Source organism: Cupressus sempervirens, chromosome 6, assembly GCF_028749045.1.
Source record: "Cupressus sempervirens isolate cs-2001-9-10 chromosome 6, ASM2874904v1, whole genome shotgun sequence".
In the NCBI taxonomy this organism is placed as follows: domain Eukaryota; kingdom Viridiplantae; phylum Streptophyta; class Pinopsida; order Cupressales; family Cupressaceae; genus Cupressus; species Cupressus sempervirens.
The window spans coordinates 586,478,719-586,550,807 of record NC_143123.1 but is presented as its reverse complement, the minus strand read 5'-3'; the positions used below and the strand labels follow the sequence as shown (position 1 = coordinate 586,550,807).

The 72,089-nt window shown below is 36.2% G+C and overlaps 1 protein-coding gene across 4 annotated transcripts; it reads left to right on the top strand.

Annotated features, from left to right (window-relative positions):
* The first annotated feature begins 55,053 nt into the window (after positions 1-55,053).
* Positions 55,054-60,921, top strand: LOC149553614 (uncharacterized). Of its 4 annotated transcripts, none has more exons than XM_089789032.1 (6): positions 55,054-57,763; positions 57,854-57,949; positions 59,193-59,571; positions 59,673-59,762; positions 59,955-60,036; positions 60,187-60,402. In XM_089789032.1, the coding sequence occupies exons 3-6, from the start codon at positions 59,555-59,557 to the stop codon at positions 60,244-60,246; spliced, it is 249 nt and encodes an 82-aa protein (XP_089645158.1). In that variant the 5' UTR covers positions 55,054-57,763; positions 57,854-57,949; positions 59,193-59,554; the 3' UTR covers positions 60,247-60,402. The 4 variants fall into 4 exon arrangements, 3 of the variants coding, with proteins under 3 accessions (XP_089645158.1, XP_089645156.1, XP_089645157.1); XR_016353140.1 differs by having other exon boundaries at positions 57,402-57,763; positions 57,887-57,949; positions 59,193-59,386; positions 60,187-60,921; XM_089789031.1 differs by lacking the exons at positions 55,054-57,763; positions 57,854-57,949 and having other exon boundaries at positions 59,413-59,571; positions 59,955-60,048.
* The last annotated feature ends 11,168 nt before the right edge of the window (positions 60,922-72,089 follow it).

Here is a 72,089-nt window from a genome sequence, read left to right as displayed (position 1 = left end):
TGCTCTTCCCTCCCAAGGGTGAGTGAAACCTTCACACCCATTAACAATTCATCATCCCAAAACAAAACAAAGAGATCAAGAAGGATACCAAGAAAATACACGTAACACAAATCACAATTACATCATCACAACACAATACAAGGATTCAAGATGACAACACATGAATCCACAACAACAATACATGTTCTCAACACCATTATGCAAATGTAAAAGATGGTCATGGTTTGAGCACCAACCTTGGTCTGAGCTAAAGGTAATGATAGTTGATGAAGAGCTCCCTTCTCCTTATTTTTTCTTCCAAAACCCTAACTGTCTCTAAACTTAGAGAGTTAGTTAACACCCCACTAGTTTGTCCAAGTCCCTAAAAAAGGACTCTCCCACTATCTCGTTTTGGCAAAAACATCAAGGTACTATCTCTTACAACTTTTTCCCTACCAAATTTGCTACCTCGACTAAGTGAAAATATGGGGATGAACTCATGGGATAACTCAATTTTCGAATTAGTAGAAGAATGCATTGTTTAAGGCACCCCCTAGGCTAGTTGAGCACTAAAATGGTCAAATTTAGGCCCCTAAAATGTTATGCTAAGATATGGGTAGCTTATTTTCACAAAAAAAGGCACTTTGGGACCACCTATTGACCCTCTAAAATCCTTGCCAAGTTTGAATTCGAAATTCCCCTTGAAGTTGACCCATCCAATCCTTTCTCCAAGTGGATTTGTTTAAATCTTTTGAAAGGAAAATAGTTAAGGTTAAGTGTTGCCATGACCAAAACCCTAGGTGACATGTCATTAACATACAAATAATCACAAGTGTCAAGTGACACATTTGAAACACATTGCACATCACCATGACATGTCCCTAATGTATTTATGAGATTAAATTTTCCACACACATGCAAACTTATGTTGATGAAATAAACACATCACAATGAGGCTTTTGAATCTTCCAAAGATTCACCTTGGCTAAACTATGTCTACTTAAGTTTGGACCTTGTTTCCCCGAATAATTTCATGGTTCAATTGTCTACACACTAAACTTGAACATCAGTAGCCCAATGAAAATAAATCATATAAAATGCATGTATATAGGTGACTGAAAATTTCATATTAAATAATTCACCTTAACATCATAATCAATTTTCATTTTCTAATCATTTTATATAAAGCATTTAAAGCATTAAAATATTAGAGTTTGCATATCGACATCAATATCTACTCAAATGATCAACTAACATTCTTAACCACACTCAAATGATCAACTAACATTCTTAACCACATCATAATCCATTTCTTATCATAATGATGAAATGTTGAGTCCATACTATTAAATCAGTCAACATGAAAATTAGTTCCAAAGACATATTTTAGGTCAAAATTATCAAAATGTAAACATCTCAACTAATATCCTTTGATTCAGTTAAATATAGTTTGGTTGCTAACAATGTCCCATTATCATTATGAGATAATACATTATAAAGTGTCTCAATTATGTTAAGTAAACAGGATGTTTGCATAGTCATGTCACATAGTTTCAGAATCCACATAGAATAAATTGATTATATTTTATTGGTCCATAAAATCTTTCCTTATAAATACCAAGATATCCACTTGATTGACTAATTACATTACATCATATCAAATTCTATCATGTAGACCTTTATCCAAATTTGATAACAATTTTCATCTTATGACTATTAGTAATATTCATAAGGGTGGGTATTGATTCATCTTTCCATAATAACCATCTAATTCAATCATCCTAATAGGCCATAAACTATCATGAACCCATCAGTATAGTTTCTAAGTTATGACATCTGGAGCCTTTATTCCATGGGCTCTTAGCTTATCAATGTAATATAACTCCGAATAGGGTGCTTAGCACAACACTAACTAAAACATATATCAGTCTCAATAAGATCTTAGGTTAGTTACTGACAAGGAAAATGCCAATCATGGCATACTTTGATCCTAAAACCTCATTACCATCATTCTATCATAAGGTGTATGGTAATAGTATTTAATTCACATTCTATACACAAGAGACAGAAACATGTCATCGCATCTCCTTACTCTTCCTAGATCTAATCATATTCATGTTATTAAGATTTATAATAGGGCATTAGGGAAGGGGTCTTGCATGAATGTTAACTGAATAGTCCAGTAATGAAGGAAATATAGTATCAAATATTAACCATGTTGTCGGGAATCAAAGGAATCTTAGTGTTAATTGACTGATCAATCCTAGTATTAACCAAGTGTTAGTAGATTAGACTTGTTAATTATTTAACTAATCGGGGCTAACTATTTGGATGCTTAATTTATTTAAAAAGGTATTCAAGCTGACTTGAAAAAGCTTATGATATATATGAAAGATCAAGAAGTGTAATGTAAAGAGTGAGGTGGAATAAGATGGATATGTGAATGAAGAAAAATGAATAGTAGGCAAGTGTGGAAGATAAGATGCAAAGAATATTCTAATCAGTAAGGATCCAGAGGTCAAGCCAAAAAAGAGATTTGAATCTACAAAAGAAGTTGCTTAATAAATCAGGTCCCTTCTAACCATTGCACTAGTGAAGAAATCCCTTAATAGAGTTGACTTAATATTCAAATTGTAAATCCTCTAACAAGGTGACATTTCAAGATTGAAGTGTTTGAAGACCTCTAACCAAACCACTCCTAACAAGGTGATCTAAATCCTCTAACAAGCTCATACTTAACAGTATGTATTGTAACCTTTATCAAGGTTGGATACTAATAGGGCTCACTTTAGAAGAGTGAAAATGTTTTAACTAGTTGCATGGTAGTTTTCCCAAATTGGGTTTCCACATTAAATCTTAGTGTCATCTATGTTCATGTTATTTTCTTTATGTTTTTGCAACTAAGTTATTGAAGGTTAAAACAAATAAATATTCATAAGACTACTTTGTTAACCAAGTTACAACAAGTATTTAGTTTTAACTGAGCTAAATAATGTATTTCATTATCAATGAAAAGTTTGATTTAACACCTAGGGATAGGGGAAAAAATATTTGTGGTAACTGATTCACCCCTCCCCTCTTAATTACTCTCTTCATTTCCAAAAAAGTCTACCTTATACTCATGGTAAAATAGATCAAAAGCAAGAGCTCATATGGACATGGACAAGGAGACAATGAAACTGCCAAGCCCCCAATAGACTTGAGTCTTCACCATATTCAAAGCCAAAACATGAGAGAGAGAGAGAGAGAGAGAGAGAGAGAGAGAGAGAGAGAGAGAGAGAGAGATGATCAACTCACCCAATAAGGTTTGTGCAACTTATGGTGAACTATAGAAGAAGGCTCGCTACAAAAAAAGGATGATGTTGAATATTGTAGCAAGTGTGTGTGGCATACTAGTCAACCCATAATAGATGAATTGAATGGTCTATCAAGTGTGTGTGACATGCTAGCCAATCCATCAAATATTCATCCCCAAAGGACCTTGCATCCAAAAAAAGGAATCTATAAAAAATGACCTAGGCATAAGGATGTGTATGTCCTTGAGGGATTGGAAAAGGTACAAGAGCCAAGATCAAGCTCCATAAATTGTTTATTAAGCTAATGAAGGATTTAGAAAAATCAAAGATCATACCACCCAAACTATTTAGTAGTCAAAAGAGAAATCAAAAAGTTTTTAGGATTAGGTCTCTCAAATTATTAATAATCCAATAGAGGGATCTAATCACAGTTGTGGAGATAATATCTCCTTAATTGTTAATAATTTGATAGAGAGATCCAAAATGTTGTGAAAGAAAAACCATCAAAGTGTATGTGTGTGTGTGTGCGCGCACACAAGTGAGCAGAGTTTATGCCCCTAAATTAAAGTGACTACAAATGCCTCAGTGAAAAAAATGGATTTAATAGAACTGTACATGCATCCACTAGAAATTTTTCCACTATGAAATTCCCAAAAGAGATAACACTTCAAGGGAAATAAACACATGACAAAGAGAGAGCACATGAGGGATCTACCAACTATGGGGTTAGTATGATCATATGATAATATGTCTATTATTATATCAAATATGAAATGTCATCATTCTCCAAAGGAAGTAGAACTACAAAACAATAGTGTAAAAGATGCAAAGAAGAGTATTTTTGGGTCAAAATCACATAGACAAAAAAGAAATGGTACTACCAAGTCATAGGCATCCAAGAAAACTACAAAATGACACATATACAACATATATAATAAGATAGATACAAATATAAGAATGTCTACATGTTAGATTACTTCATCACTTTGCACCAATAGAGTAATAACAATTGTTTCAAGCAATCTAGACAAAGCATATAACAAGAAACATAGGATAGGAGAAACACAATACATCTAAAAAACACAAAAAGACTAGCATGCTAGAGAAATCACTTAAAGCATGCCACTTGCCCTCCTATCTTTTTTTGTACCTATTGGTGTTCTAAAATTTCATGTTTCAAATTATCCCAATGAGAATAGAATACATCTAGGGGCAACTACTTCCCATCTACAACATACTCTTTCAAAAATTGGGCCAACTATAAGGCTAGACCCTTCTTCTACTTCAAGCTTTGCAAAACCTAAGTTGGTGGACCTATAGTTTCTTCATGTGGTACCAGTGTTAAAAGCATACAACTAAATCTAAACAAAGCAAATAAAACCTTTATTTCTCCTATACTTATGCAATGACAAATATATGCAGTAGCAAATTACAAATCCTATGAAATCCACAATTTGAGTGAAGGCAACCTTTCAACTCTTAAAAAGAAAGGGAAATGGATGATTATAAATTTGAGTTTAGAAAAACCAAGACATGAACAACATAACACTTTGATCCTATATTTTATCAATGCCTTATCTATTAGACAATCCTACAAATCACTTACATACATCCTTGAAAGTCATTGATAAATCTCATATATCAAGACTTCCTGATCTATCCATTCACCTTATGAATCATACATTTGAATCTTTCTAAACCTCATACTCAACTTATCCCTCCATGAAATCTGCAACCCTGTGCTGATAAACTAAGCATTTACATGACTCCTTGAATCGCAAGCAAAATAAATCAACACATACACCCCAAAATAGGATGCAACTGAGTTGCATGCTCTTTGTTCACAAAACACAAAAGATTATGAACTACATGAATAGGAGACAAGATTTAGATTGAATATTAACTTATTGCACTTTTATTCATCTCCTCAAGACAAATATATAAATGATGCATGAAACTAAAATATAATATTGCTGAATAGACTAGAACTATTTGTTATATCACTACTTGTTGTTTATTACATGAGAGAAGTGTTGAATGGTGGAATCACAATCATGACAAAGATTTTAACCTAACTAGAACCATCCTTGTGGTATCATAGTAGTGAAAGATGTCCAAGAACTAGAACCAACTGGTCTCACAATAAAAACTAGAACTCTTACAATGAGAGAGAAAGAGGAAGATATAGGAAGGAAGAAGAAACCAGATCTGATCTAAAAATGGCATGTGTCCACTTGAATCTTTTTTCCTTGCTACTACAAAACATCTCTCTTTTCTCTACAACCAAAATTTGATATGAATCTCATCATGATGTGTAACAAACTTTAAAATATCTATTCCTAATGATGAAAAACCTTTGTCCTAACAAAAACATCAGATATGCATCTGAAATGCTGATAAAACCTTCACTAAATTGATAGAGAGGTGAAAAAACCATCACTAACTATATCCTTAACAACCTTGGCACACACCTAATTCATCATCTTGCCAAAAACCAACTCTGACCTACCATACCTAAATGTGGTTGAAAAATGAGTACCTGGGACAAAACCCTAAATAACTCAAACCAATGGCTTCCTGTGCAAAAACAAACTTCAAATACAAAAAGTTCATTTTCTCGCAATTCCAAGGTATATGATAGTCCTATATCTACTTATTGGGGATGCCCAAAATCTTCATTTCAAAATTAGGTCCTTGGTATAACTCATAGGTCTACATTATACTTTTTCAATAATTCAACCTATTTCTAAAGTTAAAAATTTGTGTTACAACCTTCCTTTTATTTAAAAGATGAATGTACATGATCTTTGAAGAAAATAATTAAAAATATATTTCTGCACCTTTTTGGATTTTTCCCTCTAAATTCATCTGGGTCAAACCTATTTGACTAAACTATGACATGTATCACCACACCATTGGTCAAGTTCTACATTGTCATCTTGTTGACATTACAATCATGTTTGTTATTAGTGACACACACTTATTTAGATTGTAAGCATCCACCAAGCATATTGTACGGTTAATAATGTTAACCAAGCATTATAGTTCCTACCGAGTCCATTGGACAGTTTTAGTTTGCACCGAGCATCTTAGTGTAAATTGAGCTCTATAGTTGCTAATGAGTTCCCAATTACAATAGTGAGAATCCAGTGTTGACCTAGCCACTCAGTGTTGACCAAGCCACTTAGTGTTGATGAAGTGATTCAGTTTATATGTCAAGTTTCACAGTATTTATCGAGTTACCAGTGCAGACCAAGTTTAAGACTACTTGGAAGTGATCAGTATGGACCAAGCTTCTACATCTATCGAGTGCATGATGATGCCAAGCATTGACAGTGGATGTCAAGTATTAGAACCTCACCGAGTCAGTCTTCAGAACCTGAGTTCTTGTAGTATGGGCTGACTTTATGCATTTTGTGTAAACTTTTATTTTGGCCAACTTTGTAATTTGATTAATTGGATTGGTATATATGTAATGTATTGTATCACATCCAAAGTGTGTAAGAAAAGTATCAAAGTAATGTAATAAGAAGAAGAGAGCAAAAAAGAAAATTACAAGGCCATCAGTAGTATAAGGACCAGCAAAGATTTATCTATCACAGCAAGGTGATTTTATACTCAAAGGTATCTCATTCAAAAAACCAAGTTGCAGATCAGAGATCAAGTTGTTGTTTCATCTTAATAGGTGGATCAGTTAAATCCTTTAACAAGGTAGACCTAACAATCTTATGTAAATCTCTTTACTGAGTGCATACTTCATTATATGTTTGTAAATCCTTTAGCAAGGTGGACCTAGTAGTCCTTATTGCTCCTAACAAGGTAGATCATTAGAAGTGATCATTGTAAGCCTTAATCGACCAACTTTATACTACAGTAGTAAAGCTTGTGGGTATCATCCCCACTCCATTTTTACTTTCTATTTGGAAGGTTTTAGGTCACCAAATTATGTGTTAAAAGAGTTATGTATACTTTCAAGTTTTCAGTTTCTCATGCATGCAACTAGATCAAAATAAACCTAAAGGAGTAATTGGTATTTAAGGATTAAATTTTACAAGTTAATGATTCACCCCTCCCCTCTTAGTAACTTAGCCTTTCATACTATTTCCAACAATTGGTATCAGAGCTTTTGTGGTTCTCAGAGAAAAGTTTAATAGCTTGAGCAAAGATCAAAGGCTATGGAGATATTCAGACTTGACAAGGCTATTGATAATGAGAAGCTAGATTTGGAAATGGCTATTGCACAACTCAAGAAAGCAAAAGAGCAACTCTCTCAATCCCTGAAAAGAAGAAAAGATCTTGCAATCCAAAATGAATAACCATCTCTACATTGAAGAAAGAATTGAAGATCTCCATTCAACAAGCAATTCAATCAGTAAGATTGTGTGAAGTTATGGAAGAGAAAAACAAGATAAAAGAAGAAATAGAAGGAAAGAATAATGAGATTCAACATTTATCCCTTTAGCAAGCTAACTTCATTAATCAACTCACCCATGCAAATGAAGAAATCATGAATCTAAGATCAAAGAATGAAAGGATGCAAAATGATCTAAACATTGAAAGGCAAACCAATGAGAGAATGATGAAATCTCAAGCAAACATAAATTACTTGAATGAGCAAAGTCATTATAGACAAAAAGGAAAAACAAGAACTGGATATACAAAAAAAGGTGAATCATCCAAGCAAGGAGCTCAAAAGAACCTAAGACCTACTTGCAGTCACTGTGGTAAGATAGGTCATAAATCAAACAAATGTTGGAGCAACGGGAAAGTAAAATTCAATGAAAAGTGCTACAATTGCAATCAACATGGTCATAGGGCTAATTAATGCAAAGAGAAACCTAAGTTTGAAGAAAAATGTCACAAATGTAAGAAGCATGGGTACATGTCATCAAAATACAAAACTAAGATATTGATCCCAATAGAATTGATTGTGAAAATTATATTTGGTTGGGACTGTATATGACCAATGTTAGTATGCTAATAGAAACCAAATTTAATAAAGCTTCTACAAACTAAACAAAATTCATAAACTTCAAGATAGACTAAGATGAGCTCTCAATTGAGAATATGAGCCATTAATGGGCTCTCTCAATAAGAAGCTCTCTTGTTGAGTGGCTTTGTCTAAATAGATAGGATGTATGCTCAAGCTTATGCTTCAAAAAGAGCTTCAAATGAAGTTGGAATTTGGGTGTGAGTGTATGGTTTTGATGTAAAATGGCTTCTTAAAATGGCATTATGACTTTACTTCATGGATTGTGTTGTTTTTCAAAAGGGAAGGATCCAATTTATAGGCAAGAGGCTTGAGGGTTTGAGGGCTAAGATGCAAGGATGGGGAAAAGCTCATGGAGGGCTCAAATTGCATGAGAGGAGAGCACATGGATTGTGCTTTCTTACAGCCAATCAGGGAGTGACAGATGTCACAGGGTGAGAGGATGGAGGAAAGGGGAAGGATGAGTCAACAAAGGAGGCTCAAGGGATAAAATCTTCATAAAGACCCTCATAATGGCTTGTAAGAGCAATAAAAGGGCTTGGAAGAGTCATTTATGGCCTAGTGGGCTTCATAAAGTTTTATGGTTGGGATATTTTGAAGGAGATGAGAGGATTTTCGACTTGGGCTTGATTAGGAAGGTTTTAAGGTTGCTTAGGATTGTGCAAATGATTAGAGGATGGATTAGGATGGTTTAGGATTAGCTTAGGGATAGGCAAGTGGATGGCATTTAATGAGGGTGGGTGAAGGAGGAGATATTTGTTAACTTTGGCTTGGGTTAGTAAGTCTTAACCCATGTTTAGAGAATGTGACAAGGTTAAGAGGGGATTAGGATTAGGTTTAAAGACATCTTCTAGAAGAGTCTAGACTTTGGATGAGGATAAAGACTTTCTAGAATAGTCTAGAACTTCCTAGGATGAGGATGAAGACTTTCTAGAAGAGTCTAGAACTTTTTAGGATGAGGATAAATTAGATTTTTAGGAAATAAATAAAGTTTTATTTATTTCAAGGGTTTGGGTTAAGGAGATATTTATTAAAACTTTTTTAATAAACATGAGGATTAATACTTAATCTTAATTAAATATTTTGAGTTGGAATTAGGGGTAGGAAATGATGGGATTAGCCTTTAATCAAAATTAAAGAAGGATTAGAATATTTTGGAAGAGGTTAGTGGTCTTAAGAAAATTGGCCAAGTTTTGGGCAAAAAATAAATTTTTTATTTATTTCGAGTTTTTTGGTCAATTTATGAATTAAATAATTAATAAATAAGGAAATAATGTTTAAATAAGATTTAAACATTTTTGGGAGGGATTCCTTAATTAAATATTTTTAATTAAGATAAAGGGATTTAATGGCATAAAAATAAATTAATTAATTAATAAATGATGATGTCATCAGGAATTTTTCAAAAAATAAAAATACTTTATTTTCTAAAGGTTTTTTGGTGTCTACATTTTGCCCCTCTTTGATGTGATGCCGCAAGTGGCATGGCATCAAAGATAAGAAAATAAGATACCCAAGGCTAGAGCGGAAGAGGAGAGAATGGACTGCAAGATGCCCCCTCAAGAAGGCGGCGGGGAGAGAAAGTGAGGCTCGACGACTTCTTGAAAAGTACAAGAATCCGAGATGAGCAAGAAGACTCAGATTGGCTTAAGAGAAGAGGTTTAGTTAGCTAAAACTCTCACTACGGGAGAATGATAAAGGGAGAATTAGAGGCACAAGAGGAAGCAAGCTTAAGATCTCAAGGATTGCAGAGGATGAAGGAGCGGAGCGCTATAAAAGGAATCTAGGATGGGGAGATGGATGAGGGGATTAAAAAGTTGATGCAACAGGATTTCAAAGAGTCAAATTGGCAGAAGATGGGTTTCAGAGATCCCTAGGACTAGGATTGTGGATCTCGAAAGATGAGGCTTGGTGGATTGATTTGGATTGGTGGATCCCTAAGGCTAGGATTATGGATCCCTAGAGCTAAAGGTGAGGAGTGATTCAAAGAGATATTGATGCATAAGCTAGGGTAGGAGAGACGGATGCTAGATATAGATGGGGGATAATGGAGATGAAGGAAAACCATTGAAGCTTTTTGAGCGGGGGGATACTTCAAAGAGAAGTACCACCATGTAGTTGAGCACTAGATTTTCTATAGGACTATTGGTTAATTGCCAAGGTTACCAAGAACATCAAGGCCTTTTCACCAACTGTCCAGAGAACTGATGAACTAACTCAAAACAAACACGCAAGGATTGCCCCAGCATCACACATGATTCCTAAAGGAAGCAGCATGAAACCGACACTGGGTAACCCACAAGCAGAAAAGAAAAACAAATGAAAGACCTGATCAAGACTTTACGCTCAGATTGCCCCATTTGCAGTATACCATGATATGGAAGATCGTGGCAACTTTGAGGAGGAAACAAAAAGATTGTTTGGAAAAGATACTTCAAGACCCAAAAGGGAAGATTCCAAATCAAAAGAAAGTGAAAATCCAAAAGAGAAACATTTGCCAACGAGATGGGTAGGACAAGGTACTAATGGACCAAGATCAGACATGAGGAAAGCTATATCCTACAAGGATCTATCGGAGAGCACCTAAGCTGGTGGATCTAGATGAGTGATGCATCTGGCAAGCTAAACTAAGAAGGATAACACTTTGGTGATAGGAGATCTAGCTAAAGGATGCATTGGGATAGCTAACCAAGGGTTGTGTGATGTGTGCAAGATGTTGAGCAAGGATGATCTGACATGAAAACTGGATAGATACAATGGTACTAAGCTAAAGAGGATGTACAAGCTGACAGACCAAGATATGTTACAAATGTACAAGGTTGTTCATGTTTGGGTTTTGTGAGATGGAAATGTTTGTGAAGGGTGGGATGTCTGCAATAGTTGATAGGCGGATAGGTAGATGGTTTGCGAAAAGCTTAAGTGAAAATGGGATTCTTTGTGGGCATGTCATAGGATACAAACTAGGATACAAGATTTGGCATATAATACAAGCTAGAATATGGTACAAGCTTTGGACAAGATTTGGATATACAAGCTATGATACAAGGGATGATACAAGATTTACAAGCTGGGGTACGAGATTTACAAGCTAAGGTACAAGATTTACAAGCTGTACAAGACGTATTTACAAGCTCCATTAGATTTTGGATATTTGGTTGGAACACCAAGGGAACAAGCAGGTGTTTTATGGGATAGTGGGTGAATGGATGAGGGATAGGATAGTGATAGATAATGGATCAGTCTTAGTACACAAGGCGCCTGAATTACCAGGTTTTCACCAAGGTACCTATCCAAGGCACTTGAATTGCCAAGTTTTCACCATTGGACGCTTATTTCTCTTTACTATTTTTTTATTTTATTTTTTGTATTTTTCAAAAGCTGGGTATACCAAGGATCTTCAAGCATATAACTTCTTGAGATGAATTATGTTAGTAGGATCATTCAAGAGTTCTCCTTCTGGTGTAGATAGCTGATAGGCTCTGGAGCCAAAGGAGGCAGTGACAACATAAGGACCAAGCCATGTAGGTTCAAACTTGCCTTTCTTTTCTCGATCTGCTTGGACTTTCATGTTTTCTTTGAGGACCATGTCACCCGGTTGAAAGTGTTGTGGGAGCACCTTCTTGTTGAAATTCCTTTTGAGATGAGTTTGGTAGACTATGAGATGATCATAGGCTTGTTGTCGCTTCTCATCTAAGAGATCTAGCTGGGTGAGTCGAGCTACTCTGTATTCTTCATCTGATATTTGCCCTTGTAAAGATATGCGCAAGGAGGGAAGTTCAACCTCTATAGGTAGTACCACTTCAGCACCATAGACTAGGGAGTATGGAGTTGTGCCTGTGGATGTACAAAAGGAAGTTCGATAGGCCCATAGGACTGGATTTATTTGTAGGTGCCAATCACGGCCAGAATCATTGACAACTTTCTTTAGGATTTTGAGGAGGGTTTTGTTAGTTGCCTTTGCCTGGACATTACCCTATGGGAAATATGGGCTAGAAAAGTGGTGATGGATGTGGAGGGAAGTGCATAATTCTTCCATGTTGAGATTTTCAAAGTTACCTCCGTGGTCGGTGAAGATGGTGGATGGGATGCCGAAGCGGCAAACAATGTGGTACAAGATGAACTTGGAGACCTGAACTCCTGTAGCTGAGACTAGGGGGACTGCTTCCAGCCACTTAGTGAAATAGTCTGTAGCTGTTATTATCCATTTATGTCCATCAGATGAGAGAGGTGTAATAGTTCCAACTAGATCAAGGCCCCAACAAGCGAAAGGCCAAGGTGGTGCAATAGGCTGTAGATCTTGTGCTGGAGCGTGCACAAGATTTGCATGTTGCTGACATGGGAGACACTTTCTGATAAAGTCACAGGAGTCTTCTTCAATTGTAGGCAAATAGTAGCCTACTATAAGGATTTGTCATGCTAGGACAATACCACTCATGTGGGCACCGCAAAGTTTGGAGTGTACTTCTTTTAACACCATCAGGGCCTCATTTTGGTCTAAACATCGAGAGAGAGTATCGTGATAACCCTGACGATATAGGGTATTGGCTATGATAACATAGCGGGATGATTTTTGGATGAGGTTTTGGCGTTGGGTACGTGTGAGGTGAGGGGATATGATACCATCGTTAACTAGGTGAGGGGATAGGGGATGATTTTTGGATATGAGGTTTTGGCGTTGGGTATTGTGTTCACTAGAAGAGCATCCAAGAAGAAAGTAGACAAAGAAGGATGAGATATAATCTTCAGGAAGCCTCCACCCACCTTCCAAGAAAGGTTGAAAGAATTAGAATCAGGGGTCAAAATAACAAACTTCAAAGCATTGAAATATGAAACTAGGACTAAAGAGGAGTAGAAGAAAATAGAAGACTTGGTAATATCCAAGATGGGTAAGTGGAAGTACTCACCAAACCAACTAGCTCTTTAGATTCCTAATGTTTTGATGGAGAAAACAAATCCAAGATGGGAATTTGCCTTGAAAATAGCAAGAGACATATATGAGAAAACCTGAGGCAACTCATGTTGAGTTTAAATGACAAGGAGGTAAAGAAATCTCTAAAGAAAAATGAAGAAAAACTTACCTTGAGATTCAACACTTGTATAATTAAATGATATTGAGCATATAGTAAGGAATGCTACAAACACTTGGAAGAACATTTATCTTCTTAACAAGCCAAGTGATTTTGTAGTTAGTGTTAGTGAGAAGGATGATGATGATGATGAACAAAATAAAGATGAAGAGATTGATGATAAGAAGTCACTCATTTTGATAATGTTGATGATGAAGAGGAATAGGGGTAGGAAGCTACTAAGGAAGATGTACAAGATACTAAGGAGATTGACCCAATGAAAATTGTTGCAGCGGTCGTAGCCTAACTTCCTCATTCTCCAAGAAAAGTTATGAAAACATCTAGGCTGGAGAAAGCTTCAGCAGGATTGATTGTGACAAACACAGCTGGCACAAGCACTCAATCAATCTTTGCATCTATCTAGCTTAGCACCACATTAACTGAAGTGTCAAGTGCTTCATCTACCAAGTAGACAATACTTCCTTCTACATTAGTTTTGGTAACTTCTATTATTTCTATTTTGGCATTAAGTACAATATTTACTTTTCTGGCAAGCCCCACCATTTCTACAATTGTTTCTATTCCTAGCATGCAATTAACAAGTGCAAGGATAGTTGAGACCAAGCCTCAACCAAGCACAAATTTTTTGGGTAAAGGCAAAGATAAGGAAGAAGACATAGATCTTGATGAGGAGGTTGTGATTCCTAATTGGGATATCTCCAATCTCAATCTTGATTAGATGCAAACATTCAGAGAACTTCTTCAGAGGAAAGCGAAGCAGTAGAGGCTGAGAGAGGAAAGGAATAAGGAATTCCAGATAATAAAGGATGCCTAGAATATCATTGCAAAGGCTATAAACATAGAGGTTGATACTTCTCATCCAATTTTGAATCAGTTAGTAGAGACAGTCCAAAGATACAATGAAGATCTAAATGGACAAGAGAAATTATTACAGAGAGCTAAAAGAAGTTTGAGAATAAAGTTTTAGAACTTATTGCTCAACAAATTGTCATCCACCAAGTAGAATTATCTACTATTCTAGGCTTATTGGAGACCTCTTGCAACAATGTATCTTCTCTATTTAGTAAACTCTATGATATATCAATTTTTACTAAGGAAATAAAAGGTAAATTATCAAAAATTGATGAGGATCTTAAGGCAAATGCACAATAGTTGCAACTTGACCTGAGTTCAAGCTCTGCCCACTTCAACAAGATCAGATTTCTAACTGATGGGTAGGCAAAGTTGCAAAGAGAAGAGGCAAGAGTAAGACCTACATTGATAGATATCTAGAACATGATTCTCCCAAACATGGATGCATTGTAGAAACACATTGCACATGCAAAAATGCTCATCCATGACAATAACTTCTCCATTGCAAACCATATGATTAAGCTATCAGCAGAAGTGCAAATTGCATTGCACACATGCAAGGTGTTGCAAGAGAATTGGGACAAGACTTTGGCACTCATCTTGAAGGTACATTCAGATTTCTTGTCACATTTTGGCATTATTGTATAGTATATATAGCATAAATCATTGGCATTAATGTCAAAAAGGGGGAGAGGATTGGAGAAGATTGAACATTGAATATGTATATTGAATAAAGGGGGAGAAGATTGAAGATGGTAGATAAGATGTATATATTAGATGTGAAAAGATGTAAAGTATATTGTATATTATGTATGGGGGAGCATTATAATATTAATCGTGTACAGAAATACATCTCTTACAAAACCAATTTTGAAAAATCTCACAAACAATATACTTTACCGAGTTGGAGTCATAAGGTAATGGATAAAGGTGTTAACAAACTTTTTGAATTTAATTTTGACTGATAAGTGTTTTTGTCACTAATGCCAAAGGGGGAGATTGTTAACATTACAATCATGTTTATTATTAGTGACATACACTTATTCAGATTGTAAGCATCTACCGAGCATACTGTATAGTTAACAATGTTAATCAAGCATTACAATTGCTACTGAGTCCCTTGGACAGTTTTAGTTTGCACTGAGCATCTCAATGTAAATTGAGCTCTATAGTTCTACCAAGTTCCTAGTTACAATAGTGAGAATCCAATGTTGACTGAGCCACTCAGTGTTAACCTAGTGATTCAATTTATATGTCAAGTTTCACAGTATTTTTCGATTCACCAATGCAAACCAAGTTCAAGACTACTTGGAAGTGATCAATATGGATTGAGCTTCTATGTATACCGAGTGCATGATGATGTTGAGCATTGACAATGGATGCCAAGTATCAAAACCTCACTGAGTCAATCTTCAGAACCTGAGTTCCTACAGTATGGGTTGAGTTTGTGCATTTTGTGTAAACTTGTATTTTGGTTGACTTTGTAATTTGATTAATTGGATTGGTATATATGTAATATATTTTATCACATCCAAATTGTGTAAGAAAAGTATCAAAGTAATGTAATAAGTAGAAGAGAGCAAAAAAGTGAAGTACAAGGCCATAAGCAGTATAAGGAGTAGCAAAGATTTTTTTATCATGGCAAGGTGATTTTACACTCAAAGGTATCTCATTCAACAAGCCAAGTTGTAGATCAGAGACCAAGTTGTTGATTCATCCTAACAGGTGGATCAGTCAAATCCTTTAACAAGGTAGACCTAGCAGTCTTATGTAAATCTCTTTACCAAGTGCATACTTCATTATATGTTTGTACCTAGCAGTCCTTATTACTCCTAACAATGCAAATCATCAAAAGTGATCATTGTAAGCCCTAACCAACCAACTGTATACTACAGTACTAAAGCTTGTGGGTATCATCCCCACCCCTAGTTTTACTTTCTATTTGGAAGGTTTTTGGGTCACCAAATTATGTGTTAAAAGTGTTATGTATGCTTACATGTTTTCAATTTCTCATGCATGCAACTAGATCAAAATACACATAAAGGATTAATTGGTATTTAAGAATAAATTTTATATGTTACTGATTCACCCCTCCCCCCTCAGTAACTTAGCCTTTTATAATATTTCCAATGCATCTACCACCAAGGTACCACATGGCACCCTCTGATTTGACCCTCAAATTTCCACCTATCGCTTGAAAAACTACCATGTGGTAGCTTCTCATTGGATTTCTTAACATTGTTAGATGTGCCACATCATCTCCTACTGGCCCCTCACCATGTCACTACCACGTGGCACCTCTTGATTCATTGAAAATCTATCCTTGCCATGCCATCTACCACCTAGACCCGCTACCATATAGCGGCAAGGTGCTTTCCTGCATTCTCTAACTTTTGTGCATCTTCATAATGTAAGGAAGCATTTGTCGTTAGTTTGTGCCATGTGGCATGATCTTAAGTGTTGATTTTGTAATCGTCATGTCATCTCCTCTCAGTTTATGCACCATGTGTCACATTGCACTAGGTCCAGCTAGCTGCCACATGCCATTTTCTTGTTCATCCAAATGTCCAATCAGTCATCCACATCTACCCATTCATTCAAAATTTTGCTTATTACTGTCACCATCTGGCCACGAGCCCTTCATGATCTGTTTATGGCTTACAAAATCCAATGTCTTTTAAGACACCTAGAGGTTGATTGTTTGAGGTTATAAAATGTTTAAATTATCCCCACACAACGAATGTTGGATATCTCATTTTCACTATTTTCAAACAAAAAAATTCTTTAAGCCCTCAGCCAACATATCAACGCATCTTCACTTTCCCTTAAAGGACATTTTGCACTACTCTCCTTTGAAATTAGGGGAAAATGATCTGGATGGAGGTAAACATACTCCTTACTTTTAGTATCAAAGGTGGGTTCTTGATTCTCATTGCAAAAGTTAGTGACATGGGGGAGACAATTTGATTTGGTTGAAAAGTGCCTTCACATCCACCCCTATATGCAAAGCTACTTATTTCTATGCTTGAGCCCCTTGCAACTGCATATATTAACCTTTTCAAATTGTCCTCTACCAATCTTCATGCAAAAATTTGTAGGCTACTTCTCTATTTCTAAGCCAACAAGCACTAGCATCAGCATATAAGTTCAAATACAATGCCTCCCCATCCCTTCAAAAATGAACCTCAAATTGTAGCCAGGAGTAATGCAAGGTTAACACCATGTTTCGTTCTTAACTCGAGCTACTTCAGACCCCAAATAAATCGTCGATCAAATACTTACTTCGATTGGTCTCCTTATTTAAAAGATCTTCAAATCAATTTGAATCTTCTAGAATTTCTATCTCAACTCTCTCTTAGTATGTAGACATGAGTAATGAAGGCAATTATGTCAGGTCACTTCCAAATTGGGCTTAAAGCCTCTCCTCCAAAACACTTGGTAATGGGACCCATTCATATTTTCTTTAGACCTTTAGATAACAACTGCCTATAAAATCGAGCAATGGCTTCTTCGTGGTCTTTTCTCTTTGAATGTTACTTGTACTTAGCTCTCCCTACGAGGATCAATTAGCTGCATAATACTAGCCACATCAAAGGTTCCTCTATGGAAACTTAGGCAGAATATAAACTTTAGGTAGATAGCCCCTTTGTACCTATGGAAAAGGTCCAAGAGCACATGTATCATCATACTGTGCAATGACCATAACTCCATCTTCCTCTCTTAACACAAAATCATTATCTAGATTCAAAATAATCTTCCCAACTACCTCTGAGTTTAACTCTACAAGGAACTACATTTGGAAAGAAAATCAAGATATCTTGCATACCATCCAAAAGATGAACAATAAAATCTTCTTCTCAAATTATGGATCTTGAGAGGGAAAATAAACATCTAAAACCTTAGGTTTCTTAGGAAAGGAAGATGAAGTCATGGGGAAAAACTCACTATGAGTAAAAGAGAATTTTTTTTTAAACATTATCTCAATACCAAACCATTGCTCCTTCAAAGCACCTGATTTGTTTAGAAATAGCTTTATTCCTTCACAATTTACGTTGTCTTCAATTTGCTTCTACTAACACCCACTAAAGAAAACAATACATCATTTCTAGCTTTAAAATATATTGTCCTCACAACACTCTATAACAAGATAAAACATATGTTCTATCATGACCTCACATAACATAACAATCTAGATCAATTGTGACATATTTTAATCACTCACATTTTATCAATCTAGTGGAGTTAACCTAGCCCCAAAGTGGGTCCAGCTAAAAAAAGAATCATTTTCAAATGACTAAACTATCAAATTGATCCATTAATCATATGATACTAATTTTATCAAGATTAAATTGCTATCGCATCATTTAAAACTAATTTTCAACCTTTCCTACAAACTGTCAATTTTGTGCCAAGGGGTCCTCTGACTAGCCTTAAAAATTGGCTGAAACAAATAACTCAAACTTAAGAGCTAACATACTGATTCTTTATTCCACATTCTCTTACCTTGTTAGATCTCATGTCATGATGACACCTGGGTCAAAAGATATTGACCGTCAAAGTTTCTCTCTCAGAACTGCCTGCAAGAAAAATGTTAGAAAACCATATATCACATTCAATTTTGGCTTTGAAAACATGTCAAACTAATACTTGAGGGCACAAAATTTGGGGCACTTGTTCACTACCACAAGGAGAGTATAATTCTATGACTTGGGCTCATGACAAATAACAAGGCACAATTGGAAAATGTTCAAAGTGGGGTACTCAAAACTGCAGGATTGGGAATAGTGGCAGAAAAGTGATTTTCACAAATGGAATAGACCTAGAAAAGTGTGTGGACAAATTTTTCAAGACTTGCAAACTAGCACACTTAAAGAATTTTTAGAGTATAACATAGTGGTACAATCCATTTGATCTCATCTATCTAAGATTCAAAGTTATGACATCTCAAATAGGGCTACCAATCAATCTACACATTATGACACCAGTAAAACTTTACAAATTGCATATGGAATCCCGTTTGAAAATTGATCAAACGGATTCATCTAAAGCTTAAATCTAAGACATTATAATTCTCTAACCTCTAGAATGCAATTCAAAAGGAATTTTCTCATTTCGATCAATTGGGTCAAAGTTACAACTAGTCAAACAAGGCCTCCCAAAATTCTAAACAATTTACATTAGCATGACAACAATAAACAATTGACTTTGAGGGATTCAAAACCTAATCAAAATATGTCAAAACAACTTGAAATATGAAACATAAGTTCTTTGATATGCATATTAAATACTCCCAAATTAGCAAGTCATGAAACATTACTAGGTGTGAGATGTTCAAATGCAAACTAGGCTTCCTATCATTGTTCGACACTTAAGCAAAAAATGCAAATTTGAACATCGCTCAAAACAAAACTTCACAGAATGACTTGGAATGGAAATTTATCTTCATGGGAAAAGTGGATATACTGAATGCAAGGTGTTAGAAACATTAAACACCTTTTAGGCCTCAAAAGGATAGAAAGGTACACTTGCATTAAATGTGCTCAAAGGGGCTCAAAAGTTTGGAATGGTACTCAAATTAGGAAAGCAATTTTGAGTGCCAAAAATACCATTAGGGAAAGGTGGAAAAATCACAAAAGTAATAATATCCAATACAATAGGAACACCAACTAGATCCAATCAAGGACTCTAGTGGGAGTCATTGTGCTCAACACTACGAGTAGTTGATAACTATTTAGAAAACATGTTAGGTAAATCATGATCAACATCAATAGTCTCATATTCATCATCACTAATATGTGTATTCTCGTTAACATCAATAACCTCATCATCAAGAGTATCTTCCTTGTCAAGATTAATCACAATATAATCTAAGACAAAAATAGAATCATCATGTTTATCCATTGGCATGTTATAATTATAATTTACTTCCTTCAAGGTCTTAAGCATTGGTTGATCAAAGGAAGGCAAGGGTTGAGAAGATGACACAATTGGAGATACAAAATTGTGTGCTTTATCATAGGCTTGGTAATTCTTACGATGCTTATGAGCATAGTGATTATGAATGGTTTTACAAGATAAAGTTACAAACATAGGTTGTGAGGAAGGAATAATGATGACTTAAGATATATTCTATGAAGGAGGAACATGTGGATTAGGTAGGATAACTATAGAAGGATCAACCTTAGGTTGACTAACCTCAAGATACTTTTGAATTGTGAATTTTTTATAAGATTGATCAAGATAATAAAGATGAGTAGGTGGTATTTGAGGTAAAAAAAGGCCAAAAGAAGTCAATTCTACCATAATCTCGAAGGTGGCAAGGTTGATAAAGGGAATGATTCATAGTAATTATCTCTTCATTGAGAGGAAATTTAAGGCATCAATGAATGGGAGAAGCCATAACTTGCATGGAGGAAATCCATAGGATAACAAGATCAACTTAATATTAATCAAAAGTAGAGATAACAACGAAGGTAGTATCCATAAATTTACCATAAAGGGTCACATAAAGAAATATAGAACCTTGAGGATGATATAGGAAATTATTAAAAGGTTGGATTAAGGCTTCAGATGTATCATATGAATCTTTATGCAAGTGTTTGGTGTAGATGTGTTCTTTAGTGATAACATTAATAGTGGAAGAAAGATAAACTAAGACACCATGTGAAGGGATGTGAGAAACCCTATCAATAATGTAAAGAGGATCAGTAGGTTCTTTATTCATATTAGAATGATCAAAATGTTGGATACAATCATTCAATTATATGTTGTCTTTGATGTTACACAAATTTCAAATATTTGACAAGAAAATTAATGTATGTCGAGCTCACTTGAGAGTTAAAGGAAGTTTCAGTGTTAACCAACTTCAGAGCAAGTTGCTACTGAACTCACTTGGGCATCAAAGAATAGTTTGGATGGAACAAGTGTTAACTGAGCTCACTTAGTTGCCAAAGAAAATTAGTAGAAAGATAGTTTCTATTGAGTTCCCTCGGTAGACAAAGAAAAGTTGGAGCGAGTGTTAACCAAGCTCACTCAGCAGCCAAAGGAAAGTCTTTTCTATTTTAGTGTTGACCAACTAGGGTTGACTAACAAAGGATTTGTTGATATTTTTGTCATTGTTTATTCCATCACAAATAACTAATATGAGATATCTTTCATGGAATAAGTTTTGCATTTTTTGCCACAGTTTCGGGCATCTTCAAGTGCATGAAAATATAGTGTAGTTTTAGGTGCACAAATTCATGCATCATAGGAGCTATATTGAATGAGTCTACTATCTAATGAACACATTTATGCTCATTCGACACTTGCAGGTCAAAAATTGTGGTGCAGTTTCATTCTGGTACAACTCGCCAAGCAGCTTTGCAAAATGAGTGAGAAATTGCCCTATCACTATAGGCTACAACAATCTTGTTTATCACTATGCACATAAGGCAAAAAATGATATAGTGATGCATGATGCTAAAGCTTGTCACTATAGGGTATAGCAACCATTAATAGATGACAATCACAAAAATGGATACAATGATAAGCGATGGGCTTATAGCTATTGCTATAGTGATGAGTAGTTTCGAGTGTCAGATGAGTTTCATCATGTGAGGCAGCATCAAATGAGTAGTCTTTTTCTCATTCAATGCCACAATTTTGGGTTTGTACTATAGTGCATTTTCGTGTTGTGATGGTGCACTGGGCTGAAATTATGGTGTATTTTCATGCTAAAGAGAGAAAGCGATGAGATAATACGTGTCCTACATACCATGCAATCAAATTTTGAACTATCGCATGATCATTGGCAATTAGTTAAGCTCTAAGTTTCAAGTTGTGAAGTCATAAAAGGTAGTGGCAGGTAGTCAAGTTTAAGGTTTTCGCATCATCGCACATGGTTAAGGATAACCCAAGGTGAAGGTGGTAAAGCTATGAAAGGTCATTGTTCACACTTTCATAGGGTTGAAAGATGAGTTAATGTTTTAGGTTGCAAGGATGCAATGGAATCAGTAAAATGGTTATCATCATTTCACAACAGTTAGTAGAAGGAAGCAGTAAGTGGCTGCGATGGGGTGATCAATAGTTAAAGGGGTCTTGGCAACTTTGCAGGTGGAAATGCAGTTAATTTTTCTAAGTTGCAAATCCATGAAAAGGAACCATGTAGTTAAAAGATAAGTCATTGCATCTTCGCAGGGAGTTAAGGCTAACCTGGGATCAAGGCCATGAAGTTACGAAATGCTTTGTTTGCTCATTCATAGGGTTTAGGTTGTGATTGAGATTTGAGGTTGTGAGACTAAGAAAAAAGAGAATATTGTAGTTAAGGGCTAAGTGCAACATTGCAAGGTTTAATCTACAATTAAGATCTTTGGTTGTGAAGCCATGAATAAGACAACAATCATCCATGGCAGTGATCGCAACATCACGTGATTTAGAAATGCTTTGTGTCTAGCCATTGTGAAGTCGCGAGAGGTTAGAATAAAGGTCTTTGCAACATCACAAGTGATAGAAATGTTAAGTTCTAAACTATTGCAAAGATGTGAGAAGGTCAATTTGGTGATCATCACAAGGTCATGACAGTTAATGAGCTGAGGAAATTTCAAGCTGCAAAGTAGTGATAAGGCATAAAGTGAAGACATTGGCATTTCACATAGCCAAATAGTCAATGAAGAAAATGATTTACAAAGCCGTGAACAAGTTTAGGCATAGGGTCAATATGATAGTTAGAAGAACAAGTGAGTTAGGTCAAAGTATGTTTTAAAGATATGAGGCTACATGGCAAGATGGACTATTGACTAATGACACAACTGACTTGGCACGTTGAAAACATTATCAAAAGCAACTCATTAATGGAGAACAATCCTTTGATCTCCTACAACCACTATTTGAGTGTTCTTGATGCTTAATAGTGTATATTTCATTCCACTATCACCTTGGTTATCCATCTACCAGTTAGAGCAGTTATGGTCATCATTTTTATCTCTTCAGAGCTAGATTTGCATGCAAAGATTAGATTTTTTGCATGGGGACGTGCATCTGATTAGTAGTCATTTCTCTCCTCTGTAATCCAACTCCACCTAGTTTGCATTTGAACTCAATGTAAACATCAAAGTTATGCCTAAACTCCATAAAAGGTAGTTGTAAATATCTGTAAAGGGTTCTACTCTATTCTATCATGTTTACTTGCAGCAACCTTATGCTCTACAACTATATTCCTTGCCTTACATTAATGAAAGAGTTGGTTTCTTACCTCTTCTTTCCATTCATGACTCTATGCATATATCTTGCCTCTCTTTGAATGTTTCTTTTTTGCTTTCTTAGATTTATATGCTATGTTCAAATTGTTAATGATTGTTGTACTGTGAAGATGTCTTTCCTTTCAGCATTTGATTAGTTCCAAAACTACTTGTAGTTTGTTAGAAGGTAGAATAGAGTCAAGACTTGTGTATTTAGTTTTTTCATTGATGTATTGTGCATATAAGGGTAGAGTTGTAACCATTTCAATTAGGTGCATCACCCCTCTAGATTAGACTAGGTAGTTTGATTTCGTGCATTTCCTTCTCCCTTTTCCTTCAAAAGAATTAGTTAGGTTCATCTTGATTGTAAGGAAGTCAACCTTCTCCAAAGACTCAAGATCATAGTTTGAATCCCACATCTTGGAGATTATTTCCATGTTTCACAAGGTTGCCTTTAGGTAAAACTTCAGGTAAGGGTGCAAACTTTTGTGACAACATTTTTTGGCATGCCTAATGGGATTGATAATAGAAGATTCAAATCAACTTTTAGAGCTTCCACAGGTCATACCATAGTTTTTGGGACACTTAGTGGGATAGAATCAAATTCATAAGTCTGCTAGATAGCCAGTTTGAAGATCCATTCACTGAGAAAATGGGTGTTCTTCTCAATGCCATCAGCTTTTGGAGGCATTCATTCAACACCATGGTGACTCTATGCATCTAGGACTTTTGATGAAGTTCATAATCCATACGATCTTTCAGACAATGGGAACTTTCCCTTCATTATGCTCCTCATGAGGTCTTGGATTGATGTGATGCATAGCGATAAGGAGATGTGGTTTTTTGACCCTTATGCATGTCAAGTGGTATCTAAGACAATGGTTGTTTTTAGAGAGGCTTAGGAGGCTCTCTTCTAGTTGTAGGAGGAGGAAGAATTGAAACAAAAGAAGTTTTAGGAGGATCTTGCGGGAAAATAGGCTATTGCAGAAGAAGAGACAAGGTTCAAGCTTGCCCAAGTACAAGTAGCTAAAGTAAAAAAGCCTCCAAGGAAAAAATTTGCTAGCTTCAAACAAGGTAGCCCTCCTCAAGTTTCCATTCTAAGTCCCCCTCCAATACGAGGACCTATTGTTGTAACCCCTTCATTACCTAAGAGAACAAGATGGCCTTATGAGCCCATTATCTCTATCACTCTTTCACTCTTTAAGGGTGGACTAGTTGTATAGATCCCTGATTATCTAAATCTAGGGTTTTGGGAAAGTGAGAAGGCTAGGTACATAAAGCCATTTGTGGAAAATTTGTATCCTGTTGATGAGAGCAAAGAGGTAGCAGTTGAACAAAAGAAGGAGGACCCAGTCTTCTCATCTGAAGAGCTACCCTTTTCATTAAGGAAGAAGTAGTAAAGGTTGTTCCTATTCTCGAGGAACAAAGTTTGGATTTTGAGCCTAAGATGGAGCTTGAGGACCTACTATAGAAGGAAAAGAAGCTAGATCCAGTGTTGTAGTAGGAAGCTTCCCATGATATGGTGGAAAAATGAGGCCTTGCCTTTGTTGTCCCAAGTTTAAGAGGTATTAGTTGTTGTCCATGAACTGTCACACACTCTAGAGGGAGAAACCTTGTTGTAGCCGCTAGAATCACAATGAGTACAGCTTGCATCAGAGCTTTCAAGGAAGTTTGAGGCAGTGCTTGCAAAAAGGCTAGAGGCCCAACAAAAAGAGCATGAAGAAATTCTTTTAAAGGAGTTGGCTGCACAAAAGGAACGATGTGAGAAGGAACTACAAGAAAGGTTGATGAGCATGATGAGTGCTACATCAGAGACAAAAGAGACATGAACATCCCTCCCTCCCACATCACAAGAGCATGTACAAGTGTAGGAGGTGTAACCCCTTGTTCATAATAATTCACATGGGCTAGTGGAGAAAATATAACCAGTCATACCATCAAAGCTAGCCCCTGCTAGCCAAGAGGATTCAAAGGTTGCAAAGCAACAACTAAGTGGTCAAGGATGATTCCTTTCACCCTACACCATCAAGAGGATGCCCTGTCAGGCATCTAGCTCTGTAACAATGCAAGTTGCCCCTGATCATGCTCATGCTAGAATATGAGGGTGAAGATAACAAGAAGGAGCAAGTAACTCTTGCTCAATAAGACAATGCACCAGTGTTGGAAAGTTTCATTATTCTCATCATTAGGAAGGAGGTATTCCATGTAGCATCACACTTGTCATGCTTGTTGCTATTTTCAGCTACCCATGTGCATGGGAAAAAGGAATCAACTTGTGAGGAAGGGCAGCTACTTCAACAAGCTAGTCAATGGCTTTGTTTAAATTTTGTAATTATAAATACTTGTACATAGTAGAGTAGGTGTTTTCCAGCTTTCCAAGATCTGCATGAGCACAAAATATTTCTTTATGAAATAGTAGGTTTCAAATTTTGTTGGTTGCAAAGGTTGTAGTTTTTTCTAGTTATTTGCAGAGCAGGGCTCATTTTTTGTGATTTTATAGCCCAATGGATTGCTTAAGGCCATTGATCCTATGCTTAGTAGGCAAGCACCCCCTTTGAGTCGCTAAGAAATGTTGACATTTTTGTCACCATTTATTCCATCATAGATAACTAATTTGAGATATCTTTCATGGAATAAGTTTTGCATTTTTTTGCCACAGTTTTGGGCATCTTTAGGTGCACGAAACTACACAGTGTAGTTTTATGCGTTGTAGGAGCTATATTGAATGAGTCTACTATTGAAATGACCACATTTATGGTCATTTGACATTCAGAGATCAAAAATTATGGTACAATTTCATTCGCGTATAGCTCGCTAGGTAGTTTTATAGGAGTGATAAATTTCCCTATCACTATAGGCTACATTGATCTTGGTTATCATTACACGCAAAAGAATGAAAATGATATATCAATAGATGATGCCAGGGCTTGTCGTTATAGGGTATAATGAGTATTGGTGAATGGTAATTGTAAAAATGGATACAATGATAAGCGATGGGCTTATTGTTATTGTTATAGTGATGAGCAATTTTGGGCATCGAATGAGTTTTATCGAGTGAGGTAACATCAAATGAGTAGTCATTCTCTATTCGACATTGCAATTTTGGGTCTATATTGCAATGTGTTTTCATGTTGTGATGGTGCAGTGGGCCAAAATTGTGGTGTGTTTTCATGCTAAAGCAAGAAAGCGACGAGATGACACATGTCCTAAATACCATGTAGGCAAATTTTGAATTGTCACATGATTGTAGGCAGTCAATTAAGCTCTAAGTTTCAAGTTGCAAAGTTGTGAAACGTAGCAACAACAGTCAAGTTTAAGGTTTTCGCATCATCGCACATAGTTAAGGGTAACTCGAGTTTAAGATGGTGAAGTTGTGAAAGCTCATTATTCACACTTTTATAGAGTTAAAAGATGAGTTAATGTTTCAGGTTGTGATGGAAGTAGTAAAATGTTTATTGTTGTTTCACAACAATTAGTAGAAGGAAATAGTAAGCGACTATAACAGGGCGATCAATAGTTAAAGGGATCTTTGCAACTTCGCAGGTGGCAACACAATTTATTTTTTCCACATTATGAATCTGCGAAAAGGAACCATGTAGTAAAAAGATAAGCCAACACATCTTCTTAGGGAGTTAAGGCTAACTTGGGATCAAGGCCACAAAGTTACAAATGCTTTGTTCACTTATTCGTAGGGTTTGGGTTGTGGCCCATATTTGAAGTTGTGATACTACAAACAAACAGAATGTTACAATTAAGGGCTAAGTGCAACATTGCAAGGTTTAATCTATAGTTAAGTACTTTGGTTGTGAAGCCGTAAACAAGACAATAGTCATCTACGACAGTGATTGCAACATTACATGATTAAGAATGGCTTTGCATCTGGTGGTCGCGAAGTCACAATGAGGTTAGAGTAAAGGTCTTCACAACATCGCAAGTGATGGAAATGTTAAGTTCTAAACTATTGTGAAGATACGAGAAGGTCAGTTTGGTGGTCATTGCAAGGTCACAATAGTTAATGAGTTGAGGAAATTTCAAGCTACAAAGTAGTGATAAGGTATAAATCAAAGATGTTGTTATTTCACATGGCCAAACAGTCAATGAAGAAAATGAGTTGCAAAGCCACGAAAAAGTGTAGGAGTACGGTCAATATGACTATTAGAAGAACAAGTGAGTGAGGTGGTGGAATTTTTTAAAGATATGAGACTGCATGGCAGGATGGACTATTAAATGATGACATAACTAACCTAGCACATTGAAAACACTATCAAAAGCATCTCATTGATGGAAAATAATCCTTTAATCACCTACAACTACCCTTTGAGTATTCTTGACACTTGCTAGTGCATATTTCATTCTATCACCATCTTGGTTATCCATCTATGTGCCAGCCAGAATAGTTATGGCCACCATTTATGTCGCTTCAGAGCCAAATTTGCATGCAAAGATCAAATTTTCTATATGGGGATGTGCATCTGATCAGATCTTTCTCTAATCAATAGTTATTGCTCTCCTCTACAATCCAACTCCACCTGGTTGGGGTTTGAATTCAATGTAAACATTAGAGTTATGCTTAAACTCTATAAAAGGTAGTTGTAAATATTTGTAAAGGGTTCTACTATTTTGTGGCATGCTTCGGTTGTATTTACTTGCAACAACCTTATGCTCTGTAGCTATATTCCTTACCTTACATTAATGAAAGAGTTGGTTTCTTTCCTCTTCTTCCCATTCATGATTTTGTGCATATATCTTGCCTCTCTTTGAATGTTTATTTTCTACTTCCTTAGATTTATATGTTGTGTTCAAACCGTTAATGATTGTTGTACTGTGAAGATGTCTTTCCTTTCAACATTTGATCAGTTACAAACCTGCACGTAGTTTCTTAGAAGGTATAATAGAGTCAAGACTTGTGTATTTGATTTTTCAATTGATGTATTGTGCATATAAGGGCAGAGTTATAACCATTTTAATTAGGTGCATCACCCCTCTAGGTTAGACTAGGTAGTTTGATTTCATGCATTCCCTTCTCCCTTTTCCTTCAAAAGAAGTAGTTAGGTGCATCCTGATTGTAAGGAAGTCAGCCTTCTCCAAAGACTCAATCTCACAGTTCAAGTCCCATAACTTGGAGATTGTTTCTATGTTTCATAAGGTTTCCTTAAGCTAAAACTTTAGGTGAGGGTGCAAACTTTTGTGACAAGAAGAATTTCTTGAATCAACATATATAGTTTGATGAATTTATTTGTTAAGTCTAGCTGACTTAACAGATGAATATTGAATATTTGTTAGTGTATTCAAGCCACCTTGATAAGGAAAAACATATAAATATAAGGTCAAGTTGTGGGTTGAATATAATAAGTGTGGAATTGAGGAAGATGAAAAAAGGAAGTGAATTGGAATGATAACATAGTATCCTAAGTTGACTAAGTTGCAAAGTTTCATGTAATCAAGGAGGATCAAGTATTCAAGCCAGAATTGAGATCTGAAATTAGCAAAGATAAGTTTGCATCAGCAATCAATTCATATCATTGTTACTCTCTAACAATTGTAGTAGTGAATTAAATCTCTTAACAGAGTTAGCTTAACAACTATTTTATAAATCCTCTAACAAGGTGCCATTTGTAGATTAAAGTGTCTAAAGACCTCTAACAAGGCCACTCCTAATAGGGTGATATAAATCATTGAATAGGGTCACACCTAACAGTGTGTTTTGTAACCTTTAACAGGGTTGGCTCCTAATAGGGCTCACTTTAGAAGAGTGAATAATAGTAACTAGTTGTAATAGGTGGTTTTTCCCAAATTGGGTTTCCATGTTAAATCCTGGTGTTTCTTGTGTTCATGTTATTTACTTTACATTTTTGAAACTAAGTTAATTTATGGTTAATCACACTAAACATCTAAAGAAGTAAGATTTTAGTGTTAATTGAGTTACAACAATTCTTAGTGTTTGCTAAGTGATTTAGTGCTAACATGGTTACAATTGTATTTTACTTTTAGCAAAGTTTTGGTTTTGATTTGTATTGACATCTAAGGGATCTAAGATTTATTTTTGTAGTAACTTATTCATCCCTCCCCTCTCAGTTCCTCCTCTTATATTTCCAATAATTGTTATAGGAGACTTTTGGTGCTTGCAGAAAAGGTTTCAAGGACCTAAGCTAAAGATCAATATATCTTATAGAAGGTAGGTCCCTAAGCTGAACAAAGATAACTTCTAGGCATGACAAGAACTTATGAGGTTGCATATGGAAACAATTTGGAGACTCAGGTCTAAAGAATATAAACTCCAAATATGTGTAACCTACTAGAACTATGACTATAGAAGAAATTATAGAGAATAAGAATCATAACATTGTGATGATTGATATTGCTTCAAGTCTCAACTATGTTGAATTTGATAAAGTAAAAGATTGTTCTACTACTTATGAGGTGTGGATCAAACTAAAAACTATCTATGGAGGTGATTATAATGTTTGGAGAGCCAAGGCAGAAAGTCTCAGAGGATAATTTGATCAAATGAAAATGAGAGAAGATGAGAACATTGCATAGTACAGTGAAAGAATCAAAGCTAGTGTGTGTAATCAGAGCCTCGGGTGGGAAAATTGATGATGTAATAGTGGTATGCAAGGTACTCAGAACCTTTCTTCCAATCTATGCAATCAGAGTCTTGTTATTCAAGAAATGAGATGTGATCCTAAGAATGATATAACCTTGGATGCATTAGTGGGAAGGTCGACTGCATTTGAGTTACATAATTTTGATAATTATGTTCCTAACTCTAGTAACCTTGAGTTTGCATTCCAAGTCAAGCTATCACTCAAGAAGAAAGTTGCAAAGTCAAAAAGAAGGAAATTTAATAGTGAAGAAAAATATGGTTCTAATAGTGATTTTGATGTCATTGAAGCATTACTTGCAAGAAAATATTCTAAGGGGAAAGGAAAGTATAAAGGAAAAATTCCTTTGATCTACTTTTCTTGTGAAGAAGTTGGTCACATTGTTGCAAGGTGTCGAAAAAAAGAAAGAAAAGAGAAAAGAATAATAACAAGTACAAAGGTAAGAAGGATTTCTATAAGGACAAAGGTAAGAAATGTTGTTACATTACTAAAGATTTTGATAGTAATGAAGCAGATGAAATGGTGTACATTGTTGTTAAAGATGAATTAGATGATGAGAATGATAAGATGGCCCTTATCTCACATGTTAGTAAAAATGATACATGAATTATTGATAGTGGTTGTTCTCACCATATTACTAGTGATAAATCTAAAATTGAGAACTTGGTGCACTATGATGGTGGAAGTGTTAGATTTGGCAATGATGAACCATGTTATGTGAAAGGTAAAGGTTGTATTGCAATAACTAATGATAATTGATGTGATAATGCTTATTAGGTTGAAGGACTGAAGTGTAATCTACTTGGTGTGGCTCAATTGAATAACATTGGATTCAAGGTAGAATTCATGAATGGAAAGAGCAATTTACTAGATGAGAAAGGAAATCTGGTTGGGATTGGTAAGCAAACTAAAGGTATTCTATTATAGCTAGATCTAAATAAAAATTAATTTTTTATAGCTCAAGTAGAAGAAAGATGGTTATGCATAAAAGGTTGTGTCGTGTAAACTTTAATAACCTGGTCAAAATAAGCAAGAACAAAAGGGTTAGAACCATTCCTATCAAAAATAGATTGATACAAGTATGAAGATATGTTTCAATCATTATTTTGTCACTGATGTCAAACCTGCTACTTGTTGGTAAGACAACTACTTAGATGATTTGAGTACTATCATTTATTTGATTGATGAAGAGGATTTGATCAAATGAGATAACAAGAGCACCTAGAGGAAAGGTTGGGTTATGGTAAGAAAAAGGAGTATAAAGATAAGTTAAGATAGTGATATTATAGTGCATTGAATATCTGCTTAAGGTTGCAAAGGTTGGATACACTAACTAAGTCTAGAAGAACAAGAAAGAAGAATTGAGTTTGCCAATTTTGACCGAATGAACACTAGGTACTGAGAAAAGTTAGTGCAAGCCAAGCAAAAAATTAGTTGGAGTAGAACAAAGTGTAATTTTAGTGTATGTCAAGTGATATAGTGTAAACCAAGTAAAGTTTAGTTGATGTCAAGCACCAGTAAACTTTAGTGTTTATTGAGTTATCTAGTTGAAGTCGAGTGAAAGAATAGTATGGAAGCTAAGTGACAACATATTGATGTTGAGTACTAGTATTCATGTTAAATCATAGATTTGATGAACCTAAGAAAACTATTTTTTTTTCTTGAATTTTGTGAAGTGTGTGGAATATAGCTTTGATGAGTCCGTGGCACAGAATTCATGGTAAGCCATTTTGAGGAAAATTCAAAGTGGATTCAAGAAGAAGTTTCTAGAGGGACTAAAATGAACAGACAAGTAGATTCATTGAATCTTACCTAATCCTACCTAACCCTAAAATGGACAATGGAGGATGAACAAGAAAATGTCTTACTTCTCTATTTATAGAGATGGTTGGTCAGAAGTAAGGTTGGTCATATTCGTGAACCTAACTTAGACAAGAGGTCTAAGGAACTGCTTCATTCAGTGATCAAATAAAGGAGACTGATATTGGAAAGAAAAGCAAGAAGGCTTAAGAGTATGAATGCTTGAAGGTTGAATAAGCTATCAGAGTTGAAGTGTGTGAAAGCCAAGAAGAATGGAGAACTAAAATATAGATGTGTAATCTATATGTGAGTTGTAATTTATTATGAGATCAAGCCTTACTATTACTTTCTAATCATTGTATCAATCTAGGGTAAATTCTTTAGATTAAGGTTGACCTAATAGTCATTTGTAAATCCTTTAACTGGGTGACATTCCAAGTGAATGATCTAAATTACTCTAATAAAGCGCACTCCAAATGGGGCGATTGAAATCCTTTAATCAGGTCACATCTAATTGTGGGTATTGTAACCTTTAATAGGGTTGGCCTTTCACAGGACATTACTTAAGAAGAGTGAGAATTAGTAGCATGTTACTGGCAGTTTTTGCCAAATTGGGTTTCCACGTAAAATCCTTGTGTCAAATGTGTTATTGAATCTGTTATGTTTCATGTTTACATTAGTGCAAAGTTATTTTGACCTAGTACAGTAACCTACAAGTTTAAGTGATTGTATGATCTAATGGATGCATGCATGATGAATATGTTTTATGGGTACAGGTTCACTAAACTGTGAAACTTTTTATTTGTACATTTGAACCTTGGATACTAATTCACCCCCCCCCCCCCCCCCCAAAGTTATTCTAAAGAAATTCCAACAATTGGTATCAGAGCCATCTACTTAAGAGGACTAGTTTGAAGGTAGTAGAAGCGAAAGATTAAGATGTCAAAAAGAGAGGTACCCAAGCTCAACAAGGACAATTTCCCTACATGAAAAAGTCTGATGAAGCTACATCTAGGAGGTCTTGGAGACCATGCACAATCTACCATCACCACTGAGCATGTCAACCCTACTAGAGCCCTAACTACTGATGATCTAAAGAAGAAGAAAAAACATAATCAGGTAATGTTGGAGATTGTGTCTACCCTAAATTATGTTGAGTACAATGATATCAAGGGTTGTGACTCTACAAAGAAAATTTGGGATACTCTTCATACCTTTTATGGAGTAGATACAAATGTTTTGATAGTCAAATTTGAAAGTCTTAGAGATAAATTTGATGACATGAGAATGCAAGAAGATGAGAATATTGCTCAATATTTCTCTAGAATAAAAAATGTTGTTAATGTTATAAGAGGAGCTAATGGTAAGATAGATCATGACATTGTGTTGAGTAAAGTTTTGAGAATATTGTTGCCCATTTATGCTATTAGAGTTTCTGTCGTACAAGAACTGAGATGTATACAAAATTCTAATCTAAATCTTGAAGGTCTAGTAGGTAGACTTGCTGCTTTTGAGCTATCTAATTTTGACAACTTCAAATCTGACAATGTGGAATCTACTTTCAAAGTTAAGTTGTCATTGAAGGAACCTAATGAGAAGAAGAAGAAAAAGGTAAAATATGATTCCAGTAATAGTGATACTGATGAGGAGGATGTAGAACTGCTTGAACCACTACTTGAAAAGAGATTTCACAGAGGTTAAAAAAAAAATCAAAGGTAAGCTACCTATCATGTGTTTTAATTGCAATGAGGTTGGTCATATTGCTGCTAGATGTCCAGATTACAAAGACAAAGGCAACAAGTCTTGCTACATTGCAAAAGAGGAAACCAAAAATGAATCTGATGATCGCGATGATGAAGTGGTGTATGTTGCAATAAAGGATGAATCTGATGAGGATGAGGCAACTACACTGGTGTCTTGTGTGAACAAGAATGATAGATGGATCATTGATAGTGGGTGTTCACATCACATGATTGGAGATAAAAGTAAGTTTATTACCTTGAATTATTATGATGGAAATAGTGTAAGGTTTGGTAATGATGCACCATATCTAATAAAAGGAAAAAGATCTATCAAACTCATAAAAAATATTTTACATGACAATGTTTACTATGTTGAAGGACTTAACTATAATTTGTTGGGTGTGTCACAACTAAATAGTTCAGGCTGCAAGGTTGAGTTTGAGAAAAAAACAACTAAGATATATGACACTGATGGAAATTTTAATCGGAAAATGTGATCAAACTATAGATAATCTATTCCATCTTGATATCAATAATGCTATTTGTATAGTTGTATAATTTGATGATGTGTGGTTATGGCACAAGAGGTTATGTCATGTTAATTTTGATAACTTGGCTAGTATCAATAACATGAAAAGAGTGAGAGGTTTGCTTAAGTTGAAGAAACCTGATAATATAATTTGCAAACAATATCAGTTAGGCAAAATGAAAAAGTCTAGTTTTAAGAGTAAGAACCACACCTCTAAAAGAATTTTGGAGATTTTTCATACTAACTTGTGTGGACCAATTGAAGTGCAAAGCTACAAAGGAGATGAGTACATTATGCTATTTGTAGATGACTATTCTAGGATGATGACTGTCATGTTTCTAAAACATAAGTCTGATGCTTTTCAAATGTTTAAGTGGTACTGAGCCAGAGTTGAGAAGGAAACAAGTAAAAGTCTAAAATGTCTAAGATTTGACACAAGAGGAGAATTTATATCAAATGAGTTTGAGATGTTTTGTAATGACAGAAGAATCAAAAGACAAACATCTGCGCCTACGATCCCTCCACAAAATGGAATTGTTGAAATGAGGAATAGATCTATAATGGACTATACTAGGATACTCATGATGGAGAAGAATATTTCTTTGAAATACTAGAGAGAGGCTATAAGTACAATTGTCTATACCTTGAACCATGTATAAGTCAAGAAAGGTACTCATTCAACACCTTTTGAACTATGGTATGGATACTCACCCAATGTAAAATATTTTAAAGTATTTGGAAGCAAATTTTATATTCTCAAAGATAGTAGAAATGGAAAATTTAATGCTAAGAGTGAAGAAGGTATATTCCTTGGCTATTCCACAAGAAGTAGAGCTTTTAAGTGTTTAAATACTAACACTAACAAAATTGTGGAAAGTACAAATGTGAAATTTGATGAATATACAGAGGTACATGAGATTGAACCTATGAAGGAACCAGAGAAATACAAATCTTTTGCATACTTTTATGAAGATATGCCTATTAATGAAGATATTGTAAATCAAGTTACAAATCAATAGCAAGTTTCAGTGACTGTCGAGTCACATACTATGAATGTCGAGTTGCATTCAGGAATTGAGCTACAATCAAATGTCAAATTGCAAAATGAAGTTGAGGCACATTTTGATTTTGAGATTATTGTACATGAAAGAGATGTTGAATTACCTAATAGAGAAGTACATAGTGATTTAGAAGTTGACAGACCGAATGAAGAAAGTAGAGCAGCACCGAGATTATCAAAGTATGTCAAGAGACATCACCCTACTGAACAAATTATTGGAGACAGAAATGCTAAATTACCGACCAGGAAAAAACTAAGAAGTGATACATGTTTGTTGAGTATGCATGAACCTAGAATAGTGAAAGATGCCTTAGAAGATGTGGACTAGAGCAAAGCCATGAAAGAAGATATTAAACAAATTGACAAAAACAAGACATGGACTCTAGTTCCCAGACCATAATATAAATATGTGATTGGTACCAAGTGGGTGTTTAGAAACAAGCTAGATGAAAATGGTGAAGTCACAAGAAATAAAGAAATTTTAGTTTGCAAGGGATATGAACAAGAAGAAGGGATAGATTATGGTGAAACATTTGTCCCTATTGCAAGATTGGAAAGAGTAAGAACACAGCTTTCTTACTGTGCATACAAAGGTTTCAAAGTTTATCAAATGGATGTTAAATTTGCACTCTTGGATGGTATCTTGGAAGAAGAGGTTTACATCAAATAGCCAGAAGGATTTCTTGATGCTAATAACAAGAACATGGTACATAGACTACACAAAAATTTATATGGATTAAAGCAAGCACCAAGAACATGGTATGAAAGGTTGCATAATTATCTTGTGAAAATTGGATTTGAGAGGACTAATGATAACAACAATCTGTACTTGAAGATAGAAAAAGGCAAAGGTATTTTACTATCTAAATTTTTTGTTGATGATATCATATTTGGAGGTCAAGATACTTTATGTAAAGCTTTTGTAAATGAAATGAAGAAAGAAATTGAGATGTCTATGTTTACAGAGATCAAGTTCTTTTTTGGTTTGCAAGTACATCAGATGAAATATGGTATACCTCACTTAGTCAAAATATGTAAAGGAGATACTAAAAACTTTTGGATTAGAAGGTTCCAAGCCAATAAGCATACACATGGTGACAAGACACAAATTGTTAAAGAATGATGATTCACCTAAGGTAAATCAAACATTGTACAGGTCTGTGATTGGAAAATTGCAATATGTAGTGCATAGCAAACCTAATATTGCATTATTTGTTGGGATAGTTGCAAGATTATCTGCTAATCATAGGGATAATCATTTGATGATGGTTAAGAGAATAATGAGATATCTGAAAGGAATGGAGGACTATGGACTATACTAAAAGAAAAATGAAAATTTTGAATTAAGAGCCTACCCTAATGCTAATTGGGCTAGAAATATTGATGACAGAAAGAGCACTAGCAGAGGAGCATTTTTCTTAGGAAAGAGGTTGGTTACATGGACCAGCAAGAAACAAATTTGCATATCTCAATCTACCATTGAAGTAGAGTATATTATTGTTGTAGTAAATTGTACAAACATTGTATGGATCAAACAACTACTCAAAGGAATGAAGGAAGAAAGCAGAACCTTTGATACTTTATTGTCATAACACAATGCTATAATATATATCAAAGAACCCTGTGATGCACACAAAGTCTAAGCACATTACAATCAAGTATCATTACTTGAGAGAGTTAGTTCAAGACAAAGAGGTGAAGAGTGGAATATGTGAATACAAAAGAATAGATAGTTGATATCTTCATAAAAGCATTTCCTAAAGATGTTGATGAGTATCTAAGAGGTAAACTAGGGGTAATACCCATGTCCAAAGCTATTTAAGAAGCATTAGAAGTGTCCTGCATCAACTAGAGTTGAATGTTGTATCTTACAAGTTAATGTAGTGGATCTTACTTTACGAGTTGGCTAAAGTAATCAAAGAGTTGAAATATAATATCAGTCACAATGTAAGGTGACAGAGGGAGAAACTGACAATGTTCATATTTGCATATTAAGATGACAAGTCTTTGGCATTGTTGTCAAAGAGAGAGAAATACAGAATACCAAGAAAGGGAGATGCTAAAAGGATACTAATATGTTGAGGGTGAAATAAGAAATAACCTATCTGAATATCAGAAAGAGGGGGTGATTAGCAAAGTGAGAAGTGATGCAAGATGACAGATGAAGGGAGTCATAAGGGAGAGCTAATTGTTTGTTGATCATAATAGAGTTTTGTAAACTATATAGAAGTTGAAAGTTGATGACAGAGGGAAGAGATTTCAATACAAGGAATTATTTTCTTTTTGGTATTATTGTTGGCATGGTTTGTCATCAATTCCAAAGAGGGAGATTGTTGAAAACAAATTGATACAAGTATAAAGATGTGTTTTAATCATTGTTTTGTCACTGATGTCAAACTTGCAACTTGTTGGTAATAAAACTACTTAGATGATTTGAGTACTATCATTTGTTTGATTGATGAAGAGGATTTAATCAAATGAGATAACAAGAGCACCTAGAGGAAAGGTCAAGTTATGGTAAGAAAAAGTCGTACAAAGAGCAGTTAATACAGTGATATTATAGTGCATTGAATATCTACTTAAGGTTGCAAAGGTTGGATACACTAACTAAGTCTAGAAGAACAAGAAAGAAGAATTGAGTTTGCCAAGCTTGACCAAGTGGACAATAGGATGTATTGAGAAAAAATAGTGTAATATGAGAAGAAAATTAGTTGGAGCCGAGCAAAGTGTAATTTTAGTGCATGTCGAGTGATACAATGTAAGGTGAGTAAAGTTTAGTTGATGTTGAGCACCAATAAACTTTAGTTTTTGTCAAGTTATCTAGTTGAAGCCAAGTGAAAGAATAGTATGGAAGCCGAGTGACATCATATTAATTTTGAGTGCCAATATTCATGTTAAATCATAGATTTGACAAATCTGAGCTAACTATTTTATTTTCTTGAATTTTGTGAAGTGTGTGGAATACAAATATGATGAGTTGGTGGCACTGAATTCATGGTAAACCATTTTGAGGCTAATTCAAAGTGGATTCAAGAAGAAGTTTCTAGAGGGACTAAAATGAAAAGATGGGTAGATTCATTGAATAATACCTAATCCCACCTAACCCTAAAATGGATGATGGAGAATGAACAACAAAATATCTTAATTCTCTATTTGTAGAGATGGCTAGTCAAAAGCAAGGTTGGTCATATTTGTGAACCTAAGTTAGACAAGAGGAGACCGAATAGAGGAGACTGTTATTGGCAAGCAAAGCAAGAAGGCTTAAGAGTATGAATGCTTGAAGGGTGAACAAGTCATCAGAGCTAAAGTGTGTGAAAGCCAAGCAAAATGGAGGACCAAAACAAAGATCTATAACCTACAAGTGAGTTGTAATTTGTTAACAAATCAAGCCTTATTGTTACTTTCTAAACATTGTATCAATATAGGGTAAATCCTTTAGATTAAGGTTGACCTAACAATCATCTGTAAATCCTTTAATTGGGTGACTTTCAAAGTGAATGATCTAAAGTCCTCTAACAAGGTTTACTCCTAATAGGGTGATTAAAATCCTTTAACCAAGTCACATTTAACAATGTGTATTGTGACCTTTAACAGGGTTGGTCTTTCATAAAGCATCACTTTAGAAGAGTGAGAATTAGTAGGATGTTACTAGTGGTTTTTCCCAAATTGAGTTTTCACATAAAAGCCTTGTGTCAAATGTGTTATTAAATCTATTATGTTTCATGTTTACATTATTGCAAAGTTATTTTGACCTAGGACAATAACCCACAAGTTTAAGTGATTGTATGATCTAATGGATGCATGCACGATGAATATGTTTTATGGGTATGGGTTCACTAAGCTGTGAAAACTTTTATTTGTACATTTGGACCTTGGATAACTGATTTACACCCCCCACGCCCCCTTAGTTATTCAAAAGAAATTCCACCAATTCCAAGCCTAAAGAAACCTGACATGGGCATGTGCTAGAACTGTCAAATTGGAAAGATGAGAAAGACAAGTTTTAAAAGCAAAAACTATAATTCAAAATAAGGCTTGGAGCTGGTTCATATAGACCTTTGTTGTCCCATTGACATACAAAGCTACATTGGAGATACATACTTTATTTTTTTTATTGATGATTATTCTAGAATGATGAAAATTATGTATCTAAAGGATAAATCAGAAGCTTTTCAAAAGTTCAAATGGTATCTGGCTAGAGTGGAAAAAGACACATGAAAGAAGTTGAAATGTTTAAGATCAGAGAGAGGAGAAGAATTCATTTCTAATGAATCCAATGAATTCTACAATGAAAGAGAAATAAAAATAATAATGATTGCACCTAGTACACCTCAGCAGAATGGTATTGTTGAAAGAAGGAATAAATCAATCATGGATTGTGTAAGGACCTTGATGACAAAAAAGAATCCTGCTATCAAATACTGGAAAGAAGTAATCAACATTGTAGTTCATACCTTGAACCAATTTTAGTCGAAGAAGGATTCAAATCAAACACCTTTTGAATTATGGTATGACTATAAACCCAATGTATGTTATTTTAAAGTATTTGGAAGAAAAAGTTATATTTTGAAGGAGTCAAGAAAAGGAAAATTTAATGTTAAAAGTGATGAAGGAATATTCTTAGGATAGTCCAATAAGATTAAGGCATACAAATGTTTGAATCTATCTACTCATAAAATTATAGAAAGTGCACATGTGAAGATTGATGAGTTTGTAGATAAGAGTGAATAACAAAGTAGTAAGGAACTTGAGGACTACATAAACTTTATTTACTATGAGCCTGATATTGTACCTAAAAATCAAACAAGTGGTAGTCAATAATCTTCACCACTCGAGTCCCTGAAATCCCCAATTCAACCTGAGTTGTAGCTAGTGCAACCCGAGTCATAGTCAGAAGGACCTGAGTCACAATTAGAAGGACCCGAGTTGCAGCCAGTGCAAACCGAGTCACCGAAGGACTCGAGTCATAAAGAGTGGGACCCAAGCATAATTTAGAAGATCATGGTGAACTTAGTAAATTCAGAAGAAAGGAGCCCAAACTTGTTGGATATGTCAGAAGGCATCATGCATCCGAGCAAATCATCGGAGATTAGTTAGTTGGTACAATGGCAAGGGAAAAAAAAAGGTTTGCTTACTGAATTTGAACCTAGATCTATCAAAGATGCATTAGAGAATGAAAGTTGGATAGAAGCAATGAATGAAGAAATTGATTAGATAGAAATGAACAAAACTTGGATTCTTATTCCTGGACCCAAGGATAAGAATGCACAAAATGGGTATTCAGAAATAAGTTAAATGAAAATGGAGAAGTTTCAAGAAATAAGGCAAGACTAGTTTGCAAGGGTTATGCTTGAGAGGAAGGTATTGAATATGGAGAAACTTTTGCTTATGTTGCTAGACTTGAAGGTGTTAGAACATTCCTTGCATATGCAGCACACAAAGGATTCAAAGTATATTAGATGGATGTGAAGTCAACATTCTTGAATGAAATCTTAAAAGATGAAGTCTACATTGAGTAACCAAAAGGATTCGTTGATCCTAAAAAAAGGGACTTGAAGATTACACAAAGCTTTGTATGGTCTCAAACAAGCCCCTAGAGCATGGTATGAGAGATTACACAGTTACCTTATAAATATTGGGTTTTAAAGAACTAATGATAACAGCAACCTATACATAAAAGAGGGACCAGATAAGAAGATTGTGTTTGTAGAAATCTTTGTGGATAATACATTATTCACTAAAAATGATGATTTACGTAAATATTTTTCTAATGAAATGAGTAAGGAATTTGAAATGTCAATGTTTGGAGAGATAAAAAAATTGTTGGCTTGCAGATTCAATAGATGAAGGATGGCATCGATTACTCAGTCAAAATACATCAAGGAGATACTAAAGAAATTTGGAATGGAGGATTCTAGACCAATTGGAATACCTGTGTCTACTAGACATAACATTTCCAAAGATGATGATTCCAAAGAGGTAGATTAGACTACTTACAAATCAATAATTGGAAAATTTTAGTATGTAGTACACAAAAGACCTAATATAGCACTAACAATTGGTGTGGTAGCTAGATTCTCTGCTAATCCTAAAGAAAATCATATGATGGCAATCAAAAGAATCATGAGGTATCTAAAAGGTACTAAAGAATATGGTTTGTGGTACAAGAAAGGAGGAAACTTTGATTTAAAAACATTCACTGATGTTGATTGGGCAAGAAGTGTTGATGACAAAAAGAGCTCTAGTGGAGGAGCATTGTTTCTTGGAAAAAGGCTTGTATATTGGACAAGCAAGAAACCAAACTGTATTTCCAGTCTACAATAGAAGAAAAATATGTTGTTACAATAGTCAATTGTTCCAACATTGTGTGGTTCAAGCAAATGTTGTCAAGAATGAAGGAGGAACAAGGACCTAGTTGTTACCTTATGTGATAACACCAGTGCAATTAGAAATTCTAAAAATCCTGTGATGCATACCAAAACCAAGCACATTGCAATAAAGTATCATTTCTTGAGAGAATTGGTACAAGACAAGGAAGTAAGATACATGGAAGTTCATTGATTATTGTCTTTGGCATGAGATATCAAAGAGGGAGAGTTTGTTGTCATACATCATACATCAGAGAAATTTTATGTCTAATAAGGAGAGTCTGTTGTCATACATCAGAGATATATTTTTATATATGTCAAAGATGTCAAAGAGGGAGAATGAAGTTGCTTGATATTAAAGAGGGAGCGTTTGATATTGTAGTCATTACAATCAGAGATTGATGATAGAGGGAGTTCTCATGGATGAGAATCAGAATGAAACTAAGGATATTATCCTTACTTCTATTTTTCCCTAAAATTTCTATGTAACATAACATGTTGTGTTGCCATTAATGCCAAAAGGGAGATTGTTGGATACAATCATTCAATTGTACGTTGTCTTTGATGTTACACAAATATCAAATATATGACGAGAAAATTAGTGTATGTTGAGCTCACTCGGGAGTCAAAGGAAGTCTCAGTGTTAACCAACTTTAGAGAAAGTTGCTACCGAGCTCACTCAGGAGTTGAAGGAAAGTCAAGATGGAACAAGTGGTAACTGAGTTCACTTAGTTACCAAAGGAAATTTGTAGGATGGTGTCTACCAAGTTCACTTGGTAGACAAATGAAAGTTGGATGGATCGAGTGTTAATTGAGCTCACTTGGTAGCCAAAGGAATGCTTTTTATGTGTTAATGTTGATTGAGTAAGGTCAACTAAGGATTTTGTTGAATCAACATATTTAATTTGATGAATTTATTTGTTAAGTCTAGTTGACTTAAGGGATGAATATTGAATAGTTGTAAGTATATTCCAGTAGACTTGACAAGGCATAACATATAAATATAAGGTCAAGTTGTGGATTGGAATGTAAGAAGTGTGGAATTGAGGAAGATGAATAAAGGAAGCGAATAGGAAGGATAACGTAGTATCCTAAGTTGATCACATTGTAAAGTTTCATCTGATCAAGGAGGATCAAGTATTCAAGCAAGAATTAAGATCTAAAATCAACAAAGATAAGTTTGCATCAGCAATCAGGTCGTATCATTGTTACTTTCTAACAATTGTAGCAACAAATTAAATCTCTAAACAGAGTTAGCTTAACAACTATTTTGTAAATCCTCTATCAAGGTGGCATTTCTAGACTGAAGTGTCTAAAAACCTCTAACAAGGCTACTCCTAACTAGGTGATATAAATCCTTTAACAAGGTCACACCTAACAGTGTGTTTTATACCTTAACAGGGTTGGCTCCTAATGGGCTCACTTCAGAAGAGTGAAAAATAGTAGCTAATTACAATTGGTGGTTTTTCCCAAACTGGATTTCCACGTTAAATCCCGATGTCTCTTGTGTTCAGTTATTTACTTTACATTTTTGCAACTAAGTTAATTTATGATTGATCACATTGAACATCTAAAGAAGTAATATTTCAGTGCTAATTGAGTTACAACAATTCTCAGTGTTTGCCGAGTAATTTTAGTGCTAACTGAGTTACATCAGTATTTTACTTTCAATAGAGTTTTGGTTTTGATTTGCATTGACATCTAAGGGGTCTGGGATTTATTTTTGTAGTAACTGATTCACCCTTCCCCTCTCAATTTCTCCTCTTATATTTCCAACACAAAGGTGATAGGAAAAGAAGTGTTAAGTTGAGGTGGAGCCAAATTCAGAGGTCGAGATTGAGATTCAATATGATTAATCACATGATTAGCTTCTTTTTCCTTTCCATCATATGCAACATTAGTAACAAGAGAAGAAAGGCTAATCAATAACATTTGTTGAATGATAAGGTAAAAGATTAGTACAACTTTTGAAGTTTTGATTAGAAGGCGTCATAGATTTATTCACTCTCTTAACCTTAGCATCAATGGATATATATTTGAAATAAATAAGATCTTGAATAACATATTTCAAAGCATAACACCTTTGAGTATCATGGTTGGGTTGACTATTGGATTTTTTTTTTTGATCAAATGATTTGGGCATTGGTTTGCTAGTACAATAGGGTGGATATGAGGAATTTTAATGTTCTTACCATCACTTAACTTTGATGTTACATATAAAGGTTTAGATAAAGAAGTGTACTTATGATTGGATGATATACAAAGGAAAAAGTAGTATTATCTTTAGATGTACAAACAACTTGATCATCTACCATGTTTGTTGTCTTGTTGATTTTGATGTAGTTGTTAGGTTTAGAAGAATGATGACATCACTCTTATCAACAAGCATAGGAGCCATTGGAGTGGTGATCTCAAGTTGGCTCATTTGTAATGGACAATGGTGAAGCACTACACACGTGTGGAAAGGAAGTAGACTTAGTAAATAGAATATTATCTCTAATGTATTTTTGCAAATTTTAAATAAAAATATCGTAAATATCACAACCAAGCACATGATAAGATATTGATTATACAATTTTTTGAAACTACCAATAAAGTCACTAATATTCCCTTTAATGTCTTGTTTATAATGCATCAAATAAGTTAAATAAATTTGAGATCTTTGAAAATATTGAATAAAAGTTTTTGCAAGTTTTTGAAAGGGATCATTTGAATAATGGGATAAAGAGAAATACCATTGCAAATCTTTGTTCCTAAAGGCTCACGTGAATAACATATCCATGAGCCTATATTTGTGACCAAAATGACCACATACACTTTGGAAAGTCCTAACATGAATCACAACATCAAATTTACCACTCTATGTCTCAAGATGAGGTCTCTCAACATATTGCAAGACAAAAATACAAAGGATGTCTCGAGAGAAATGATTAGCAATGTCACATATAGGAATTTTGTATTTAGATTGATTGAATCAAGCAACTTGTTATTGTAAAGCCAAGGAAGTTTGATGCAAGCTACTAATGGTGGGATTGGAAGATGTAATAGTAGGCATAAACACATTATATGTGTTAGCAAGGCTGTTATGAGAAGTAAACGAGACATTGAAATTGGTAGGTGGAAGATTTGAAGAAGTGGCAAGAGAATTATTATATAAGAAAGAAGCAACATGATATGAAGAAGGTATCAATGTGGGAGGAGTTATCGTGGGAAGTGTAGGGTTAGAAAGACCAACACTTAAACTTGTGTAAAATTTGTCATAAGAGGTGGCACATATATGGGAATGCTAGGAATGAGAGTTGAAATGGGAATGAAATGTTCAACGATTGTGGGAGGAGGATTTTATCCTAACTCTTTAGTACATTTCGTCAAAGGCTTAACATGAGTATCAACGAGATGAGAAATTTCATAGAGAATAGAAATCTTATTGTCATCATGGTTAAGAAGTTTCTTTATAGCTTTGATAGTGACAACAATATTTAAATTTTGATTTTCTTATACAAGCCAATTTTCCAATTTGTCAAATTTGTGAGTGAGTATCATTTTGGGAAGGAGGAAATCTTGAGGTTTCACCTTCATAATGAGAAGAGTGAGAAGCATTATTATCCATGATAGGAATACGATCGCGAGGGAGAATGTTAGTATCATTATGGGTCCTAGGAAAGAAAGATGAATCATGATCAAAAGAGCCCATGAATTTATGACTTCTTCTAACAAGAATGATATGGGTTGGACTAATATGATAAAGCTCAGGAAAGGGAAGATCACACACAAAGATAATATAATGAGATCTAACCACTAAGTAAAAGATCTAAATATGACTAATGCAAATAGGAGCATACAAATTATATTTTTTTATGTGGAGCCTAATTAGACTAAAAGGTTAATTTTTCCCACTTCATTCAATGTGATTTGTCCCTAGACTTTTCTATGGAGGTTTGGAGGCAACACCCCCATGCTAGGGGTCAAGGGGCAATACCCCTTGTAGGGTTTGGGGCAACAACCAATGTGACATCATGAGGCAACACGTTGGGAGTTATTTTTTCTTATTGGATGATGTATTCTAACCCTAATTTTGTAAGTGACAAAAGGCTTGTTTAAAATGGCCTAGGATTAGGGATTTTTTATGATGTATGACAGTTTAGTAGCTTATTGCAATGGTATTGAGTTGCAATGGATTGTAGATTGTAATCATGTTGAAATCACTAGATGATAAGAATATTAGACTTGTTGTTTGGTGGACGTAGCCCGAGGATTGGGTGAACCATGTTAAATTTTTTGTCTCGTGTTCTCTTTTTTGTGCTTTATTCTATTTTGATATTGGTTATATTTGCATGCAATTGTTATTTGTGTCTCTCTAATCTCAATTGTAGATCTAGATGTAATAAGAAAGGGGACAAATTGATGCAAAATAAGAGATATTAAGAGATACAAGTCCACATCAAAAAATAGAGATGCGTCTGGTTCACCAAAATGTTTAGGGGGAAATGAAAGTGGTAAAATTGTTAATGTAAAGTAGATGAGATGAGTTCACTAATTAAACATATTCACCCTTAAGCCATTTGATAGCAAATTACCCTTAAGCCATTTGATACCAAAGAAAGAGGGGCTTCCAAACATAACCCCTACTATAATTCAAGTTAGATTAGCAAAACCCAAGTAAGATGAAGGGATGCCAATTTACTAATTCCAGATAATAACAAGGAAGTATGCAAATAAGTCCTCTTTCATGCAATGCCAACCTTAGATTTCTAATGTGATTAAAGTGAATAAATTGAATTAGTTATTTAAATGTGAGTTTGATTAACTTGCCTACGATTAAATGATTCAAAAAAAAATCTATGTACAATCCTAAAAAAAAAGACCCAAGAGAGGAAGATAGAGAAAGTGGCTTGCCTTGGATAGGAATAATGCAAAACACCTTTCTACTCAAAACATTGTTGATTGGAAGGTGTAACATAGAAACTGACTAGAGATACATGGAATCAAAAGAAAAACCCTAAAATTTATAGATCTCCATATATTGGTCAACCTGATCAACCTATACTAGTATATGTTCCACCTGAGAACCATGTTCTCATAGGGTAGAAACATGATCAACCTTAGTTATCTCGAAAGCTTTTGGCAATAGGTTTTAGCATTTGAAATTCTAATAACCTATTGCCACAAACAAGGAAAATTGTTTTTTGTTCAAGGGGGAGGGGCTTGCCATGGTCAAGCTCCCATTTAGGAAATAACCTTGAAAGAAACAAGTATGTGAAAGCATGTAAATAAGTAAGACAAATGCAATGACTCACATTACTTGATGAAATTCTTGTTATGAAGTGTTTTGTTATGCTAGATGTTGTAGATGTTGAGTCTTCAATAAAAATGTAAGATATCTCTATAGATGTAATGTATATAATCAATATAATTCATGGTCATGAATGCAAATGTGCACAAAAGAACAAGAAGACAAATGTCACAATGTAGATCTCCTCCCTTCATGACAAACAAAATGCTAGATCTTGAAGCTTGAAAATGCTCACAATGGATCCTTGAGTCTTGAGAATTCTTTGAACGCTTGATGAACACCTTGAATGTCCTTTATGCGTAGATAGGTCTTGTGATTGTATCCTTAGAAGTGAAAATGTAGTACCCAAACTTCCTTGTGTACTAGTTTTTAGTGTAAAAAGTAAAGCAACTTGATGAGATCACTACATTTAACAATTTAAAGACCCAAGACAAAACTAACCTCTACACTAAAATAGTCCAGGGCATAAGTTGACCTTCTCTACCTATACTAGTATAGGTCAACTAGGTAGACCTATACCAGGATCATCTCGAGGAGAGATAATCCTAGGGTCTTAGAAACTACACCGAAAGAACCAAGTAAAAAGAAAAAGAGCGAAAGAAAGAGCCATTTGAGCATAAATTCATATGTAGACCATAAAATCACTAAAGGGTAGGAGATAAGAGGTCTTAAATGATGGGTGCTTCCATTTTAAGATGCTACACTCTCATAACAATAATATTTGTTTCTTAATTGCATTTTATTTTAATTATTTTAGTACAATTTATTTCCATAGAAAAAGGTTTTGTAATGTGTTTGTTGTTTGTGGAGAAAAGGCATTGATTTTTCTTATCTTTATATAAGGTTAATTTTGTTCATCTTCAAGGAAAAAGAGGTTAGTATGAGAATGAAGAGAGATTTTTTTTGAAACAAATATCAATCTAGATGCGTGTTCACGGGACACATGTGATCTCACTTAATAAGTATGTGACAAGTAATAAGTGGGCATGTACTTGATGTCTCTCATAAGTGATGAAACATGTGTCAACTAGATGAGGTGAGTCGAAAGATTACAAGTCTCTAAGTGGAAACTTAAGCGACGTGAATAGAAGTGTTTCTATCTATTTTGATGAAGTCATTATTTTTGTTGATTGTCCCTTGAATAAAAAATAAGAAGTGATGTATGCACGGTATTAAATCCCAACTATGAGGCCATGTAAAGGGCTCATACACAAATTTCTAATAAAGCCCAGTCAAATAAAACTCCTATTTAGGAATGATACAATATGAATGAAATGTGAATTTAAGAAAAAGATAGATCATCGAACCAATTAATGAGCACAATAAGGACTACTAGACACAATATACAACCTCTTTTTTCAAGTGATTTTTTTTTTAATTAAATAAAAAATGTAATATGACTTCTCTTGCTTATCATAAATAACATCATGAACTAGTTATGGAGAGTTAGTTAATGCCGATAAAAATTTCTTACAACCACAACCAATATGCATGCATCCATATACGTAAAAACTCACCTACGAATCTAGTGAAAATTTGTAAATAATAATTGTAAAAAATATAAAATATACATAATTTATAATAAATGATTGCCAAAACTAGTTGACTTTGTTGTTTAATTTGCTGCAACAACCCATCCTTTCACAAGTAGCACATTCTCGGGAAAATATTCTCCTACCTATTTTTATTTGAACATTTACAACACATCATACCTTTGTTCCTTATGACGTGCTCATAGATTCTATTACAAATTTCTGCATTGAAAATCAAATTTTTGATACAACTAAAACTTGAAATATAATTGTTCCATGTTCATAAAGGTTCATATAAATTTGGTTGTGGAATCCATTCCTAGCGACATAAATTGATAGAATATGTGGATGTTTTTGTTTTAGATCATTGGTTACAAAGCCAATTCACCCAAGAGGACATTCACTCTTCGAGAACATTAAGTATGCAAAACTTTCCACTTTAATTTATATTCACATGTATTCAACTTGAACTTGAAGTTGTTTATTTATGTACATATCAATGTGATAATGCTATGAGATGCAAAACATTAGATAATTAGAACTTCATAATAAGAAAATTTAATTCAATAGGTTAAAATAAGTTAAACATTGAGAAATTTAAAAATAAAGGAAAAATGATTTTAGAAAATAGAAATACACTTGAGTCATATTAAATTAAAAACAACTAACAAATAATGATAATAAGTAATAAAGTAAAATTATAAAGTAATAAAGTAAAAACCTTTGAAGTGGCTCTGTTAGGGTTTTCTTGCTTCATGTGAACTTGCAATTTTTTTTGCGTACGACCTTTCGCTTGCACTCCCCTTCTGTCGACACTTGTCATACCGCATTTACTGCGGGAGCTTTAGGTTAGGATATAATGGCTCTGGCTAGCGGTGAACCAGTTGTTTCTGGTGTTCACGCTGCTGCTTCGGACTGCCATGGCGCCGCCACCGAACAAATGCCCGCGCAAGTTTGTCCCGAAGGTTTTCCACGAGGTAATCCTGATATTGTCCTTCCTTTGCAAGAATTTGATGCTGCATGTGACTGGTTAGAACAACATACCTTGATAGGGTATTTTGTTGGTAGGACCCCCCTTGAAGCTATGCTTAGAGAATGGTTAGCAAAAGCTGGACTCCTCATGGCGTCCGCCTTGACGCTGTGCAAAACCTTACCAAAGGTTTTTTTTTATTTCACTTCGCTAACCCATCGCAAGCTGACGCGATTTTTACCAACGGCCCTTGGTCTGTGCGTTCCTCCCTGCTTGTTTTTCAGAAATGGTCCCGAGACTTCTCTGTCTCGGACGATAAAAAGCTTAGGGTTCCTGTTTGGGTTGAATTCCCAGGCCTACCCTTGCCCTGCTGGCCTTTTATTGAGTCTATTGCCCAAGCCCTTGGCAAAGTTGTTACCAAGGAGCCAGAGAAATTTTTTAATGCTCACCCTCAGCGGCATGTTTGCATTGAAGTTGATCTTTCTAAAGATCTCAAGGATTCGGTGGAAATCCAGATTGGCGCTCAAACCTTCGTATAGAAGGTGCTTTAATTGAACCTACCTAACACCTGTTATAGGTGCCAGTCTATGGAACACAAAATCAGGGACTGCCCTTTGGCCACGCCTAGGGTCAAACCCTAGCCTAAAGCGACGCCTGTCAAGCAGGTAGAAGGAAAAAAAGAAGAATGGGTTACTGTTGGGCGAAAAGGCAAGCCTGCCTTGAATCTTTTGGCCCCTCAGACATCCTATGCAGCCGTAACCGCGATTCCTCCTGCTTCCATCGAAGTGTCAACGCCTGCTAGCATGGAGACGCCAACGGCTTCTGTTGCACCGGTTTCGGTTCCGCAAGTTTCAAACCCTGCTGGCTTGCAGGGGATTAAGGCAGCCGCCAGGACCTCATCCTTGGTTGTGGCTCATTCTCCTCTTGCAGTCTCTTCCATAGTACCACCAGCAACAAGGCGTTCTCGCAGTCCTCCTAGATGTGCAAGATATCAGGGGTCAAACGGAAGTCTGTAAGTCCAGACGATTTCCCGTCTGACTTTCACCCGGTTTCTACCTTTTTGCAGAATAGTTACTTCTCTCTCGAGGACGAGGATGATATGGAAGAGTTTTCATGAACTTCCTCTCTTGGAATGTTCGAGGTCTTACAGACCTCCCCAGAAAATTCTATGTCCGGGATACCCGTCATAGACTTGGGAATTTAGATTTTCTTTACCTGCAAGAAGTTAAGATTTCTGGTTTCATGCTTTCTGCTACATGCCGCATCATTTGGCAGGATAGTGTCATGTTTTCTTCTCAGCATGAAGCTGGCCGAGGTGGTGTAGTTATTCTCCTGTTCATTCTGCTATTATTTCTCATGGTTCTGACCCCACACACCGTATTATTTGGCTTTTGCTTTCCATCAACAATCATTCTTTTGGAGTCATTAATGTTTATGCCTCCAATGATGCTGTGGAAAGGGCGCAAATGTGGGTTTGGCTTGCTGACAACCTGCTGCCAGCTACTTGGGTCCTGTGTGGGGACTTCAATATGGTTGAAGTGGCCTCTGACAAAGATGGCATTCTGCCTTTCCGTTGGACAGCTGGGGAAAGAGAAGCCTGGTTTTACATGCGTCATAAATTGGGCCTCTTTGATCCCAATACTAGCTGCCGTCATGATAATGGGGCTTGACACACTTAGTCCAATTTTCGAGCCGAACCTCATTGCATATTGAAACGTCTTGATTGTGCTATGATCTCGGCACAATCTTTTTTTTTTTTTTTCTAGAGATCATGATCTACCTGTCATTCCCCTGACAGATGTGACATTGTCAGACCACTATCCCATTTATTTTGGCATTTCTTGGCAAATAGCTGTCCCCAAAGTGGTTAAGTCTCAATTCTTCCTCAACACGTCTATGCTAATATTGCATGACTCCACTATCTCCCACATACAACGTGTCTGGAATTTGGAACCACGTCCACATTCCCATCGAGGTTGGATTCAATGGTGGAATGATGCCATTACCAGAACGGCTCATTTTTTGCGCATCTACGGGCGTCAGCTGGCAATTTTCAGAAAACGATCTTATGAAGCCAACACCCTTGCCCTCAAAAAAGCCTTTGAAGTGCTCACCTTCAACCCCTTTGATGTGGATCTGCAACTTCAGCTTGCCAAGCTTTGCCATGAAAAGCAAATTGCTGATAACTATGCTGCCCGAGGAGCTCAAATCAAAGCTCGTCTCCACTGGTTGGAGGTTGGCGACAAAGCCTCAAAGGAGTTCTTCCAGGCTCTCCGAGCCCGTCATACCAATATTGGGATTAAAAAGATAAAATAGGGAACTGATGTTCTTTCCAGTCTGCCAGACATCTTGCAAGCTCTTGTTCTTCACTATGAGAACGTTTTTGCTTCGCAGGGTCATTCGGTTGCTCAGGAGGAGGCTCTCAGAAAGTGTATTACTGTTACTCCAAACCACCTCGAGGTTGAGCAACGCGCTTTCTGTGAGCAACTTCTTTCCCTTCGAGACCTTAAAGAGGCAACTTACTCCATGGCGGATGACAAATCCCCTGGGTGTGATGGATTTCCCTGTGAATTTTACAAACATCTTTGGGAGCAAATTGGTCCCGATCTGCACAAAGTCTATCTTGAAGCATACCATTCTAAAAGCTTAGGAGCGATCATAAATAAAGGCAATATTAAATTCATACCTAAAGCTGGTGATCCTGAGGACATCTGCAACTGGAGGCCCATCACTCTCCTGAATGTGTCTTATAAGATCATTGCTAAGGCGCTCTCTCTCAAAATCCGCCATATGCTTCCTCTAATTGTGCGGCCTGAACAAACTAGCTTCATCAAATCCAGGCATATTCTTGACAAAATCATTGCTGTCTGGGAAGGTATGGAATGGGCCCGTAAGTCCAAGCAGCAGGCTATCTTTTTAAAGATAGATTTTGCTAAAGCCTATGATTGCATTGAATGGCCTTTCATTTTGGTTATGCTTCAGGCTCTGGGTTTTGGTCCCAATTTCCTTCAGTCCATGGAGGTGCTCTTTGGTGACGCTAATGCTTGCATCACCATCAATAATTCACAATCTGAAGCTTTTGGACTTTTTCGTTCCATCAGACAAGTTTGTCCGTTAGCTCCAACGCTTTATGTCCTTGCTGCCGAAGGTTTTGGTTATTTACTTGCTCACTCTGTGTCTTCTGGGCTGGTCTATGGCATTTCCTTGCCTGATTCTTCCTCCCAGTTAGTCAATGGACATTTTGTTGATAATTCTTTTCTCACTCTTCTTGAAGATGGAGAAAACATAAAAAATGCTTTAAATTGTCTAGACACTTTTTGTCAAGCCTCTGGCTCAGCCATTCAATGGCATAAAACGCTCTGTTACCGATAATCTTTTTTGCCAGCTCCACCTTGGCTTAGCCAATTCCAATGGAAATGGGTTACTCATTGAGAAATTTTCTGCTTTCTTGGCATTCCCTTTGCTTTCCAGGCTTCCCCTGTGGAACTTTGGAATGCTGTGCTTACAAAGATTACCAAAAAGCTTGATTATTGGATCACTAAGCCGCTTTCTCTTGCTGGTAAATTCCAAATTTGTTCTAAGATTTTGGCTGCCACCCATGTGTTTTATTCTTCTTGTTGGGCTCCCTCCAAAGCTTCATATCTCAAATCAGAACGTTTGCTCAGAGATTTTCTTTGGGCCTCTGGTTCTGACCATCATGGTTTTCATAGAGTTGCTTGGGATTTCTGTTGTCTCCCAAGGGAATCTGGGGGTCTCGGCCTGCTTTCCACTCGGATGCAGGGCCTTGCCCTCTGTGCTAAATGGATTATCAGAGCTATTTCTGGGGATGAAGCCTTGAAAATTCTTGTCAGGCATTGCATCTCTTAAGGCTTCCCTGCTAACAGACCGACGTGGAAGGGAATTGGTTTTCAGACCCTTCTCACTATGCGAGAACCAGTGGTCATACAGGGCTCTTTCGTTATAAAGAGCATCTGGAAAGCCTAGGAAGCTGTTAAACCTCGGCTTCGTTGGGCTGGTAATGAGTTCCACAATGGGCTGTCCTTAAATCAACAGAACATTTGGTGGTCTCCCCTGTTTTCCTTTTAGGGTATTCCTCTTGCCAAGACTCAAGGTGCCGGTGCTCTGCATTTCTATAAACGTGGCATTCACACTACTAAGGACATTTTTTCAAGAGTCACCATGAATTTCAGGTCTTGGGAGGATATGCAAGTTCAATACCGCCTTGTACGTGCCGATCGCCAGACTTATGAGCTTTTGTTGTCTTCCATCCCTGTGCACTTACTTCATAAAGTGGGGATTCAGTCTGTTCGACCTTGGTGGTATGATTGGAAGTGGTTTCCTGCCACTCCATTTACCAATTATAAGCCCAATATGGGATACAGATGGCTTTCGCCCCACCTTCCGATGGTGGACACGCTTAATCAGCGGTGGCATTTGCATTCTTCGCTTTCTCAATGGAGAAAACGGTTCGACACCATTTGGAGTGCCATTACAGAACCTAAGATTGCTCACTTTGCTTGGTGCCTTGCTTTCCAAGGTCTTCCCCTAATGCCTCGGCTCAAGCACATTGGGGTTCCTGATCCCAGATGCCCCTTCTGTGGCCAACCTGAGTCTTTTTTGCATTTTTTTGGTTTTGCAAACGTGCTCAGAATTATTGGCACTGGATCCATGATTTTTTCAAGCCTTTCAGGCCCGAACCTTTTTCATGGCACATGATCCTGCTGGGTGATTCCCCCAGATTTCCTCGGAAGTTTTCCCAGATTTGGCATACTTTCATGATGGAAATTTTGTTTTCTCTATGGAAAGATAGGAATGCAGTTTTATTCACTCACAGTTTTTTGGATGTTAACATTGCAATGTACACTAAGGCATGCATTTGTAACAATGTCATTATGCAGATACAGGTGCAAGCTAATAAAGTTGCCCTGGAGGTTGCCCACTTACAAGAATTGTTAAACCACTGGGGCAATGCTCCTTGTACCATTGCTAGAGTGCCTCCGGATGCCTCGGCTGATGCCTCCTCATCTCGCGGTCGCCATTCCAGATGCCAGTCCTCTGGCCGCCATTCGCACACGCCGCGCTCTTAGGGTCCCCGCCACCGCTCTCCCAGCATTGGTCATGGCGGTTGGAGGCGCCACTCTGCTTCCCCACCACGTGGTGGTTCTGGTTGGTCCCCGGCTCCCCCTCTGGGCGAGCTTCTGGCTGGTCTCCGGCTCCTCCCCTTGGACGGGCGCACTTTGGCAAGTTTCCCTGGCTGGCCTTGGCAATTTCTCCTCTGCGGCTCCGGCTTCGGCCGATTGAACTCATTCGCGGGGTGATCTTGTATCCTCCGGCCCTTTTTTGTAAATTGTAATCTTAATAAATTTTATTAATTGAAAATGACTATTCATAAATTTAAAAAAATAAAAAAATAAAAAAATAAATAAAAATTATTATCTTTTTAAGATATAATACTAAAGGAACCATATATTTTGATTGATATTAATGGACGTTCTCTATATAGTTTCCTCCAAATCGCTAATCTTTAGAAACTTAGCGTACAACTCTATGATTGATTTTGTGAAACCCTAACCTCATCTTCTGGTTGTCGCTGCGGTTTCTCTCATGAACGCCATGCTTAGACGCACGCTGTTTGCTGTTTGTTCTGCACCCACATATTTGCCAGACTTCTTCAGCCGAGAGCCCGAAAGCCAGATTCTCTATCTTGGCCTCTAACGTTTGCGTGCACCTCTGAGTACGGTGTCTGTGAGCCGCATGGAAATGTTAGAGGCCAAGACAGAAATTCTCCTAACCCTACGGGCTCTCGACTGAAGAAATCTGGCAAGTATTTGGATCTGTACCTCTAGTCTTTGATCTCTTCTAGAAATATATTAGTGAAAAGATAAACTTTATAGCTATTGACTCGGAGCTGCCTGCAAATATTGTCTTGGATCAAGCTGACTTGTTGCAAACCAATCTGGAAAAGGCTATGAGGCCCAGGTTTCTGGTCTGGTAGAAAGCCAAATTCAGATCTACCACTTTCGATGGTATTGAGGATGCTAGAGGTAGGGTTTGTCAGCAATATTATAAAAGGTCATCCTAAACATTGTGGAGGGTTTATGAGAGCACCACTTCTAATGCCTCCAATCGCACAAGGAGCTTAGGGAAACCATAGATTTTGTGGACAAGGTGAGACTCGAAACTATGATATTACAATGAACTAATTGATTTACTCTATGGCAGAAGACGGGAAAGCCCTCGGCGTCTGGGTGTTGATTGTAAGCATTTTATAGTCTTGAAAATATTCAACAACAGGAGATAAGTCGATACTCCCTCTGCCCTGCTTTCTTTTTTTAGTTGCTCTTCAAGCAAGGTAGGTATTGTAGTTATTAAATTACGACGTGTGTTAACTGCTAAGAAGTTTTGTTACCTCTGAATGTCATCTTAGAAATAGCATCATGTACTAAATCGGAATTTTAGTAGTGCAATAAGTGAACAAAAGAACTATACAAAATGTTCAACAAACAAGTTTTGCAGCCCACAAATGTTTGTAGAAGTTGTAATTATATTTCTGACGTGGTTTTATTTAGAACACAGGAGTCAGTTTGTGTTAAGATGCCATATAAGTCCTTAAAAGAATATATAATGCACCCTTCTGAATTTTACTCTAGTTGAAGCGCTACAAACTCCATTTTCATTTAAATAAGATTTTGTAAGATTGCTAGAGACATAATTTTACGAATTAAAACGTTTTTTTTATGAGATAATTTCTGATTGAGGCTCTGCAACACTGAAAAGAAAAGAAGAGCACATATATATTGTTAGCATCATATGATCAATCGTAAGTTGATAAAAAGAGTTTCTATCCAATGTAATATATGGTAGTTTTCTTTCCTAAAGGTGGATTAAGATATAAGGTCAGGAATCCTGTACCCCTTGGCCCATGTTTCTTGTGGTTGTGTCTAATAAACCGCACCATTCCCCCTTGTTGTAATTCCCTTTATCAAATGTGGATTATTGTTTGGAAGGTACTATCTTCTTATGATTTAACCTGTGTTCATCCCACCACAGGTCTTGTCTAGTGCTTTTATATATGTGCTACAGCTTATGGACGTTACAGGTTACGAGCATGCAGCACATAGTTGTACAGCAGATATAAGTGCCATAGCATTATGAGTCTTAACTGATACAGTATTAAGACAGTGACATTGCAGCATATAAGACATAGGTAAAATTAATTTCTTAATATGATTCAAGTCCCTGTATATCTCTGTTTATATTATGTTTCCTTGACGGGTAATAGTTATAAGTATGTGGGTTTTATGCGCACCTATCTGTAGCAATAATAATCCTTCTCTGGTGTGGTGTGAAGATTTTACCTCCCAATGTATTTCACATGAAGAGTGGATTGCATTTTTGTTTAATTATTTGTTTACATTAATAATGACCTTCAATCAAGTCATACTCCAGGATTTGTTTTAATTAGCCAATAGGTTCTTCCTGCAAGGTTTCTCGTGCACGGGCAGTGTGAGCATTTTCCCATGTGCTGTTTCCCTCTTTGAAGACTTCTTTGATTGCCGTAACTAACACTGTTGATGCCTTTCTTCCTTTTCCCCTTGTCTCCCAGATGAAGAGTGGATTGCTTTTTTGTTTAATTATTTGTTTACATTAACAGTGTATCCCAGATGAAGACTCGAGTGTATTTTTCTGAAATAATTAGTTTACGTTAATAATGTCCTTCAATCAAGTCATACTCCAGAATCTGTTTTAATTAGCCAATAGGTTCTTCCTGCAAAGTTTCTTGTGTATGGGCCCTGCAAAACCTATTCACAGTTTAAACCACCTATTCCCTGGTTGTGAAGTGCGATGGTGGAAAGTGGGCAGTTGTAAATGATGCACAGAGATCGCAGAAACTTTTTCTCAGTGGATAATGTAAATCGGGGATCAGATTGCGGCACATGCTACATGTCTTCTGGGCGTACAGATTTGCAGAAATTGATAAAGGCAACAGTTCTACCTTGATGACCAAATTCTCTGCTGGGCTGCTCGACTGGAGTTTGTGGAGTAGGACATAGCTCTATTTTATCATTTTTCATTCTTGTTTGCAATGATTACAGGTGCCCTGTTTGGCCTAAACCTTGATTTACTGAGGGAAAACGTAGATAAGGTTATATTACAGCTTCTATGAAGTTGATGATTGTAATTCTTCTGTGTGTAGTGCCCATAATGCATTGCCATTTTTTTAATCATGCTTTGCTGTTTCAGTTTTCCTCGGACCTCAGTACATTTACTCAGCTACATCCACATGTACAGAAAGGGTTTTCATTCATACATCTCTATCGCCATTACAGATGTGAATGATTCACACTATTCATTTTCCCGGCAATCAGAAGCAATCTGGATTTGGATAAAATATGTGTTTCCTTCTAGGTGCCTGAGAACTGCATTCTACTACTCTTCTAGGTATTCACATGTGTTTGTGTGCCTTTATGAAATTGTTTCCCCCTGAATTGTTTCTCTCAAACCATGTTTACAATCACGTTTTCTTTGCAGTGACCAACATATTGTTCTTGGAACCAATGGCAGGAGTGGGCATTTCCTATACAAACACTTCCTCAGATCTGCATACTTGTGGAGATGGGAGAGCAGGTATCTTCTCAGTGTTGGATACGAGTCATTGCAAAATGAAACCATGGTGTATTTTCATACTTTATTATATATTTAGCCATAGCAACACAGATATCAGATCAGTTCGTCTCTTATGGTAGGGTTGTTTAGTAGAGTACTTTTCATGCAAACTCTGCCCATTTTTATCATCCATGCTAACAGTGTGAGAGGAAATGTGTAAGCTTTTGCAGATAATTCAGTGAGTGTTTACCAGGGACTCAGTGTGAGATGTATTCAGGGAGTTATAAAAATGGAGTTTTCTGTTCCTAAAACTTTCTTTGATTTTTTAAACATTTAAAGTTTTCTATTTTAAATCACTTCAATGCCCGTCTGTAACCATATTTGCTGTAACACTGAAAAGAAAGCAAGAGCACAGATATATGTGCATGGACTACATATATTGTTAGAATGATAATCTATCTTATACATTTATAACTTGATAAAAAGAGTTTCAACGCAATGTAATGTGTGCTAGTTTTCTTTTCTAAATGTGGATGGAGATATTACAGAAGGGTGCAATAGCCCAATCTTAGGTCAAAGGCAGAGCCCTGTTCTCATTGGCCCATGTTTCTGCGGTTGGGATGCCTAATAGATCCAATCATTCCCCCTTGTTACAACTCTATCAAATGCGGATTATCCTTTGCAAGATTGTGTCTTTGTATGATGTAACCTGTGCATTCCACCGCAGGTCTTGTCTAGTGCCTTTATATGTGAGTGCTACAGCTTATGGATATTAGAGGTCATGAAATATTAATATTCCAGTGTATCAGGCATAAGCTTGCAGCATATAGTTGTACAGCAGACATAAATGTTCAGAAATATGAGTCTTATCTGATACGGTATTAAGACAGCAATGTTGCAACATATAAGAAGGGTAAAATTGATTTCTTAATGCGATTCAAGTCCCTTATATCTCTGTTTAAACTTCATATAAATAGTTATAAGTTTTTGGATATTACGTACACCTGTTTGCAGCATCAATAATTCTTCTCTGGGGTGGTGTGAGGATTTTCCTCTGCTTGCTTTTTTCGTCTTTGAATTCGCCTTTGATTGCCGCAACTACCACTGTTGATGTCTTTTCCTTTTCCCTGTGTATCCGAGATGAAGAGTGGATCGCATTTTGTTTAATTACTTTTTTACATTAATAATGACCTTTGATCAAGTTATATTCAGGGTTTGTATTATTTAGCTGATGGGCTTTTTCTGCAATGTTTCTCATGTACAGGAGCTGTAAAATCTGTCTCACAGTTTTAAACCACCAATTCTCCAATTTTGAACTGCGATAGGGGAAACTGGGCATTGGAAACCATGCTCAGAGATTGCAGAAACTTTTGCCCACTGGATCCTGTAAATGGGGGATTAGATTGCAGCACACACTACACGTCTTCTGGGCATACAGATTTGCAGAAGTTGATAAGGGTAACACTTCCAACATGATGACCAAATTCTCTGCTGGTCTGCTCGGCTGGGATTTGCGGAATAGACATAGCTCTATTTTATTATTTTATTCTTGTTTTAGAATGATTTCAGATGTCCTGTTTGGCCTAAATCTTGATTTACGGAGGGAAATCATAGATATTGTTGCACATGTTCTTCCTCTCGAGGTTATTTCACAGCTTCTACAAAGGAAGTTTATGATGATAATTCTTCTTTGTGTAGTGCACGCAATGCATTGTCGTTTTTTAATCATGATATGCTGTTTCAGGTTTCCGGAATGCATTTACTTCTCAGATACATCCACACTTGCAGAAGAGGTTTTCATTAATGCATCTCTCCGGCCATTGCCATTACAAATGTGAATGTTCACACTTCATTTTTGCGGCAATCAGAAGCAGTCTGTATTTGGATAAAAAATATGTTTTTTTCTAGGTGCCTGACAACTATTCGTCTTCTAGGGTTTCATGTGTTTGTGTGCATTTCTCTATGAAATTGCTTCCCCCTGAATTGTTTTTCTCAAACCATGTTTACAATCATATTTTCTTTGCAGTGACCAACATATTGTTCTTGGAACCACTGGAAGAGTGAGCTTTTCCTATACAAACACTTCTCAGATCTGCAGACTTCAGGAGGTAGGAGTACAGGTATCTTCAAAGTGTTGGCTATGAGTCCTTGCTTTTGTTCCTTTACAAATACAAAATGAAATTTAGGTGTATTTTTATACTTTATTATTTATTTAGCATAGCAACACAGAGATCAGATTAGTTCATCTCTTTTGGCAGGGTTGCATAGTACTCTTCGGGATTCCCTGCCCATTTTTATCATCCATGCTAACAGCATGAAAGGAAATTTTTAATGTGTAAGCTTTTGCACATAATTCAGAGTGTTTATCAGGGACTGTGTGAGATTCTTAGTATTTAGGGAGTTAGAAAAACGGAGTTTTGTTGTTCCAAAATTTACCTTTAATTTCTTAAACATTTTAAGTTTTCTATTTTAAATCGCTTCAAAACCCAGCTGAAACCATATTTGCAGTAGTGGATTAGCTGATTTTACATTTTACTCTCAAGGTCTGCTGTATTTGTTCACGTAAAAAGGAAACCTTAAGCGAAGTAGTTAATTGGGCTGATATAACAGAAACTAATTTGGCTGCCAGACAAGAAATTCTCCTTTTCAATGGCTTTGAAGGAGCTTTCTAATGAATGGTTCATAAGGCACAACACTTGGTGAAGGTTTTGCAAATGGTGTTGCAAGTAGAGTGTGTAACCATGAAGGAAACTCTGTAGTTGAGCACGGTCAAGCTGGAGTAATACTGGGGTGGGTGACATCCTGGGAAGTCTCGACACTTCACTTCTGTGAGCATCATCTAGATCCAATGAGTGTTTTGAGTCTTCTATTCATTGTCACGAGAGATAGGTTTGTGTAAACCACTACTCATGAAACATGGATCAATGAGTTTGACACAAAAACTACACTGTTGAATCCTGACAGCAATATTGCAAGGAAGCTAATTTTTTAAATATCTTACTTTAATAAGGTGTTGGAAAAAGAAAATTTTTAATAGCTCCACGGGGTGGTCAGCATATCTGATCTGTCATACATCTTTCAAAAACAGGAAAAAAAAGATTTTGAACAGTATCATTTAAAAATATATATATATTTAACACCACCATTGCATTTGGATTTCTTCAGATGAATCATGGAACATACAGTTTTCTACATTAAATTCTGTCACTGTGGACTGAGGAATTTCTGTGCTAAATGGGCTTTTGGGACAGATGAGTTTCTGTTTTAAGTTTTCTGTTAAAAATAGAAAATGGTGTCCCTTCTGTATTGAAACTATTCACCTGAAACTATTCACAGGTGAAAATGGCCTTTGGTACAGAGGATTGCAGATTTGATTGTTGCAGCTTTATTTGTCACGGGCTTCATTTTATATTTATATTTATATACCTCACCTTCGGAAAGGCTATTAAATCATTACGCTATTTTGACTTTTTTAAAACATTCAATTGAAAATCATAATATACAGTTTTCCAATGGACAGCATTTATTTCACATTTTGTGTCCATAGAGCTTGTACTATATCATCTCACTTCCAAGCAAAGGATAAGTGCTGTCTTTCATTTTGAATGCATGTTTCTCAAAATGACCTTTAAGCGCATATATACATTCTCTGAGATACAATCTCTGGCTAAACAAAATTCTAAGAACTCTTTTATCTATAATAAGTGCCTTTACCATGGAGCCACTAGTTATTGATATGGTCTGGAATGTGGATTGCCAGATCATCAATAAAAAAAAGCCATGACCTTTCCTCTGATTTTATTACTTGTTTTATTTAACAGCCAATTTTTCCAAATATGGTTGGGGCTTATTTGAGTTTTTCTTACAACTCTCGCTTGTCAAATTTAAGTGCTCCGGGGTCCTATTCTGACCGTTAAGCTGAATTTTCCATGGACCACATAAGACCCAAATTTAGCACCAAGTGTTATGCGTGGTATGGTATGGTTGCTGTACCAACACAAATAAACAAAGCTAAGACATGTCTGATCATGTATGTTAACTAGATCATGGATGCTCATTGCTGAGTATGATAGATCATGGATGTTAACTCAGGTCCTCTATCTAAATTGCAGCTTTATTCATTTACTGACAATTTTGCTGCCATCCTCATTCTATTTTAATTTTTATTTCATCAAGGAGTCTACAATTCGCTTTCAGTTTTTATGTTGTGAGGAGTTACCATGAATGTAAGTTTGCCTAGGAGAATCCCAAATAAAAAACACAAAAAAATATAAAAATGGTAAACTTTAGAAGCTTTGGTGGGATGAGGCTGAGATTCTAAGCAAATTATATGCAATGTTAATTCTCGGCTGAGATTCTAAGCAAATTATATAGATTGTTAATTCTCTGATGGCTTCATCTCAAATTATTTAAGTTCATCGTTAGGTTGGTTGCTTTATTCTAATTATTCAAGTTTTACTTATTCTTAGTTTACATTTTTTTTACTTTAATGCTTTATGTGGGTTTAACCATGGAGGGAACTCCGTAGTTATAAGCGTGCTCGAGCTGGAGTGGTACTGGGATGGGTGACCTCCCCGGAAGTGCCCGTGCTTCACCTCTGTGAGCATCACCTAGATCCAATGAGTGCTAAGTGCTCCATTTATTCTCATGAGAGATGGATTCATGTGTAGGGTCAAATGAGTTTGACTCAAAAACTGCACAGTTAAATCCAGATAGCAATATCACAATTTGACATGATGTGGATAATATCGTACTTATCAAATTTTAATCATTACTCAATTAAAATCATTAAGTCTTGCACCAACTTAAAAAGATATTTAATATTTTTGAATCTGACTTTTTCATCATTACTCAGTTAAAACGTTAAGTCTTGCACAACTTAAAAAGACATTTCTTAACATTTCAAATAAAATTGACGAGTTCTACTAAAATGGCTTCTGTGTCATTGCACATAAAGCATTAAATTTCCAGAAATATCAGCTTGGCAATATTTCATGATTATTATTTTTACATTGTCGAATTTAGTATTCTAAACCTGATATACGTTCTTGTTTTCATCATTAATTGACTTATTTTGCTTTTTATCTCATCACACAATAGCCATTTCAGTAAAACTAATCAATAAGTTAAAATCTGCTGTTTTAATTGAATGAATCCAAATGCTACACTAGTAATAAAGTTTGTGTAATATCTCAATCTGACTTCCTCCACTGCTCTGTGTTGCTGGCGACTGTGGTCCTGCCTCAAGTGGGAGAGATCGGCCCTCTTCTGTTGGGGCTTCCACTCTTGTTGCTGCTGCGCTGTCCTGTCTTGCTGGGCCTGAGCATTCTGCGGCCACCGTTGCCACTGCAGTGTCAGCTTCAGCTGGTGCTGGTAAAATTCCTCTTTTGCTGCTTCTGTGCCAAGGATTTCACCTTGTTGCCCGGTTATAAAATTCTTTCAATTTTATAAACCTTGGTTAATTTTTGAAAATTGCCCGATTTTAAGCTTTCAATTGGTCATTTTATGTCTGAATCTTTGTGAGTTTATGAATCTTCATGTCTCCTGCTTGTTCCCAGCTCCACCCAGCACTTGAAATTTTTAAAATCTGGCTTCTGAGCTTGAACTTGTAGCAGGTTAATGTTGAGCCCCAAAATACGTGTTTTCGAGTCTATCATTAACCATTAACCTCTCAGAAGGTTAATGATAACTCTCAAAACACGCACTTTGGAGTAGGTTAACTAACCACTCCAAAAATGCGTTTTTCTTAACCTCTCAAGAGGTTAATGATAACTTTCAAAACACGCACTTTGGAGTGGGTTAATTAACCTTTCCAAAAATGTGTATTCATTAACCTCTTTGAGACGGTTATTAACCTTTGGAGTTTCTCTCTCTCACCGTTAACTTTTGAGTCCCGAATACACTCTTTGGCATAATTGCTAACTGGCTGGTTATTAAAAGAAGCCAAATGCATCTCAAAAGAGAGGAAGCCTGTAATGTTAAAAGGAAAGAATAAGAGTATGCTGCTGGAGCCATATTATAGACTGAAGCTTCGTCTCAGAGCTTGCCCGGGTTTTTGAATAAGAAAGGCTGTGAGTATAATAGCTCGAGTTTTGTGGAAGCATGGCCACTATCAAACAAAAGAGATCCTTTATTCACCACCAACAAAGAAGAAACAAAGATATAAAACAACTAGAGCTTTTCAGTTGGTTGCAATAACCCATCAATACAAAGTGTAGGTCATTTCCTTCATAAAGTGCAGTGAAGGATCTTCTGAAAGGAACAATAATCTTGCAAATAAACTCACTCCACCTCATCCAATACACCATCAACTGCCAGCGGATTAACCCTCAACTTGTGGTTCTTCTTCACAATGGAAAATGTTTTAAATTTCATAAGCTGGATAATATAAAGCCGCCAGCATGTGTTATGGATAAAAAGCGATATATATATATATATATATATATATATATATATATATATATATATATATATATATATATATATATATCAACCTACTAACAGTAAAAGAAATATCGCCATATTTATATAGGCATGTACAGAGGAGTGCCGGTTCCTATCCATGCAAGCAAGGGAAGGACGCTTTAAAGAAACAATTGCACTTGTGGTTTATTCAACAGACGCGACATCTTCCTCACCTTATTGAAATGTACAGTCTCTCCATATAACCAGTAGGATATTTATGAAGCTCAGGTTTGAATACGTGCCATCACCACTAGGTCAAAGAACACGCAGCCATAGTACCAATCTCATGTCCAAGTGTAAAAGCATTGACGTAGGACCATAATGCCTTTACAAATGCCCTTAATCAATTAAAATACAAGCTATAGGCAGGGGCAATCTGCAAACATGAGTGAAGACTATCAAACATGATGAGCTCGAATGATTGGAGAAGTAAGAATGTAGAAATAAACATAAAGAAAATCTGATTGATGCAAGACAATGGCAGTCTTAAATCAAAAAGAAATCTAATGGTCCATTTTCGAATCCATGGACATGTAACGAAGAATGCAAGTAATGCCTGAGATTGTGCTTAACATGTTTGACATAATGTCTCAATAAAAAGGGCAAGAAAGTGTACAAAATGTTTGACAAAAGCCATCTTATTTGTGATATGCTTCCGATGGGTGTTTTATCTCATCAAATTTTTCTAGACTTGACAGACAGTTAGATAATCAAGGAAACTGGAAGGATCCTCTGATGTGGATTTCATCATCATAACATATATGCTGATGAACATCAAGGAAGAGTAATAGAAAGCATGCCAATTGCTTGAGATAATTTCACTATAGCAGGTTAGGATTTTATAAAATGACTGTCCACATTAAAATTTGCTACAATGTAGAGTGCGCGGGAAAACACAATCAAATTCTTCCCATGGACATGTCGTCACTTTGGTTGAAGAGAATCGAAATTGCAGAAATGCCTTGGTCATCAATAATTGGCTCACTTTGCAAACATTCTCAGGTATCCCGAGCAATGTCAAGAATGTACAAGTTTGATGGAACATCCTTCTTTTGACATCAGCAATCCTAACAAAATTTACTCTCGTATTGGAGGATTTTGTGGTTGTTTGGTCAACTTTCATGCAAAAGATGGCTTCGGTTATGAATTTGTTGGAGATGTTGTATTGCAGTTAGGTAAACCTAATCCACAGGTTGCATCCTGTATGTTTTAGCATTCTCAAGGTGGAAGCGGTTTGATGAGGGAAGACAAGCACTTGCAAAGGCTCAACTGGAGTGTATTGTAGCATGTAATGGTTTGTGAGAGAATGTGTATGAGATTTCATCTAAAAGCTTGATACTGTAATTTTCAGAGAGATGACTATGAAGTAGAATTTGCCTTCATTGGATAAATTATCTAAAGAGCAAAAGGGGGTCAATAAAGACAATTATTCAATCATCTTCTCAAAATGTCTAAGGTTCAAATTTCAGGGCATATAGGTTAATTTTGTTGAGGTTAATTAACCTCACCCAAATCACGTGTTTGGAGGGTAGTTATTAACCATGAAGAGGTAGTTATTAACCTCTAAGTCTATATAAGGACATCTTTTAGCGTTGTAAATGGACTTTTTGGTTGGAAAAATAAAGGAACACTGTGCTGAAATTTTGATCTAGGGATAAATTTTGGAAAGTATGTACACTTTTTTATCTCTGAATTGAAAAATCTCTATTGCTTTCTTGGTGCAAGGAAATGAAATGAGATGTGCTTTGGGTTTCTAATTTTAAAATCCAAATTGTTATACGCTGTAGTAGACATTCTCATCTAGGGATAAATTTTGGAAAGTATGTACACTTTTTTATCTCTGAATTGAAAAATCTCTATTGCTTTCTTGGTGCAAGGAAATGAAATGAGATGTGCTTTGGGTTTCTAATTTTAAAATCCAAATTGTTATACGCTGTAGTAGACATTCTCATGGTGTTATGCGAGTGTTTACAAATGATAATGAATGTGCTTAGTAATACTGGTTGCTTTCAAGCGTAGTTCTTGAGCACCTTTGTTATCGATCTTGTTTACCGAAGAAGGTTGTGAGGGTGTGTGGTGCATTCATCCTCAATGACTTTCTCTTGAACTTCGAAGGTTAAATTCTTTATTTGAAAACCCCTTTAAAAATCACATCATACGAGGGAGCTGCCCCTCTAAACGCAGAGGAAGGCCGCATACCAAGGGCCTATCCAACTGTTGTGAACGATTTGCCACACATTTCGTTGGGCAAATTCTATTGTGTGGCGACTCTACTGGGGAGACTGAACGAGAAAAGACTAATAGTCGCCTGTAATGAAGCACAATGGTGCTTCCGCATGAGAACATTTTTCTTGTTCTCCAACTGAAACTCGGCATTCAAGACACCTAGGAAGATATCATCTCAGACTTGAACACTCTAGCTTGGAGGTGTAGACGAAGTGCACAAGAATATCATCAAGTGAATCAAGTTCTTGAAGAAGAAGAAGAGTTCAGAGAAATGTTGCGAAGAGCCCCTATTGGTCAGAACGTTGTAGTTATTGAAATAATAGTGGTCATTCCAAGAAGAAACAGACAGAATCTTGGTCATATTCAAGGGCAAATAAATAATAACCATTAAGCTGGCTGATAAACCATACACGCGGGTTGATAGACAAAAGGGTTTTGTAGACGAAGATTTTGAAGCCCTTCGGAAGTTAGATTTTAAGCCAGTTACTCCTAAGAAGAAGAAAAAGGTCAAGTCTGTTAGTAGGTCTTCTTCACCAAGGCTACTGTTTCTCCTGTGGCCTTTCAAGCTTTGATTCTGCCAGGTACTCTTGTACCTTTAGCTATAAATTTGCAGCCCTTGAATATCATTCTTCCGACCATGGCACATCAAGCACCGCAGCCACCAGTCCCATGGGGAGTTGCTATTGGTCCTCTAGATTTAGGGAACCAATTACATGACATGCCCGTTGGTTCTCGAAAAATTCTTCCCAAGGTTTCCAGTGACGGAAAAGTCACTACTGATCAGCATATAAGTGCATTCTTTACAGCAAGCGGGGTTCTTGCAATTCAACATGAAGATGTTTCTGTCCATTTTTTTGTTGAAACACTCACTGAAGTCGCAGCTGAATGGTTTGGATAGCTACTAGCTAGATCAATTACTTCATGGGTAACTTTGATTCAAGCTTTCGAAAGGAGATTTAAGACCGTTGAAGATGAACATTTGTTCCTTTCCCAGTTGACTCAGATGAAGGAGGAAATTCATGAGCCCATGCGAGAATTCATTGCTCGTTTTAATCAGACGGTAAATTGAATTCCTGTCAACAAAAGACCCACTGAAGAAAATCAAATGACTTTCTTCATCAGTGCTCAACCTTTTGACGTAAGCTTTCAAATATGAAGGACAAGACCCGCTAACCTAGTGGCTGCGCAAACTTTGGCTATCGAGGTGAAAGATGACTTGCTTAGTTCAGGAAAATGGAGTCGTGATCTACAAAAGGGAAAAGTTAAACAAGCTCCTGTCGCTACCACTGATCCTTTATATCAAAAATTGGCTAATGATCTGTTATAACTCAAAAAGCAGTTGCCTCATAATCCTCCACCTTTGTATCAAGATATTCCAAGGAGGAATTATATGCCATATCAGCAAAATAGACAAACTAAATGGCTACCCCAATCAACACCAAGATTAGCCATCGAACATCCCTCATCATCTGGTAAATAGGCTGCTATGTGTGATTTTCATCTAACAACAGATCATGATGGTGCAAACTGTCCTGAGATGGCTAGATTCATGCAAATGCATTTGACTGCGGAGAAGATAGAAGAATATGTGGCTCCTGAAGATGTAACAGAACCCACTGTTCGGACCTCTTCTATTAACTTTCTGGAATATGAATCTGATGACAACAAAGCCGAAGATATTAACAATCATTCTTGCAATGCGGCTACACCAAGTTGGAGACAGAGATTGGAAGAAAAGTGGAGTAAACAAGCAAAGGAAAAAGCTTCTGATGAGACTGCTAAGAGGATTTTGTCTCGTAAGCATACTCTGGAAGAACCTTCACAAGCAAAGGAGACAGATAAGGGTAAAACTCCTCCTATCATTGAAGACTCTTTTGATTTTATTGATCACTGTAAGAAGACCAAAGTACAAATTTCTCGGTTGGATTACCTAAAAGCCAACCCTCATCAATTAGAAAGGTTGATCCAATGTGTTGGTAAAGGAAAACGTTCATCTGAGATCACTGTCAACCATGAATCAGGAGGTTCTCTAGAAGCGGAAAATAATTTGGAAGGGCCCATGACTGAGAAAGAATCTTTTGTTGCAGCATCTTTGTCAGACAAACCTGAGCCTTTCTATGTTTCTCTTTATATAGCTGGATGCAAGTTAAGCAATTGTATCATTGATTCTGGTGCATCCGATAATGTCATGCCTTCAAAGGTAGCACATGCCTTGGGTCTCTCTCTGCATAAACCTTCTGGAGAAGTGTATTCTATGGAGGCAAAACAAGTCCCGCTAGTTGGCTAGTTGAAAGATGCTCAAGTAGCACTTGTAGAACATCCTGAGAAGAAGTTAAAACTGAACACCCTGGTTGCTAATATTCCTGCCAGTTATGGGATGCTTTTGAGCAAAAGTTTTTGCAAAGATCTTGGTGGTGAAATCAAGATGGACATGTCTCACGCCCTTATCCCGATTGGAAATAAAAAGGTTAAGCTTGACCCTGAACCCAAAGCTAAATATACAGTTTTGAAATTAGATGATCCAAGAGCTGAAATATTGTATGTTGAAACTGGGCATGGAACGTACATGATGACGTCCACTGAGGAAGATGTAACTGAGCCTCCTCTCATGCCTGATAGAACCAATGAATTATGGTCAATGGAGTTTGATGGAAGTTCTTCTTCTTCTGGTTCAGGTGCTGGGATAGTGTTGATATCACCGAAAGGAGAGAAATTTCCAAAGGCTTATAAGTTAGCTTTTGAGACCACCAATAATACCTCGGAATATGAAGCCCTTCTATTTGGTCTTGAGTATGCAAAAGAAAAGGGAATCAAGCAACTCAAGGTATCTGGAGATGCAAAATTAATTGTCAACCAGGTGCGGAGGCAATATCAAACAAAGAATGCAAAACTGAAGGCATATAGAAATAGAGTGTGGGATGAGATTGAGCATTTTGATGCTTTTTCTTTATATGCTAGTTCTCGTGAACAAAATTCTAAAGCAGATTGTCTTGCAGTCTCTGCATCTCTACTTATTCCTCACCTTGAGTTCAACAGAGATGTTTACACAGTAGAGATGATTCATAGACCCAGTGTGCCTGATAATGATCGACACTGGCAAGTTTTTGATGATGATGGGCAAATAATTGCATTTCTCGAGGGAAGGCCTCCATTTTCAGACCTGAAATTTGAAGGATCGTGTAATCATAATGGAAAACAAGGAGATGATCCTAAGGTTATTCAATTGGAAGGTAACGTTATTCCCAGAGGATTAGTCACCTTAGAGAGTCTTTTTGATAAAGAAGACAAAAGGAAAGAGAAGGCTGAAGACACTAAACCTTCTAATTGTTTGGGTTATGAGAAAGTAAATATTGGTTCTGAGGAAAACCCAAAGATGGACCTAATAGGGAAAGATTTGACATCTCAAGAGAAAGAAGAATTCACAAAGTTGTTGAATGCTTACCAAGACGTTTTTGCTTGGGGTTATGAAGATCTTAAGGAATTCATGAATGGGAAATTTAAACATCAGATTCCCTTGAAACTTGGTTCAACTCCCTTTCGGCAAAACCAAAGGCAATTCAATCCCAAGGTAGCTGATGCTATTTTCAATGAAGTCCATAAGATGCTTAAAGCAAAGATTATTTATCCCATTCACCATTCCACATGGGTAGCCAATATTGTTCCTATCAGGAAGAAGAATGGTGAGATAAGAATATGTGAAGGCAATTCAATCCCAAGGTAGCTGATGCTATTTTCAATGAAGTCCATAAGATGCTTAAAGCAAAGATTATTTATCCCATTCACCATTCCACATGGGTAGCCAATATTGTTCCTATCAGGAAGAAGAATGGTGAGATAAGAATATGTGTTGACTTCCGCAATTTGAATCAAGCGTCACTTAAGGATAATTATGGGCTCCCTGTCATGGATCATATTCTACAATTGGTATCTGGCTCAGGACTCATGTCAATGCTAGATGGCTTTTGCGGTTATAACCAGATCAATGTCGCACCAGAAGATCAACACAAAATAGCTTTTACCACTCCATGGGGTACGTTTGCCTACAATCGTATGCCTTTTGGTTTGATAAATGCTGGGGCCACCTTTCAACAGGCCATGGATCATTCATTCGAGGATTTCAAGAATAAGATTATTGTGATGTACCTTGATGATCTTACAGTGTTATCAAAATAGAGAAGAGATCATGTGCATCATCTCGAAGCTATATTGCATCGATGTCGAACTCAAGGCATCTCACTGAATCCTAAGAAGTCTATATTTGGGGTGACGGAAGGTAAACTACTGGGGCATATTCTCTCTAAAGAGGGTATTCGAATAGATCTTGAACGGGTGAAAGCTATTCAACAGTTGTCACTTCCCATGAGCAAACCAGGAGTCAGATCTTTCTTTGGGCAGATAAACTTCATAAGGAGGTTTGTGCCTGACTTCTCTGAGATCACAAAGTCAATTGTGGATATGATGAAAGGGAATACAAATTTTAAGTGGACAAAAGAAGGTAAGGCTTCTTTTGAACAAATCAAGACTTAAATTGCCAATGCCCCTACCCTTTCTTATCCAGATTTTTCTAAAGATTTTCATTTATATTGCTATGCATCTGAAAACACTTTATCTGCTATACTTACACAACCTGACAAAGACAATACCGAGGCCCAAATAGCATTCATGAGCATCCCTCTTAAGAAACATGAATTGAAATATTCTTTGATTGAGAAGAATGCATATGCTTTGGTGAGAGCAGTGAAACAATTTAGGTTCTACATCCTAAACTCTCACTCCAAGGTATTTGTTCCTGATTCGGCAGTGAAGACTATATTGGCACAACAGGAAATTGGTGTAAACAAAAGGGCCTCTTGGATAGCTAAAGTACAAGAATATGATCTTGATATCAAACCTACAAAGCTTGTCAGAGGAAAAGGTTTGTGTAAGGCAATTGCAGAAGGATCTTCTAAAGGTGAAGAAGAGACGGAGGAAGAAATGCCTTTAGTTTTATTCATTAGCAATGTTGATGACTGGTTTTCAAATATTGCCTATTTTTTGACATATGGAGAATGTCCTAGTCATTTATCACCTAAAGAGAGCAGGACCTTAAAATTGAAATCTGCGAAGTATGTTCTTTGGGTTGATGCTTTATACAAGAAAGGGATAGATGGTACTTTTCTGAGATGTGTTGATTCTAAACAAAGAAAGGAGTTGCTTCAGTTATTTCATAATGAAGCATGTGGAGGTCATTACTCAGCATCAGTAACGGCTTACAAAATTTTGAGAAATTGTTTTTACTGGCCCAGGATGTTCAAAGATGTAGAAGAATAGGTGAAGAAGTGTGATTCTTGTCAATACTTCAAAGGAAGAGTCCAATTAGCAGCACTGCCCTTGAAGCCAGTGGTAATTGAAGAACCCTTTCAACAATGGGGTTTGGATTTCATCGGTCCTATTCATCCTTCATCCACTGCTGGACACACTCACATTTTGT

Bases quoted from the DNA above. Each gene is read 5' to 3' on its own strand.
- LOC149553614 (XM_089789030.1), top strand. From the start codon at position 57,549: ATGCTTTGCTGTTTCAGTTTTCCTCGGACCTCAGTACATTTACTCAGC. The intron at 57,764-57,853 runs GTATTCACATGT...TTTTCTTTGCAG, and splicing joins GCATTCTACTACTCTTCTAG to TGACCAACATATTGTTCTTG. The intron at 57,950-59,192 runs GTATCTTCTCAG...TCTCATGTACAG, and splicing joins TTGTGGAGATGGGAGAGCAG to GAGCTGTAAAATCTGTCTCA.